Source organism: Miscanthus floridulus, chromosome 1, assembly GCF_019320115.1.
Source record: "Miscanthus floridulus cultivar M001 chromosome 1, ASM1932011v1, whole genome shotgun sequence".
Classification (NCBI taxonomy): domain Eukaryota; kingdom Viridiplantae; phylum Streptophyta; class Magnoliopsida; order Poales; family Poaceae; genus Miscanthus; species Miscanthus floridulus.
Window position 1 is genome coordinate 194,208,507 of NC_089580.1, and position 65,435 is coordinate 194,273,941.

Consider the following 65,435-nt stretch of genomic DNA (forward strand, 5'->3'; position numbering starts at 1 on the left):
TGTTTTGCACTCTCTAACCTTTCTCATAGCAGCAGCAGCCTTTCCCTAGCTAAGGATGGAGGCTAGAGTTTTCCTCACATGCTTCTTAGGTAACAATTTCCGCCATTGATCTAGATACCAACTTGACTATGCACAAGCATTGGACTTATGGGCTGTTTTCGCAGGGCACAAAACATTATTCCACATGTAGGGCATTTCTACATTGACAAGGAACCATTCCTATATATCCTTCGGCACTTCATCCAATAGAGTCCGGACACATGTATAATTGGCACCTTGGGGCATAAAGAAGCTAACTAAAATCTGGGATGTGCTTTCACTAGCTCTTTACTTAGCTGATATAGCATCCAGCACTATCTGTGTGAGTGTCCAAGATGGACTTGACTTGATAGCACATTTGGAGAAGAAGTAGCACTTGCATTGCGGGGCCAGGTTTGCTGTTTCCTTGATCAACATTGTTCTGTGAGATCTGGCCTTCGTAGTTACCAATAGTCGTTACTTAACTGAAGACTAACTTTCCTACTGGTAACAAATCAGTTGTCCCTCAACACTAAAAATATTCCAAATCTTCACTCTTGATAATAAAAATTGTGGTCGAAGCCTACAGATGGTCGCCATTGAAGTCAGCAGAAAGGGGTCACACCAAAGGAGGTCGGTTCGTCTACGTCATCCTTATGCACCTAAAGATTGAGAACTTGGACATGAATCTCATATATACCAGGTGACCTATTACAGCACATAATCTCCTGGTCCATTTATCATCCGACTGATAACTTGTTCAACCTTAAGTGTGGTGCACCTTTCTGATCCAATGAAAATGACATAAGTTGCTCACTAGATGATCGACATCATTACAGGGACAGTCACGTCGAGCAGAGTCACTTGTCTACCCTCTTGCAGTCTGTTTATGTTCCTGTTAGTGACCTGTTCTTCAAAGGTTAACCGTTGGATGACTTCACAAGGGAGTCCTATTGCATCTAGTTCGACATATAGATCGCTTGACATGATAAGGAGAGATAACCAAGGAAGAGCTCAAGTGAGAATAACATATCGATGCAGTTCTGCAATGGATCATGACTAGAAACCTCGATACCAGCGTGTGCCGAGCAGCACAACCTTGTGTGCGCACCCACAGGAGGCTCTCGGTTTCGTCGTGGCACCATAGATCGCTAATCGTGGCACCATTACTAAACATATAACCCACAAGAAATCTCACATGGCATAAATTGGGTTGCATAGGAGCAAGCACTATGCGAAGGAGGGATAGCAAACAAAGGTAGTCACAAGGTTAGGAGTCAACAAGCAAGGGATCCGAAAATCAAAACACAACGCAAGAGAGCATAGCTTAATTGCCAAAGACAACTAAGCAGGGGACTTCTTGCCAAATTTCCATATATGTCTTGTGTCCACCAAGTGATTACCAAAACTTGGACGTGGTTCTAGGATAGCGCTCTTCAACACTCGTATGCTTACCGAGGACAAAAGGGGTGATAACTATGGCACTAATTAGATAACAAGCATACATACCCACCACTTGGCTAAACTAGAGGACATTAAGCATGTAACCACAATTATTTCTAGCAAGGCTAAGCACACACTTTTCTCAAGCACTTCCTATTCAAACAACATGGAACACGACATTCTTGTTTAACTCCACACAAGGAAGATAGTGCAATACATCGACCACAAGTTACTTAGTACTTAGAACAAGGAAGGGAAGCATATTGATGCACAAGCACAAACATGATGCATGCTCATCCTATTCGTCCTCATGAAATTGCTAGCCTAAGGTGGCAATCACGTTCTATGTCGGTGGCATAACACGTACTCTCTCGATATATAGCTAGTCGTCAGCTACATTCAATCTACACATTCGTGGTTAGCGTACCTGCAGGCAAATTCATTGTAGCCCATTCCCACAAGAGATAAATAAGCGCATAATGAAAACAGTAAACTAAGATACTCTCCATATATACATCCCCAGATGTATATACTTTGATATCCATAGCTACCCGATACATATACCCGCAATTAAGTACCTTCATATATACATGTGTGTAACATGTAAATATTCCAGTAACCACAGCTAACTCTCCCCTAGACCGACAGTTGGACGGTCATGCTCTCACAACTCACACTTACCTGGGCGTAGAGGCAATTGATCCATACATTACCATTCAAACGAATGGCATCCATACAATAGCACGCCGTATGGACGACGAAAGTAAAATTTTCAATAAAGTACATCCCCCAAAGTTAGTACTTAGATAGCCACCTAATAGTCCTTAACTAGGCATAAAGGAAGATGTCCCTAGCATAGTTTTGCAAATAAGTTTTGACAAATTTGCCTGTAGCAAAAGTTTTAGTTAAAATAGACCTTTTAAAACCAAAACTTAGCTTTTAAAACTATGTACCTGACAGTATTATGCTTAATCTCGCTCTGATACCAGCTGTGACAGAACCGCCCAATTTATACAAGATCAAGTACGGTTGTCCCCGCTAACATATTGACACACCCATACTTTCACTCATATAAACCTGGTAGTCCGCCGAGTGTCCCGAAAGACCTCGGTAAATCAACATCACAACCAAGATCGCGTGATTAAGCAAATACACATCACATACATCGGGTTGCAGCGGAAATAATATTACAAAGGGGTTAACAAATAATAGTACAAGTTTGAGTTTCAAAATCGCTTAGTGAAAACAACATAGCTTTCAAATGATTACATTAATATAAGTTCCAAATATATTGCTAGCATAGTGACATCATCCGACAAAAGCATATAGATGAGAAGTAAGTATAGAATCACCGAGCCCACCGGTGGTTAGCCACCATCATCAACAGGTCGAGAACATCACCTGCAACAAGGTGGGATAAACCCTGAGTACTCGAATGTACTCAGCCAGACTTACCCGTCTTAAACCAAAATAAAGCGACACCAAGGATTATGCAAGGCTTTCTTTAGTGGGCTAGCTGACTTATTTGCGAAAAGCATAAGCTATCATGAAGAAACCATTTTAAATACTTTGCATCATCTTTATTATGACCTATCTATCTAGGTAAGCACCTGTACTATAGCAATCACTTGATTAACCAATAACATCTAGTTACCAATTTAGATTTAGCATATCCCATACCATCCATATAACCATCATTGTTCCATAATAATTACTACGATGAAGTAACTTGAGTCAAATGCTCACTATCCAGGAGCGATGGCGATTCGAATCGATTCCTAACCAGCTGGTGATTTATTCCTTACACAAACCTCACTCACCCGCTAAAGTGAGATATTGATCACCGAGTCAGCTTTCCAGGAATCTCGAGTTTGCCAGGAACCACATGTACCCAGGGGCCGACCGACTGCACTTTGGTCTTATCATCTCGCCCCCGTGTCCTACCACACCTGCTCCGGCATAGTGCGTTACGGGCAATCTACTCGGCCCGAAAAATCTCCCAGCTTCACGGTCGGAAGGTACTTTATCCGGCCAGCTAAATGTAAGGCATGCGTTCAACATGACTCGAGGCCCAACAACGGTCGGTCCTTAATCGACACAGACAGAAACTAACAGCACCCCAGAACCCTGTCTGGTTGCCTCCAACTTTTTCCGTCCGGTCTCCAATTCTCCATCACACATGGTTAATTCTAGGATATCATTCTTTCCATAGCTAAATTCTTCCAGTAACCACCTATCAATGTAGGTGACCGGATATCACCGATCGCTACCGGTCTAAGCAAGGCTAAGCAGTTATTCGATCCTGACCTAACAGGGTAAAAAGGTAATAAGGTAGGCAAGGATAGTAATAAATGCATCAACGGTTTCAATCAACTCCTACAACTTAATGCAACAATATATAACTCATATATAGAAAGAATTGCTTTTATAAATTAGGAGACTTATAATGCTCCGGGGCTTGCCTGGGATCCGACACAAGTCAGTTCAGTTAGCTTGCACCATCCTGGTGACATCTCAGATCCTAGCACTCGCTTAGTCCTTCCATCTTCGGGACAGATCCATCAAACACTATCTTCGGGTTTGGCTCCAACATCACGTCCTTCACGTGGTTCATCTAGCGTACCTAAATGAGATGCAAGATGCATGTGTATGAATGTGATGAATGGTAACACAAGATGCATCACATAAGCATTCAAGACAACACAAGATTATGTAAGACATAGACACCAATAGCTATTTAACTATCATCACACAACTAACTATAGAGAGCAAGCACATCAAGCATGACACAAGTTTAATAAGGTCACAAGTATCATAACTTGATCATCAACAAAGCCACACTTAGCAATATACAAGCAAACAACTATAATTGGAATCTGTCAATTTCTGGACATGCAAACAGCAGCTACAAGATTTAGCCATAACTGGAGTTACACAAATCCAAATGACTTGCAAGAAGACATTATGGAAAGCTTATGAAATTTTCTACAATTCATATTTAAACCTATCAGCATGATTCCAAAGTTAACAAGGTTAAACAGGCACATTTCTCAAGGCTGGTCCAGAAATTCCAGAAAGCTACAATTTCTGAAGACTAACTTAGAACAGTCATAACTCACAAACTACTTGGCCACATGCCATGAAAATTTAACACAAGCTAGTTAGGTGAGTTATCTACAACTTTCTTATTATCATCTCAAGATGATTCTACAGTTAGAAGGGTCAATTAATCCAATAATTGCATCTCTGTCCAAAACATAGACAGAAACTGACATGCCACTTTAAACAGCTATAAATGGAGTTATACATATCCAATAAATGTGGTTCTAGACTTTTTAGAAAGCTTATCAAATTCTAAACAACTTTGTTGTAAACACCTAAAGCAAATTCTACTATTAAGAAGGCCCCACAATACCAACAAGGTAACCCTGTCAGAGTTTGGGCAGAAACAACCACTGATATTTAAGCAAGTATAACTCAAGATCTACTTAACAAAAAATCATGATATTTAGCTTTTTGAAAAGCTTAATAAAAGTACTACAACTCATGTATTATCACAAAGTCATGATTCATAACCTAACTAGGCCAATTAATTTAATCTTGCAGGCCTATTCAGAATAGGGGTAAGGCAATACAGGCAATTTGTTATTTTTATAGATCTTAAACTATCAAGCCTAAAATACTGAAATTTTTACCAGACATCACTAATCACATCAGTAACACTTCATAAAAATTTCACATTTATTTGAGTAAAATAACTGCAGTTATAAAAAGAACAAGACATGACTAGCATTAAGAACCTAACTGCCTAAATCTATTTTTACAGCTAAACCTTTAAACTAAAACATGTAATATTATAGATCTAGTGCACAGCGAATTTCATAAGGATTCCAAAAAGTCCACATTTGTTATTTTAGGATTTTTCTACTAATTAATACGGATTTTCAAAGTGTAGCATTCAAAACTGTAAAAACCAGAGAAAACAAGGAAATTGAAATCTTGCATCGGGGTCCCTGCGGAAAACATAAATTAAACGTCAGCGAATCGACCCTTCTTGGCACTATTCACTGGAGTCACAAGTTCTTCACAAAACCCCCTGCCTTTTCCCTTATTCGAGCGCGAGGTCCCTCTTCTTCCTCCTCCGGCTGGAACAGAGCAGCACGCCGGCGCTCGCTCTTCCGGCCACCGTGGTGCTCACCGGCGGCGAAGGAGGGGTGGAGGAGCACCAAGGGAGCATAGTGGATCCGTAGGACTAACTTGCTCGGCCTGAGATGAGCCCGGACGTGCTGGCCGCGGCAGCGGCGATCTTGGCCCTCCTCGGCCATGGCGGCGCCCGCGCACGGCCGGCTATTTCAGCTGCGAGGAGACGCGGAAGTGGAGGTGGATGGCAACGTTCATGTAGCTGGGCGTGGAGAGTCCGAGGGGCAGCAGCAGCGCTGGCAATAGTGAGCTCGGCGGTGGCATCCATGGTGGCCGTGCTCCGGCGTGCGCGCGCGCAGAGGAAATGCACCAGGGAGGGCGAGAGCGAGGGAGGGAGGCATGGAGACACCCGGGCGCTCGGTTTGAAGCAGCAGGGCACGAGGCGGCGCGTGGCATGGAGGTCGGACGCACGTCGGCCATGGTGGGGCGCGCTCTGGTGCATGGTCGCCACGAAGTCATTCTGACGAACACGCGGCGGGCGACGGTGAAGGTGATGTGGGGAGTCGGTTTGGGCCACTTCCAGGCCGAATCAGACATTGGGCCAAGAATGAAGTTTGAAGCCCGTGAACTGCTCTTCATTTTTCATTCAGAGACCAAGGTCATTAGAGCTCTTCAACGGCGGGTAATTAAGCCACAAACTGCTAGTGTCAGCGTATTAACAGCGACAAGCAAACGTTCAAATTGACGGTGAAAACGAGGTCAAACTGGTGCCATATTTTTACATGCCCTTCCTCATGAACTTAGCTCCAACTTCCATTTTGGGGTCAAGTCAAGTTACTTAACAAAATTTGGAGAACGCGAGACGTCAATGCCGATGTCGATGAATTTCAGACTTAGAATATTTCTAAGTGCTGAAATTAGCAGCAGGTTCCAACTTCGAGCCTCTGTTTGACTTATTTCCAAGTTGATCTAGCTCTTGGTCCAAAAATAAAGTTTGTTCTACATGATATGGACTACAACTTTCATTTAAGGTCCAACCTCAACACTGGTATAGAACCTGTTGTTCTACTTTGACCAAAGTAGGATCACGATGAAGCTTAAATTATCCTTTTTGATCCATTAGAGCATTTTCTTGGCATTTTCCCAACATGAACCTTTCATGACTTTTGTTGTAGAGTTCATCTAGAGTCATTTGAGCATGGTTGCAAGTTTTGGTTGACATCTCATGTTCTCATTCACTTAATAGCGCAATTCAAGCACTTAGTAAAATCATTCCAACAAGGATATAACTTATCATTTCATGTGACTTTTTGATTCCAAACTTCATGAAACTTTTCGAGTGATCCATATAGATGGGTATTGATATGAGACACATGAAGGTATTCCAATAACACCAGCCAAGCATATATCTTGAAACGGGCCTATATGTAAAGCAAGGGTGCAATATCCGAGTTTAGGTTGGGGCTTATTTCCATAGGTTTGACCTTGACATCTCCAACACCACTTAACATGTCATGGTTGAGCTTAAACCCATTGCTTAACTAGTAACAAACACCTGGGGTGTTACAGTTTGACACCAAGCTCGACCACAATGCGCAAACCATGTAGGCATGCTTCGTACTCGGTGGCATTATTTGATGCTGGGAAATAAATCCTAAGGACGTACCGGAGCTGCTCCTTGGATGGTGACACGAAAAGGACTCCTGCTCCTACACCGTCGATGTTGAGAGAGCCATTGAAGTACATCTTCCAATACTTATCGGGCCCCTGAGAGGCAGGTGTGCTTAAGTCCGTCCACTCGACGATGAAATCGATAAGTGCCTAAGACTTGATTGTAGTACAACTTACAAATTCCAAGGAGAAAGGGCATAGCTCCATTGCCCATTTGACGATGTGTCCGTTCGCATCCTTGTTGCGAATGATGTCTCCCAGAGGGTACTCGGTCATGACCACCACATGATATCCGTCGAAGTAATGTTTCAACTTTCGGGATGTTATCAGTATGGCGTAGATCAGTTTCTGAATCTGTGGGTACCTGGTCTTGGATTCATTGAGTACCTCATCGATGAAATAGATTGGTCGCTGTACCTTGTAGGCATGGCCAGGCTCATCGCGCTCGATCACCATGGCAGTGGAGACCACCCGATTAGTTGCTGTAATGTAAAGTAGGAGGGTTTTATCTTCTCTGGGAGTAGTGAGGACCGGAGGTGATATAAGGTATTGTGTTAGCTATGTGAAGGCAGCGTCTGCTTCCTCTGACCACTCAAACTTCTCGGATGCTTTGAGCAGCTTGAAAAATGGTAGTCCTTTCTCTCCTAATCTTGATATGAAATGACTGAGAGCAGCCATGCACCTGGTAAGCTTCTAGACATCCTTCACCTTTTTGGGCGGCTTCATGTTTAAGACAGCTTTGACTTTCTTCGGGTTAGGGCGTATGTCGTCGTGACTGACGATGTTGCCAAGCAGTATACCAGAAGGAACACCAAAGATGCACTTCTTTGGGTTTAACTTCCATTGGAATGTATTAAGGGCTGCAAAGGTGCGTGTCAGGTCATCAACAAGGGTATGTGCTTCCTTGGTCTTGACAACTACGTCATTGACATAAGCCTCGACAAGGTTATTTTTTATCTCGTCTTTGAGGCAGGCCTGTATGGCGCGTTGATAGGTAGCCCTAGCGTTCTTGAGCCTGAACGACATGGTCATGTAGCAATAGGCACCAAAAGGCGTGATAAAAGATGTCTTGATCTGGTCATCCTTTTTGAGAGCGATCTAGTGATAACCAGAGTAGCAATCGAGAAAGGACAGCAGCTCGCAATCGGCGGTTGAATCTACAACCTCGTCTATGTGAGGTAAGCCGAAGGGGTCTTTAGGGCAGTGTTTGTTGAGATCAGTGTAATCAACGCACATTCTCTATTCATTATTCTTTTTGCGTACAAGAACCGGGTTGGCTAACCACTCCGGATGATACACTTCTTTGATAAATCCGGCTGCCAAAAGCCATGTAACTTCTACCCTAATTGCCTCATTCTTGTCGTGAGCGAACCATCGTAGCTTCTGCTTGATAGGTTTGGCCTTGCCATTGACATTCAAGGAGTGCTCGATCAAGTTCCGAGGTACACCGGGCATGTCAGCAGGTTTCCATGCGAACACATCCATGTTGCTCCTCAAGAACCTGACGAGCGCGTCTTCCTATTTGGGATCTAGGTTGGCCTCGATAAGGGCCATTTTGCTGGGATCACCATCGACCAGTTGGATCACCTTGTGCTCCTTAGACTTGATGTTCTTGCATGGAGCCTTGAGCTCTAGGATCTCCAGGTGGTCGGCTAAGGTCTTCTTAGCGTCGAGCATGATCTCAGCCATGCGAATAGAGAGGTCGTGAGCCTCTGCTATTTTGAAGCTGTCGTCCTCGTAGGTGTAAGCTGCGTATATGTTGCCCCTGAGAGTTAGAACTCCTTTCTCGGTAGGCATCTTGAGCACCAAATACCTATAGTGAGGTATGGCCATGAACTTGGTGAGCGATGGTCGACTAAGGATAGCATGGTAGGTGCCGTCGAAGTTAGCGACCACGAAGTTGATGTAGTCGGTGCGGAAGTAGTCTGGGGTACCAAACTGCACAGGTAGCGTGATCTGCCCGAGAGGTGTAGTGCTCTGACCGGGGAGAACACCCTAGAACTGTGCCTCATATGGTATGAGATCCGCCTGGGTTATCTTCAGGGATGGCAGACTGTTCTTGAACAGTATATCGATAGAACTGCCACCGTCAATCAGCACTCTATCGAACTGAACCTTGTTGATACAAGGATCGAGGACTAGGGGAAAATGTCTTGGCTCAGGTATTGCCGCCCATTAGTCCTTTTTGTCGAAGGAGATCTCGCGGTGAGACCAAGGAGGGAGCTGCGGATCAGCGATGAGGTTGTTGGTGTTGGCCACATTCAAGCAGGCATGGGCGAGCAGCTTGCGTTCTTGTTTGGTCTCGATGGACACTTTGCCTCCAATGATGGTGTGGATGCGATCGGTTGGCTTAATGTACTTGTGACGGGGATCTGTGTCTTCATCATCGTTGTCTTCGTTGTGCTGTTCCCCTACGTCGTTAGGCTTGTCGGATGTATTCGGAGCCTATTGATACGTGTAGATAGACTTGAGAACACGGCAATTCTCCATGGTATGGTTTGACTTGGGGTGGAGCTGGCAGGGCCCTTTCAATGCTTTGGTGTAGTCTTCTTCATAGTTACGACGTTCGCCACCTTTTTTAATGGTGTTGACCTCACCATCGTCTTCACAAGCACGCTTGCCCCTGTAATCGTCACGGTGGTTACGTCGCTGATTACGTTGGTCACGGGAGTCGTTGCGCTGGTTGCGGCGGTCAAAATTGTCATTCCAACCACAATTGTCGCGGTAGTCGTCATGGTGTGGGGGTGGTCGGAGCATGGAACCCTTGCTGCTTCTTTGATAATTATCTTTTTAGCGTTGTTGGCGTCCACATATTTCTTAGCAGTGGCCAGGAGTGTTGTGACCAATTCAGGTCTCTTGCAAAGGAGCTTGTCCCATAGGGCATCATGGAAGCAGAGACTAGTGATGAAAGCCTCGATTGCCTTGTTGTCAGAGATTGACGGGACCTTGATACGCATCTCTGAGAAATGCCAGACGTACTCACATAGTGGCTCATCTTTTCGGTCTTGAATCCACTGCAGATCATATTTGTTGTCGGGTTGCTCACAAGTAGCAATGAAGTTGTCGATGAAAGCTTACTTGAGCTCTTGCCAAGAATCAAAGTAGTTCGTCGGTAAGCTGACCAGCCATTGGTGACCTACATGGCCGACAGCGACTGGGAAGTAATTAGACATGACATGCTCATCAGCCATGGCTGATCTGCACGCAGTTTCGTAGAGCATGACCCATAATTCGGGGTTCTCCTTGCCATCGTACTTCTGAAGTTTTTCGAGCTTGAAGTTCTTGGGCCATATGACTTGGCGAAGGTGCAGAGTAAACTGCTTCAAACCCGGAGGGCCGTGGGCAGTATCATATTCCATACGGCGATAGCTTTCGTGGGATGCACGATCGTTAGCTCTTTGGTTGATGCGATCATGTCCTCCGAGGTAATGGCAGAGATCGTTATTGCCATCACGGCGATCTCGGTTGCCATCCTGATTAACCTTGCGACCATGGTTATCGCGGCGATTATCATGGTTGTCTTGGCGGTTGTTGTCCCAAACATCGTGGCGGTTGTCCTCCCGACGGCGGTTGATGTCTCGACCACCATCATGGCCACCGTTTCCACCTTGATGGTTGTCTGATGGGTCGTTGTTGCGCGAGCCATGTTGGTTGAGTGGCTGTGAGCGACTTGAGTACTGGCTGCTATGGCTTGATACAACTGAGATGGATGGAGCCCAAGCTTGATTTACAATCTCTGCGGTCTAGGCCATAGCAGCCATCAAGTAAGCTTGTATATCATCACGAACTACCTATGTTTTTGGGGTGTTGGGTAGTTGTTGCATTGTCGCCATAGCAATAGCTACGTTGACGCTTGGAGTCCTGAAGACCTGCTTGTCCCCCACCCTATCAAAAGCATTGTTAAGGTCATGTGGCTGGACCCTTATGCGTCGGGCCTCCTCTTCTACCTCGGCTTCAATTTGTCGGTGATTAAACCGGTCAATATTGCGTGCTTCACGTGCTAGCCTTTCTTGTTCTGTTTCGCCGACCGCCGGCGGTTCATCATTACTGACAACATTGATCAAGTCTCCTCGCCTTGGTGGGAAGGACAGGAATAGTGGGAAACCCGAGGCATGGTCTGGGGTATCCAGATCGTATTCAATGGCTTCATCATCATGATGCTAGAGCTCGGTGTGGACGGAGGCATTAGATGCGATGCTGGACGAGGAGCTTGAGCGACCCTCTTGAACTGTGTGGACCGATCCTTCTTGATAATCCTAAATTCAGACCATGTTGACAAAGTTGTGCAGGCCATAGGGCTGGACATGGTGATTCTCCATCGAGGCTTCATACTTAGAGAGTCAGAGACCTATCGTAGGGGCTGGCCGGCGATGGACGGAGCGCCCTTTAGGAGTAGATGTGACCACGAGATCCGTATCGAGTTGTACAGGATGACTGGCCCGAGCTGGTTGGGTAGATCTGTTGTGGGTTGAAGTTACTTGCTCATTAGGTTGACTTTGAATCGAACTTACCAGAGCCAGGGTTTTGGCAAGTTTGGTGCCGACCCGATTGATGGAGTCGAGCAAGTCGGTGTTGTCGATCTGCCTCCTTTTATAGCGAGGAAGCAGACGATGGGTTGTCGGTGTGGCTGAAGATGATGCTGGCGTGGTCAGAGCCAGATCCACCATGGTCGGAGCCAGATCCACCATGGTCGGAGCTAGATCCTCCATGGTCAGAGCCATAGCCGATGCAGGTGAAGTAGTGGTCGGCGCAGATTGAACTCGCACCTCCTCTAGGGTCATGGCGATGAAGTCGTTGAAGCCAGTGGTCCAGGTGATCTGGCCAATGGTGAACGTGAGGTCGTTCGGTGTAGCCATGGAACCAGGGATGATGACCATCTTGTTCACCTGGAGAGCAGTACGCATACCCCCTACCTGGTGTGCCACTATCGATGAAATATGGTCGGCCATCTACCTAGGGGTATGCCCAAGGTAGTAGATTATCGGTAGATAGATGCGCAAGCAACAAACAAGATGGTTATGCAAGACAGACATAAGGTTTTATCCAAGTTCGGCCACCGTAAAGGCATAATACCTACGTCCTACATCTGATTGTATTGTTGGATGTCAATGAGAGATGTTTTTTAGAGGGGTCCCCTGTCCGCCTTATATAGTCTGGAGGGTAGGGTTATAGATCTAGAAACTAATCCTAGCCACTTACAATTTTCATAGGTGGCCAGATAAGGATTCCTATTCTAACCAACCAGGATCTTGCTTGATCTCCAAATCTGCCTTGACTCCTTTCACGGGATTCCGAACAGGTTACCCGGGCCGCGTGTCATCTTCTAGTGGGCCAGACCCCCTGATCTGAGCTGGCCCAGGCCTAGCCATAAGGGTATAGGGGTTAATACCCCCACAGTGCCCGAGGGCTGAAGGCGGCGCCTACTACTCTGTAGGGAGAAGAGCATACGCCCACAACACTATTCAGGCTCTGCAACGCCTAGAAGGGTCTAAAGCACCCATCCCGTCGTTCCTTGGTAGTATCTTTCTTGCCGAGGCACAGGGTATGGTCCCTGGTACAGTGGTTTTGACTTATGAGCCATGCCTTGCCTTTCTCTGCACATCTTCTGGTTCCCTTCGAATAGGGAGCCCCTGGTCGAATGGCTCCTGTCAGCCCTTAGTGCGCTGGTCGGAGAAGAGCAGTGAGCAGGCTTCCCATGAGCCCCGGTCGCAGGGTCGGAGCAGGAAGCAGTGCTGTGGGTGTCCCTTGGGTGAGACCGAGCCTGTCCCTCAGGGGTCGGGTGAGGCGGAGTCAATCCCTAAGCTCTCGGGCAAGGCGGAGCTAGCCCTTATCCCTTGGGCGAGATCGAGCCTGGCCCTTAGGGGTCGAGCGAGGCGGAGTCTATCCCTAAGCCCTCGGGCGAGGCGGAGCTGGCCCAAAGGCGTCGGGCGAGGTGGAACCAAACTTCCGTCATTCGGGCAAGGAACATAGTGGCGCCCTTGTCCGTCCAGAAGTTTTTAACGTTCGATGGTCATTAGTTCCACCTCCTTGGGTACCTCGGTATTAGGTCCCCAACACATTGTGATATTGGTTTTCTTGTTGGTTACTCATCAAAGTCCAAAGCATATAGAGTATTTAATCATGACACCGGCTTGGTTGAAGAAACATATGACGTGGAATTTGATAAATCTAATGGCTCCCAAGGAGCACATGAGAATCTTGATGATGTAGGTGATGAACCATTAAGGGAGGCTATGAAGAACATTTCGGTTGGAGACATCAAGCCTAATGATGATGAAGATGATGTACAAGTGATCAATCCTCCTTCTTCATTAAGTGTACCACAAGATGGTGAAAAAGATGGGAGAGTAGAAAATAAAGACACCCATGTCTCTCATGAGCAAATGGTGGTACAAGCACAAGATGTTGATGCTCCACAATCTCCCCCTCAAGCGGTTGATAAAAGAAATTCACCTCTACTTCAAGCTCATCCACAAGATCTCATCATAGGGAGTCCATCAAAGGGAGTAATGACTCGCTCACAAAAATTTGCTTTATTTATTGAACATCACTCTTTTGTCTCTTGTTTTGAGCCTACCAAGGTAGAAGAAGCTCTTCAAGATCTGGATTGGATCAATACCATGCATGAAGAGTTGAACAACTTCACCCGCAATGAAGCTTGGACTATTGAAGAGCGACCAAAAGGTGCAAGAGTCATTAGAACAAAGTGGGTGTTCCGTAACAAGAAAGATGATCAAGGTGTTGTTGTGAGGAATAAGGCAAGACTAGTTGCAAAGGGGTTCTCTCAAGTTGAAGGTTTGGATTTTGGAGAGACCTTTGCACAAGTTGCAAGACTAGAAGCCATTCGTATCCTTCTTGCATATGCATCACATCATAAAATAAAACTATATCAAATAGATGTGAAAAGTGCATTTTTAAATAGCTTTATTAATAAACTAGTCTATGTTAATCAACCTCCTGGGTTTAAAGACCCTAGATATCCTAATCATGTTTATAGGTTGTCTAAAACGTTATATGGGCTTAAACAAGCCCCAAGAGCTTGGTATGAGCGCCTTCGGGATTTCCTCATTAAGAAGGGCTTCACCATTAGAAAGGTCGATACCACACTATTCACCAAGAAGCTTGATGGACATATCTTCGTTTGTCAAGTTTATGTTGATGATATCATCTTTGGATCATCAAATGAAGATTCTTGCAAAGAGTTTGGTGAATTGATATCAAAGGAGTTCGAGATGCCAATTATTGGAGAGCTTACTTTCTTTCTTGGTTTTCAAGTCAAGCAAATGAGAGAAGGGATTTTTATCTCTCAAGAGAAATATATAAATGATCTTCTCAAGAGATTCAAGATAGATGAATGTAAGTCAATCAAGACACCAATGCCAACTAATGGACATCTCGACCTAGATGAGGGAGGTAACTCGGTTGATCAAACTCTCTATCGCTCTATGATTGGTAGCTTGTTATATTTAACCGTATCTAAGCCTGACAACTTGTTTAGTGTGTGTATGTATGCTAGATTTTAAGCTAATCCTAAGAAAACTCATTTGATTGCCGTTAAAAGAATCCTTAGGTATCTTAAGCACACACCAAGCAATGGCATTTGGTATCCCAAATGAGCTATATTTGAATTAGTTGGCTATTCTGATTCGGATTATGCCAGTTACAAAGTTGATAGAAAGAGCACATCCAAAGGGTGCCATTTGCTTGGTAGATCACTTGTGTCTTGGTCCTCCAAGAAACAAAATAGTGTGGCTTTGTCCACCGCTGAAGCGGAATACATTTCAAAGGATTGGGCTATCATGGTGGTCATGCCCCTACGATGGAAATCATTTCGGTTTTCAAAGGATGGATGACAAGGTTAATGATGGACTAGTTCTAAGTGTCGTTTGGTGTTGAGGAGACACTTAGAGTAGTTTAGGACTTTGTTTTTCCTTTGGCCATACTATTAAGTGGGGTATGGACGGGTAGCTTGACCTAGGTAAGTCTAGTGAGTTAGGTGTGGTGCACACTTGCTAAATCTAGCACTAGGTAGCTCCTAAAAAGCCCTTAGATCCATTGGAGCAAACTTCATTCACATATGATCAAGAGTTGAAAGTGAATGGAGGGTCAAATGCTGACCGGACGCTGGTTCTAGAGTGACCGGACGCTGGCGTAGAGTCCGGTCAGTTCATTTGATCAAGGTGAAATCGTCTGGTGTGACCGGACACTGAGAGGTGAAGTGACCGAACACTGGGTCCCAGCACTCGGTCGACTCCAGTAAGGCTCCAGAGAGGAAAAATCATGACCGGACGCGTCCGGTCACAACTTAAACACTGGAGATTAGGGAGAATTGACCGGAGCATCCGGTCAACATGACTGGAGTATCCGGTCACCCCGCAGAGGCTCATAACGGTTCGCTTTTTAGCCATGGTTATAAATACTTTCTCCATTCATGTGTGGGGGTACTTTTACTTATTCCAACAGCTGAAAAACACCTTTGAGAGTGCCAAGAAGAGCAAGGTCCTAGTGAGGTGATTGAGATTTGAGAATCCCAAAGAGAGCCCTTATTAGTGAAAGCAAGAGTAGCAAAGTGTGCATCCACCATTCTCATTAGGCTTGTTGTGGTCAAGTGAGAGTTCGTGCTTGTTACTCTTGGTGATCGCCATCACCTAGACGGCTTGGTGGTGATTGGGAGATTGATGATCATCCGGCGGAGCTTGTGGATGACCCAACTCAAGTTGTGAGCGGTTGTGGGTGATTCACCACGATGGAGTGTCTAAGAATCAACCCGTAGAGAGCACTTGATCCTTGCGTGGATCAAGGAGGAGCTACACCCTTACGCGGGTGCTCCAACGAGGACTAGTGGGGAGTGGCGACTCTCCAATACCTCAGCAAAACATCGTTGCATTCCTCCTTCTCTCTTTACTTTGAGCATTTACTTTGAGCAATTCAATTCTTGTCATTTACATTCATAGAATTGTCATGCTAGAGTAGGATTGGAACATAGGTTGCTAAATTTTTGTGCGGTAGATCAATAGAAACACTTTCTAGGCACAAGAGATTAATTGGGCTAATCGTAGGACTTAATTATTGCAAAGAAATTTAAAATTAGCCCAATTCTCCTCCCCTCTTGGGCATCTTGATCCTTTCAGACCGGTTGCAAGCGTGAAGAACAAGTCAGAGGCTTTGGAGCGATGGACCGCATGGCGGTGAAGCTTGAGCAAGACTTAACGCCGATGGACGAAGGCAACGGTGAAAAGCAAGTGAAGTCAAGATCGATGAACCAATATGATCACGTGATGATATGAAGTGGATCATATCATTGTTGATCATGTTGGTGCATGTGTTACATCAACATTGGAGGAGATGGAATGGAATGCGCAAGGCAAAGGTATAACCTAGGGCATTTCATTTCACCGGTCATAGGTGTGTAGAGAAGTTGATGACCGGGTTTAGGATAGATGGTCGTACTATCAAGAGGGGCAAACTTATTTGCATATCGGTCATCTAGTGCCACTTGAGTGATCTAACTTTGCATTGTCGCTAGGATTGAGTGGCGTGGCAAGTTGAGTGGCTAATCCTTTAGAAAATGATTGTGAAAATGCTAACACACATACACATGGTAGTGTACACTTGGTGGTGTACACTTGGTGGTGTTGGCACATTTGTAAAAGAGAAGAAGTTGGAGTTAATGTCGATCAACTCAGTGAAGGAACAGAGGCAAGAGTTTGTAACTCCACCGATGGAGTGTCTGACGGTGCCACCGGCGCCCTATATAGAAAAGATAGGGTCTCACAGAGGTGGACCGAACGCTAGTCATGTGGTGACTGGACACTGGGGTCCTGTGTCCAATTAGTGGTAGCAGCGAGTGCGTGGTTTTGGTCTTCGACCAGACACTGGTAGGGTGCGTCCGGTCAGGATGATGTACGGTGACGTAGGCGACACAAAGAAGTTAGAGAAGGATAGGACGCTGATGCTGCTTTCGATCGTGACCAACCGGACGTGTCTGGTCGCAACTGGAACCTTACTGCAAACAATCAGACACTGGGGTCCTACGTCCGGTCACTTTGAGCTACTGCGTCCAGTCATCACTTGACCGTTGAGATCGGGTAAATAGTGTTTAAAGCCGATGACGCGTGGCAAGCATCGGGCGATCAAACGCTGGGGTCCTGCGTCCGGTCGATCTGACCGGAGCGTCCGGCCGTCCCGCAATTTGTCCAGTGAAGGGGTAACGGCTAGTTTAGCCCATGGGGCTATAAATAGAAGGTGGTCTCAGCCATGGCTGGTGCTGAGCACCTCGGGAGACTTTGTGTCCATACTTGAGAGTGCTTAGAAGCCCTCCATCTCACATATGCTTAATAGTGATCATCTAATTGTGTGAGAGAGCGATTCTAGTGCGATTGCATCGTGAGGTTGCATTCAATGGCACTAGGGGATCGATTTGCAAGCCAGTGGTGCTTGTTACTCTTGAAGGTTGCCACCTCCTAGATGGCTTTGTGGTGGTCTCCGTCGAAGCCCGCAAGAAGCTTGTGCGGTGCTCCAGAGAAGAGCTTTGTGAGGGGCATTGTGCTCGCTCCGCGGGAGCCATAAAGAGCAACTCTAGTTGAGCGTGTCATTGAGCTACCCTCACTTTTGGGGTAGGTTCTTGTGGTGCCCGACGTGCGGGCTTGGCGGGTGATGCCAATTAGCCGCCGAACCACCAAGTGAGCGGTTGACACAACGGGAACTAGCATATTGGCAAGCACGTGAATCTCGGGAGAAAAATCACCGTGTCAACCTTGTTCCTCCCGTTGGTTTTGTATCCTCATTACACAAGCTTGTAATTACTTTCATATACATTGTGCTTGTGTAGTTGATTTTGTAATTAGTTAGCTTGTGTAGATTACTAGTTACCTTCTTGCTTGTGTAGCATAGAAGTAGCTCCCTTGCGTGGCTAATTTGGTTTATATAACCTTATTAGTCATATTGCTTAGTTTGTGTAGCCTTGTTAGGCATTGGTTGTCTTGTTATTGAGCATTGCTAGTGAGCTTAGTTAGCTTTGTGCTTTTGTTTATTAGCATGTCTAGGAGCTCCCTTATTGCTTGAAGTACTAGTGGTATAGGTTTGTGTGACCTTGCTCCTAGAATTGGTTAGGCGAGCTCTAGCTAGCCCGGCACCTTTGTTGCTTAATTAGGATCTTAGCGAGGTGCTAGAGAACATATATAGATGGGTGTAGTCTTGGCTATACCGATAGTTTTAATTCCGCACTTGTTTTGGTTAGCCGGCATGATTAAGTTTTAGAAATGACTATTCACCCCCCTCTAGTCGCCATCTCGACCCTACAGCGGCGTCCTTCCGATCCGCTTGCTCCCCATGGTGTGTCGTCGTCCCGTTCGTGACCTTCGGGCCGCTCCTGCTGCTCCCGTTCGACCCTGACTCGGACCGCGTCGGCTTCTACTGTGTCCCGGAGAAGAAGGTCTTGTCCAAGACGCTGCCCGACATGCGCGGCAAGGTGGCGTGCGGCTCCTCGTGTGGGCGGCTGACGCTTATGAACGAGGCGATGTCCGTGACGCTGCTGAATCCATTCGCCGGTGCCCGTGCCCCCCGCGTTGAGCTCTCGCCAGCAGGCGAACACGTTGCGGCGGCGTCCTTGTCGGAACGTGTGTCTAGGGTCCACGGCCGGTGGGTCCTCCATCCCACCAACGGCTACGGGGACGCGGATGTCGCAGGCAGAGCCCTCAAGCTAGAAGACATGAGGAACGTGTTCTTCCATGAGATCATGCTCTCGGCGCTGCCCGGTGCCGCCGACCGCGAGTGCGTGTCCATGGCCATGCTTGGGTGCTCCACGGAGGTCGCGTTCTGCCGGGTTGGAGTCGACAGCGCATGGACGCTGCTCGACACCAAACTGGAGTTCTCTGTGGGGTCCATCATCTACTGCCAAGACAAGTTCTTGGCGATCGACTACATTGGAGAAATCTCCGTCTACAGCAGCAACGCCGCCGGCGCTACTCCAACCGCGACGCTGCTGCCATTGTTGTCGCCACCTGCGGGGCTCTGCCACCACAGCAACCTAGAATCAAACGTTGAGTTGCACATTGTGGGTGCCATGGTGAGCACGTTCCATGAGATATAGAGCTTCACTTACAGCAGCGCGATCTACAAGTGCAACCTCCATGACCGTACGCCGAGAGACATCGATGATCAGACACTGTTCGTGTCTAAACATTTCAATGAAAGCTTCAGTGGAACAAGTGTATCAAAGTACAAGGAGAACAAAATCTATACGTCTGAGCCATTGTATGGGAATTCATACGACTTGGTCCATCGACTGGAGATTGTTGATATTGCTACCGGCGCATCCGAAGTGAAGCCCGTCCAGGAAAAGATGCAGGGTTCCGAGGCTCTAGGTTGCATTCGACCTAATCTCTGGAAGTTCTAGAGTTTGCGAGCCTACGACGCTGCGCATTCCGTGACTGTGTTAAATTCATAAACTTTATTTTTTTGATTAAATGTCACTTTAACGTTGATATTTAATTTAACAGTATTGTTATCTTATCGTGCGATCCGTGTGTTTTTAGTATAAATTGTTAATTATTCTGTAGCAACGCACGAACACGCTACCTAATTTTTATATAGTTATATCTATGAAAATTAGCAAATTGTTTCGACACGGGGAGTGCCTTAAGTAGATATGGCTTGCCACCAGGCAATCGTACAGGTGCGGACAAAAAAAACTGACAACGGTCAACGGGTTAGCCCGGACATAGGCGATTTGAATGAATAATGGCGAAGGAAGGCGTGTTTAGCGATTGTTTAAAATTGAGTGCCTGAATGTGATCGAGAGACGTAGAAGATTAAAAATGAATTGCTTGATTTATTGATTGATCGCTGTTATCATATTTCCAATTGCTTGATGCGCTGATCATGTCATTGAATCACCATAAGCTAAGGAAAATCCGACGCAGGACGACAGGAGGGATTCAAATCGCCGGTTTAAAATCAGACGCGGGACGACAGGAGGCTTCAACACGATTGGATATAGAGATCAATGTAGTATAAAATTATATTTCATGATGTATTTGGTGATTTCGTTTCATGTTAGGGGTGTTAATATATTTTTTCTATAAATAGTACTTGGCCCAGTAGTGTATCAATGAACGACCAGTCCGCATTGCAAATAGTATACCCTTTTCGCCTTGTCTCCCACTCCTTTCCGCCTTGTTCTTGCTCCGCAGGGATTTAATACTGAGACGGCAGCAAACTCCAATGAAATACAAGAGAAGGTATCCCTCATTTGTCAGTCAGAGACTCACAATATCACATGCGATCCACGATTTCATCAGATATACGCAAGACGAACCTCTATGGGCATCTAGAAAGTTTGAATAATTAGATGGACCTTCTGTAAGGTATAGGACTAAACTGAATGTGAAGGACCATGCTACTCTCACTTTATGTCAACGCACTTTCTGATTACACTTATCTAACAAAAATTCTGCGTGCTCGTGAACCAAGGAAATGGGCACGTCCATGTAGTTACAAAACTAGAGAGCACAACAAAACAACATTCTTTGATTGTTGGCTCAGCTTTCTGCGGACGCTTTCTTTCTCTTCTTTTTCCTTTTTTCATCCCCATCGAGCCTACTTGACCGCTTCGACAGCTCCTGCTTGATTTCCATGAGTTTCGCCTTGGCATCACGGAAAGGTGCATCTGATCTCATCGCCAACAATTCCTAAAACATGGGCACATAACATATATCAGCTAAACTTATAAGTAAAATATCTAGTAGCTCAAAATTTCAGGGAGAAAAAGAGACACCGTACTTTTATATGATCCATTGCAGCGAGGTTGAAGCCTATAGTATCCTTGCATTCCTGGGGGCAAAGTTAAGATGATGATCAGAATGTTGCAAAGCTGCTTTTTAAATTTCAAGAAAAGCTAAATTACCTTTACTCTACAGTAAAGAATATCCTTCAGTTCTGTCAACAACGATCTTGCAGCTGGGGTAGCAGTTAATTGATTATGATGTGTCTGAAGGAGCACTAAGCAAACCCTACAAACAAGCTCAACCTGCAAGGATATACCAGAAATCAGGATGTTGCATGTGGTGCTTCAGGAAAATGAAGGAAATCAAAATGTTGAGTTGTGATTGTGACAGTGAAGCATATGAAACACAATTGATCAACATGGTTTTTCCAAAGGAAATAAAACTATAAAATACATGTGCTAGTAACATCCGTGTTTGCTGATTGTAGGAGGCACAAGTAATTATGTTTGTATCTCGAGAGACCTGTGTAAACATAACCATTGCACACCACAAAAACTCACAATAGCGTCTATGTTCAGTATTCAAAGACTAGAAACCACCAATCAAGACAGCAGAAATAATGTGGAACAAACTGGGAAAGTGGTACTTCAAAGGACAAGAAAGATATATTTTTGCAGACATCAATCTTTAACATAAAAAGGCTTGTCACGATCAACAATGACAAAACTAGCCAGAAGTATTCGATGTGAGCAGAAATTGAGAAATCTAGCAGACAATGCTATTGACATTACTGTAATTATTGGCATAATAGCAAACACGATTATATATCAATGCATTCTTTTACCTTTGAAGGAACCAGAGACCACTCCTTCAAGTATGACATGAGCTTTAGTGCATCCGAGAATGGCAATGCCTGGTCCAAAGATATATTTTTTTTGAAAAATATATATGTATGTATAATGATAAAGGGCGTACCCAGTGCAGAGAGCTCCCGCTCTGTGCGAGGTTTGGGGAAGGGTGTCGGTGGCAAGCCTTACCCTCGCCTGTGCAATGCGAGGAGACTGCGACTCGAACCCAGGACCTTCCGGTCACAGACGGTAAGACTCTACTGCTTGCACCAAGCCTGCCCTTCATATGTATGTATAATGATAATTGCTAGAAATAAATTTATGATTAATCACAGGTAATAAGAAGCACTATTACTATGATCTCAAATTTGAAGCCAATGGAAGATAGGAACGGAACATAGGATAAGGAAATGAGGAATTGATGTTTTTAACTAAAGAAGGAATTGAATTGAAAAGTGATTCACAAACTTTCTATTAGTAAAACTAACCATACGAAGTTAATTTCAAATATACAGACAAACAGGGAGAAAAGAGCTGGTAATGTTATGGTGGGCCGCGTCTACCAGCGCCGCAAGCGGAGCCGTGGCTAAGGATGCAGCGGAGCGGCGTGCGACGCGCGCGACATGCATGCGGCTGCATGGTGACCACGGCCAGAGCGGCTTTAGTTCCTTAAATCTAGGATCTCAGATTTGCGTTTGTTAAGTCAGCTAAAGTTTGATAGTTAGTTAGTGAATTGTGGAACACTTGGCTATATAGCCTAAACATTTGTTTAATAAGAAGTTAGCTGGAGATTGATATCAATCTCTCCAGCTCTGTTAGCCTCAACTTTCTCCTCTGTTCTTGTGTTCAACGCCGGCCGACAGCACGGCGTTGCACACTCACCGCCGAGGAGAGAGCAAGCCTCGTCCTCCCACGTCACACGACTACAACCTCAGAGGAAGTAGCAGCGGTTCTAACAATCTGGTATCGGCCATGTCAGGTTCGATGACTGGCGTTCCCACCACCGCCCTTTCCTCCGCCGCCATTCCACCCATCCACCCAACGACCACCACCGCACCCACCACCACCGCCCCGCTCCCGCAAACCACCGCGCCTCCCATACCGGGAGATTCCTCCTCCCCAGACCCCCTCACCGCCGCCATACTTGGACTGCAACGCTAGATGGGGCAGTTCGCCACACGCCTGTCCGCCCTGGAGGGGCGGGCCTCGTCGTCCGCCAGCAGTCCGTCCGCGAGCAGTCCACCCCCGGCCTCGTTTTCGTATGGCATGCCGGGTTACGGCGGCATCCCCGCGGCGCAAACAACCGGCTCCGTCGTGATTCACTCGGCGGCGTCGGCTGAACCCCAGGTACCCTCAACGCCGCTGCCCATCACCCAGATCCCATTTCCCCATTCTCCTTCGCCACCCCCTACCTTCAGCGCGCCACCTCCACCGCCGCCGAGCCACTACGACGGCCACTCTGAAGGCCGCGGCGCCCCGGGACACTACGAGGGCCACGCAGACGCCCGCGGTGTGGCCCGTTTCCAGAAGCTGTCCTTTCCGACGTTCGACGGGACGGACGATCCCCTGGCGTGGATGAACAAATGTGAGCACTTCTTCCGGGCGCAGCGCACGCCGGAGGTGGACAAGGTCTGGCTCGCGTCGTTTCACATGAACGGCGTCGCCCAGCACTGGTACTACATGCTGGAGCGCGACGCGGGCGGCGTCAGCAACATCTCCTGGCCCCTCTTCAAGGCGCTCTGCCACCAGCGCTTCGGGCCCCCGCTCGCCACCAACCACCTCTCCGACTTGGCGCGCCTGCCATTCCGGGGCACCGTGGCGGAGTACCAGGAGGCGTTCCAGGCCCGGATGGCGCACGCCGGCCCATTGTCTCCGCTCCAGCAAGTTCAACTCTTCACCGGCGGCTTGCCGGAACCGATCCGCACCGACGTCGAACTCCAAGGGCCCACGGACCTGCAGCGTGCGATGGGTTTAGCTCGCGCCTACGAACGCCGCGCTGCCGTCCTGCCACCGGCGCCCGCGGTTCGCCCACCGCGCCCGCCGGCGCGCAACCCGCCGCTCCAGCCGTGCCACCGACGACAGCACCTGTGGGCCCTGCTCAGGCGGCCCTATCGGCGCCCCCACGGCCGTTCCGTCGTCTGTCGCCCACCGAGATGGCGGAACGCCGTCGCCAAGGCTTATGCTACAACTGCGACGAACCGTACATCCGGGGGCACAAGTGCCAGCGCCTCTTCTACCTGGAGGTCACCGACTTCCACGAGTCCGAGCCGCAGTTTCCAGAGGAGCCAACGGCCCCGGAGTCGTCGGTCCAGGGCGGCCAGGCGGATGATCTGCCCCCACTCATCTCCTTGTACGCGATCGCGGGTATCCGCACTGCAGATACGATGCAGCTCCGCATCGCCATTGGCAACCACGAGCTTACCGCCCTCGTCGATTCCAGGTCCACGCACAACTTCATCAGCACAGAGGCTGCTCGCCGCGTCGGCCTCCACTTCCACGACAGCCAGGGCACCCGCGTGGTGGTCGCCAACGGTGACCGCGTCGCGTGCCGCGGCCTCGCGCGCGACGTCGCTGTCCGCATCGCCGAGGAGCACTTCACCGTTGACTGCTACGCGATTCCGCTCGACTGCTACGACGTCGTCTTGGGCACCACGTACCTGCGCACCCTTGGTCCCATCCTATGGGACTTCGACGACCTCTGCATGGCGTTTTGGCGCCACGGCCGGCGCATTCTCTGGAAAGGCATCGGCTCGACGCGTTGGGACATTCCCTCCACCAGCCGCCTCCACGCCTTGCGCAACTCCGAAACGGCCCTCCTTGATCGCCTCCTGGATTCCTACAACGACGTTTTCGCCGCGCCGACAGGGCTACCGCCGCCCCGCGCCTGCGATCACCGGATCCATCTACTTCCGAACACCGCGCCGGTGGCAGTCCGCCCGTACCGCTATCCGCAACTCCAGAAGGACGAGCTGGAGACTCAGTGCGCGGCGATGCTTGAGCAGGGCATCATCCGGCCCAGCACCTCGCCCTTCTCTGCGCCCGTACTCCTCGTCAAGAAGGCGGACGCGACATGGCGCTTCTGCGTCGACTACAGGGCGCTCAACGACACCACGGTGAAAGATAAATTTCCGATCCCGGTGGTGGAAGAGCTCATCGACGAGCTTCATGGCGCACGCTTCTTCACGAAGTTGGACCTACGTGCGGGCTATCACCAAGTCCGCGTCCACCCGGACGACGTCGAGAAGACCGCGTTCCGAACGTATCACGGGCACTTTGAGTTCCTCGTGATGCCGTTCGGCCTCACCAACGCGCCAGCCACGTTCCAAAGTCTGATGAACGCCGTGCTTCGCCAATTCCTTCGTAAGTGCGTCCTCGTATTTTTTTACGACATATTGATCTACAACGCCTCTTGGTCCGAGCACCTGCAACACCTCCGCGCCGTCTTCGACGTCCTCCGTGCGCACGAGTTACGCGTCAAGCGCTCGAAGTGCGCCTTTGGCACCACCTCGGTGGCATACCTGGGCCATGTGATCTCGGCCTCGGGCGTAGCCATGGACGGCGACAAAGTAGAGGCCGTGGCCTCCTGGCCGCAGCCCGCCTCGGCACGGGGTCTCCGCGGCTTCCTCGGACTCGCCGGGTACTACCGGCGATTCATAAAGGACTTCGGCACGGTGGCGGCTCCCCTGACCAAGCTGCTGCGCAAGGAAGGTTTCCACTGGACGGAGGAAGCGACGGCCGCCTTCACAGCGCTCAAGGAGGCGCTCTCGACTGCTCCCGTACTTCACCTGCCGGACTTCACCAAGCCTTTCGTCGTCGACTGCGACGCCTCCGGGACTGGCTTCGGCGCTGTGCTGCACCAAGGCGCAGGACCTCTCGCGTTCTACAGCAAGCCCTTCGCCGCCAGACACCTGAAGGTGGCGGCTTATGAGCGTGAGCTCATCGGCCTCGTACAGGCAGTGCACCATTGGCGACCCTACCTCTGGGACCGTCGCTTCGTCATCCGCACGGACCATTACGCGCTGAAATACATACTCGACCAGCGCCTCTCCACGGTTCCGCAGCACCAATGGATAAGTAAGTTGTTTGGGTTCGATTTCACAGTTGAGTTCCGCCCTGGCCGCTTGAACACTGCGGCGGACACGCTCTCGCGTCGCGAACAGGAGGATCCGCGCATGGCGGCTGTCTCGGCGCCAACCTTCAGCCTCTACGACGACCTGCGCGCCGAGCTCGCCGCGGACGCCGCTCTGCGACAGCTACGTGACACCATTGTCGCGGATCGTGGCGTGCCATGGCGTGTCGCCGACGGCCTCATCCTCTACGGCTCGTGCGTCTACATACCCGCGACGTCGCGTGTGCTTCCGGCGGTGCTCCAGCTGGCGCACAGCGGGCCATGAAGGGGTCCAGAAGACCTTGCAGCGCCTACGCCTCGACTTCGCCGTCGACCGTGACCGCACGCTCGTGCGGGATTTCATCCGCTCCTGCTCCACCTGCCAGCGGAACAAAACTGAGGCTCTCCGCCCCGCCGGCCTCCTCCAGCCGCTCGACGTCCCCTCGCAGGTTTGGGCTGACATTTCCTTGGACTTCGTCGAAGGGCTACCCAAGGTGCACGGCAAGAGCGTCATACTCACGGTGGTCGACCGTTTTTCGAAGTACGCTCACTTCATAGCGCTCGGCCACCCGTACACGGCATCGTCGGTCGCCCGCGCCTTCTTCACCGACATCGTCCGGCTCCACGGCTTTCCGGCGTCAATCATCAGCGATCGCGACCCCATCTTCATCGGCCACGTCTGGAGGGATCTGTTCAAGATGGCAGGAGTGCAGCTGCGCATGAGCACCGCATTTCACCCTCAGACGGACGGACAATCCGAAGCTGTCAACAAGACGATCGCCATGTACCTGAGATGCATCACCGGCGACAGGCCTCGAGCGTGGCTGGAATGGCTCCCGTGGGCCGAATACTGCTACAACACCAGCTTCCACTCCGCCTTGCGTACCACCCCGTTTCAGGTGGTGTACGGTCGCCCTCCTCCGCCGATGGTGCCCTATGAACCAGCAACGGCGCGCACTGCTACGGTCGACACCATGCTCTTGGACCGCGACGCTTTCCTCGCCGACGTACGCGACCGGCTGCTGCAAGCCCAGCACTACGCCAAGCGCCACTACGACGCTCATCACCGCCCTCTGGAGTTCAACATCGGCGATTGGGTCTGGCTCCGTCTCCTGCACCGCCCCGCCCAGTCGCTGGTTCCCGGCGCCCGCAGTAAGCTCAGCCCGAGCTACGCGGGACCCTTTCAGGTGACGGAGCGCGTGGGCGACGTCGCCTACCGCCTTCGACTGCCAGACGGCGCGCGCATCCACGACGTCTTCCACGTTGGCGTTCTCAAGCCCTTCCATGGAGCCCCTCCGACAACTACTCCGGCATTGCCACCCATGCGCCACAGTCGTCTGCTGGAAGCACCCGAACGCGCCCTGAGCTCGCAGCTGCGCCGTGGGGTCTGGCACGTGCTCATCCAGTGGGCCGGCCTGCCGGAGACCGACGCCACCTGGGAACTAGTCGACGACTTCCGCGCGGCCTACCCCGACTTTTAGCTCGAGGACGAGCTGTTTGTCGACGATGGGAGTGATGTTATGGTGGGCCGCGTCTACCAGCGCCGCAAGCGGAGCCGTGGCTAAGGATGCAGCGGAGCGGCGTGCGACGCGCGCGACATGCATGCGGCTGCATGGTGACCACGGCCAGAGCGGCTTCAGTTCCTTAAATCTAGGATCTCAGATTTGCGTTTGTTAAGTCAACTAAAGTTTGTTAGTTAGTTAGTGAATTGTGGAACACTTGGCTATATAGCCTAAACATTTGTTTAATAAGAAGTTAGCTAGAGATTGATATCAATCTCTCCCGCTCTGTTAGCCTCAACTTTCTCCTCTGTTCTTGTGTTCGACGCCGGCCGACAGCACGGCGTCGCACACTCGCCGCCGAGGAGAGAGCAAGCCTCGTCCTCCCACGTCACACGACTACAACCTCAGAGGAAGTAGAAGCGGTTCTAACAGGTAACAAGTTCACAGTTTAGTTTGCCGTGAACCAGTATCTGACACAAACAGTCAAACACAGTTTTTTTTAACATAAACTCGTAAGAAATTTTGGCAAGTGGAATTACACTGTTAAGCAGTCTATCACCAAAGAACAGAAAACGCATACCAAGAGGGCCTGCTCCAAATCATTTGGACGGATGCTTGAAACTACATTCAGAACATAATCTGAAGGTGAATGCCCTTGCATTATAACATTAGGTTGAAATTTAGCTGCCTTCGCATTAATTTGCTCTTCCTGAAAATTGTGAAACATGGAGATCAAGAAAATGTTCCATTATTTATGGGTGGAACAAGGTGTAATATATGAGTGTACCATTTTATGCTGATTAATGTGTTTTAGTTCCTCCTCAGCAGTGTCAAGTGCATCCATGATTGCATCAGCAGAAGTTACAGTCTCTTTTGTTTTCCTACCAGGAACACCCACAGAACCTTCATCAGGGGCATCATCTTTCTGCCCATATCTATACTCATCGTTTTCTAAATCAGCCTCAAAGGTTTCCTCCAATCTTTTCTCCTTCTCTTCCTGGGGTATATTGGAGATTTAGGGGTGAAAAAGAGCAATCTCTAAGAAGCTTGAAGAGCTAGAATATGTTCTGAGGCTACTCAAAAAGAAATTTCATCTCAACCCTCTATAATCACAAAATACCTCAATGAACAGATGTTCTTCAGTACGATCCCAACGCCGAATGGAGCGATCATGCGAACCTGTTACAATAAAATCACCACGACTGCTGATTGTGAGGCACCAAACTTCAGCATGATGTCCTTCAAGTGTTAACAACAACTCAAATTTATCAGCATCCCAGTACTTCACAGTGCGATCTTTCCCCACACTGAACATATAATGAGTTCTATACACAAACTTAACATCCATCACGCTGCAAAGTGAAAACATCCAAGAAATTATATAAGGTTCTGCCTATAATCAAAACAAAAAAAAAACAACAATTAAAAAGCAATATCATACCTGTCTGAATGAGCAAATATAGATCTGTGGCAGTCCCCGAAATCCATACCCCAAATCTTCAAATTTTTGTCCGCAGAGCCAGTAACTAGCAAAGCCCCATCAGATGATATGTCCATACAGAGAACTGGAAGTTTGTGCCCATAAAGGTTTAGAGAAGGTTTCAGTGTGTCCATGTGGTAGACCTGTATAAACATAAGAATGTTTGAGGCAAGAAAAAGAAACAAGAGGTAATTATAGATTGAAGCAACTTTTTATTCCTAATGGTTTCCACTTTCCGAAATGTAGTTTTGTAACTCAAGAAAATCACGATCAGATTTCTATGTGAAATGCTGATGTTGTCCACAAGGTTCATCGTTTTGATCAGAACAATGTTATTACTAAATAACAGAAGTAATTACCTAAGTAGCAACCAAACTTAGCATAGAAAGTGAAATCCAGAGTGACATCTCTTGGATTTTACATTTTCAGGAGAACTAGAGAAGGGCAAATGATGATTTTCATGTGTCAACAATCACTTCAGTCACTGACTCACTGCAGACACACTAAGAACCAATTTAACAAATGCGCAGACAATAAATATTGAGTAGTGTTAGTGGACAACAGCCAGGCGGGAGTAAATAGGAAACTAGAGTTATGGCGGCAGACCATTGAGTCTAAATGTTTTAGATTGAGCAGAACTAAAACCGAATACATGAGATGCGACTTTGGCGTAGTTGTACAGGAGGAGGGAGATGTGAGTTTGGAAGGTCAAGTAGTGCATAAGAAGGATACCTTTCAGTATCTGGGATCGATGCTACAGAGGGATGGAGATGTTGATGCGGACGATGGCTATAGAATCAAAATAGGGTGGATCAAGTGGCGACAAGCTTATGGCATTCTCTGTGACAAGAGGGTACCACAAAAGCTAAAAGGCAAGTTCTATAGAACGACGATTAGACCAGCTATGTTGTATGGAGCAAAATGTTGGCCTACAAAGATTCGACATGTTCAACAGCTGCGTGTTGCAGAAATGAGTGTTGCGATAGATTTGCGGTCACACATGAATGGACCGAGTTCGGAACGATGATATACGTTATCGCCTAGAGGTAGCACCAAATGAAGAAAAGCTTGTCCAACATCGGTTGAGGTGGTTTGGTCATGTCCAAAGGAGACCTCCAGAGGCACTAGTGCATTTTGGAGTCCTAAGCCAAGCTAATAATATGAGGAGAGGTAGAGGAAGACTGAAATTGACATAGGGGGAGACAATAAAAAGAGATTTGAAAGCTTAGGATATACCTAGAGATTTATGTTTGAATAGGAGTACTTGGAAAGCAGCTATTGAAGTGCCTGAACCGTAACTTGGGGCTCTTGGTGGGTTTCAACTCTAGCCTACCCCAACTTGCTTGGGACTGAAAGGCTATGTTATTGTTGTTGTTGTTGCAGACAATAAATATTGACACATCCTTTTTTTCTAAGCAAATAAGCACCTAATGCAAACATGCAGATGGCACTTTAGAAATATTATAATGGTAGACAGAAAAGCACAGGCATACATCAGTGAGATTTTTTCTCTTGCTATAATAACAATATCTAGTCTAGATTACATAAACAATCCAGTCATATGGACCAGGGGTTCAGGTTCACCAATCCCATACCATCTCTCCAAAAACTATAATCTAAATACATATAAATATTCTAAACACATAAATGATACTCCAAATTTCCAGTTACATAAAACCCCATATAAAAGGAGAAGTTCTGTGAGTAGAAATGATTTAGAGAGCAACCTTGACATGGCAATCCAAGAGAGCAACAGCAACGTGCTTTCCATCAGGACTGATCGAGACAGCAAGGACGTCTTCGGTCATTTTCAAGGTCCTCACATTAGCTACAGTCAGCTGCTTAGAGTCCTGTAACAAAATTAAGAAATCAATAAGATTTTTAGTGAACTCCGCCTATGGTGGGGCGCCTTTAGTGTCCCAACATAATAGGTTCCAAGCCCTGGTAAAGGAGGATGGTTGTGTTAGACGCGGCGAGCCAATATAAAAACTTAGCCACTTTAATGGAGATGAAAGCCAAAAGAAAACAATATCTTTCGATCGAAGATGCCTGAGGAGTGGAGAAGATGCATATTGGTACCAATCTACAAGAATAAGGGAGATATCCAAAGTTGTACTAATTATCGGGGAATTAAGTTGATGAGCCACACTATGAAGTTATGGGAGAGAGTCATCAAGCAGCGCCTGCGAGGAACGACGCAGATATCAACAAACTAATTTGGTTTCATGCCCGGAAGGTCAACCACAGAAGCAATCTTCTTAATAAGACAGGTTATGGAGCGGTTTAGAGAGCAGAAGAAGGACCTCCACTTGGTTTTCATTGACTTGGAGAAGGCTTATGACAAGATACCAAGAAATGTTATGTGATGATCTTTGGACAAACATAAAGTCCCATCAAAGTACGTGACCCTCATCAAGGACATGTACAACAATGTTGTGACTAGTGTTTAAACAAACGATGGTAACACAGATTACTTCCCGATTAAAATTGGACTTCATCAAGGGTCAACCTTAAGCCCGTATCTCTTTGCCTTGGTAATAGATGAGGCTACCAGGAACATACAAGGGGATATCCCTTGGTGTATGTTGTTCGCTGATGATGTAGTGTTAGTGGACGAATGCAAGACGAGAGTAAATAGGAAACTAGAGTTATGGCGGCAGACCCTTGAGTCTAAATGTTTTAGATTGAGCAGAACTAAAACCGAATACATGAGATGCGACTTTGGCGGAGTTGAACAGGAGGAGGGAGATGTGAGTTTAGAAGGTCAAGTAGTGCCTAAGAAGGATACCTTTCGGTATCTAGGATCGATGCTACAGAGGGATGGAGATATTGATACGGACGTTAGCCATAGAATCAAAGCAGGGTGGATCAAGTGGCGACAAGCTTCTGGCATTCTCTGTGACAAGAGAGTACCACAAAAGCTAAAAGGCAAGTTCTATAGAACGACGATTAGACCGGCTATGTTGTATGGAGCAGAATGTTGACCTACAAAGATTCGACATGTTCAACAACTGAGTGTTGCAGAAATACGTACGTTGCGATGAATTTACGGTCATATAAGAATAGACCGAGTTCAGAACGATGATATACGTGATCGCCTAGAGGTAGCACCAATTGAAGAAAAGCTTGTCCAACATCGGTTGAGGTGGTTTAACCATGTCCAAAGGAGACCTCCAGAGGCACCAGTGCATTGTGGAGACCTAAGCCAAGCTAATAATACGAGGAGAGGTAGAGGAAGACCAAAATTAACATAGAGGGAGACAATAAAAAGAGATTTGAAAGCTTAGGATATACCTAGAAATTTATGTTTGAATAGGAGTACTTAGAAAGCAGCTATTGAAGTGTCTGAACCGTGACTTGGGGCTCTTGGTGGGTTTCAACTCTAGCCTACCCCAACTTGCTTGGGACTGAAAGGCTATGTTGTTATTGTTGTCGTTGTAATAAGCTGCTTAGTAGAGTTGTTGGGATTATACAAAGAACTCCAGAAATAAATAATAGCCACATGACTGAATCTTTGAAATGGATACTGAGATGAACAGGTCATTTGATCATAAAAAGGTACTACATCAACAGTGACACACAAAATTATTTTGACCTAGAACTGTTATTCAAGCACTTAATATAACATCCAATTGAGTTGATGGATGGAGCAACAATTTTTCAGGTGACAAAAAAAAACAATACAGAAGATAGTCATATAAGAAAATCATCATCATTCAATATAAAAATGGTACTTTTTTTTTCTTGGAACTGATATGTGGATAAGTAACTAGGAAAACAGGAACTGATGCACAACATTACTTGACGCATTCTACGTGGAATACACAGGAGGCTCACATTATCAGACTTCTGCACCAATTGGTATTCCCAGAACTTGACATCATGATCAGCACTTCCAGTGACAAAGCCTCGCGCACCAACAGTTCCATCTTCATCTGGAATAGGTACAATTGATCGTATGGAGCCAGCATGAGCTTCTATGGCCTCAGTTAAGCTCCCACTAGCAATATCCACAATCTCCAAAGTACCACTTTGTGTACCAACAAGAGCAAACCGATTTCCGACGAAAGCACTGCACAACCCATATCCAGAGTCAATGGTCCGAAGGCATTCCCCTGTACTAGGATTCCATATCTTGACAGCATTGTGGCTAGTCGACATCATAAGGTTGTCCTCCGAATTAAGGGAGACACTCCTGATGTCAGAACGGTGTCCATGCATCTCAACCGAGTACATCTTCGATACCTTCTCGCTATCCACTGAATACGTCTCAAGCATGTTATTGTTGAGTGATAGAGACAAAGTGGCAAGGCATCCTCTTGGAGGATTACTTGGAGAGAATGCAATCGAGCATATTTTTTTGCTTGCCCGTAAAACTTGAAATAGCTTAAATACATCGGTGACGATAATAGTGGGATTTTGTAAGTTTTGAGCTGGTAAAGGATCAATGATAGTGCCATTCTCTTCGGCAATCATGGATTTCACAGATGCTTTCTCCTTCTTTCTGTTCACCCGCCTTTTGGCCTTACGTGCAGCCTCTGTTTCATCAAGAACCCTATAAATATCTGCTGTCTTCCCAGCCACCTGGCATACCACAAGACTACCGTCTCTATTAAACCTAACATTTGCCACTCGTTCCTTGCTCTGCCGTGGAATCTCACCAAATAGCTTGAGCACATCCCACTTGCTCCAATCCTCACCCTCCTCTACTGATTGTCGGATTCTAAACACCTGCAGCTCTGGATCAGCAGACCCAGACACTAAAAATCTCTCGCTAGGATCCACATCCATTGACCAAATCTCACTGCGGTGGCCACCAACGATTTGGAGACAGTGCTGTGTTTCAAGGTCCCAAACCCTGATAAACTTGTCCTTGGAGCAGCTCACCAGCTTCTTACCAGAATCGAGAAACACCAAATCGGTGACCTGCACATTGTAATCCTCTCAATTAGCACTGCTAAGCTTTGCTAACCAATCAAACAGACTCAGAGACATGTGAAGCAGCAATGTGCCTGATCACGGTGGCCACGCAAACGGAAGAGCCCAGCCTGTGCAACAACGTCCCAGAGGATGACATCGCAGTCCTTGCTGCCAGAAGCGAGGACTGGCGCCAGAGGGGCCGAAGCGGAGGGCGGCCGCAGCGGAGCGGTGGCCGTGGAGGGTTGCCTCGCAGGCACCTGTTTCCGCGTCCCACAGCCTGATGCTCCCATCCGCGTGCCCGCTCGCAATCTATACCAAACAAAAACACCAATCGCACGAAATTGAGCCAAATTCAAACGCGGGAACCAGCCAGCCAAATTCGAAGAGAACTGAAGGCAGGGAGAGCCGGAGGGGGTTCCGGGGTACCGAAGAGGAGACGGCGGCGGAGGGGGAGGAAGCGATGCAGGAGACGGCGAGCGAGAGGGAGGAGGAGGAAGGTGCGAAGGAGACAGAGGGGAGACCACGCTTGAGGTCCCAGGCGGCGAGGCGGTCGAGGGCGGCGGCGAGGAGGCGGCGGCCGGAGGGGTCGTAGGCGACGTTTGACTCCGGCGACGCAATCACACCGAAGGTGAGGGCCGGCTCGTAGCGGAGGTAAGCCTTCACCATGGCGGGCAGCCGGCGGCGGCGTGGGCTGTGTGGTTCGGGCAGCGCACTTATGTTGTGTGTTAGGGTTTATGGCGGCGGGTAGAAGGGCACCGGGCCGCCGGGGTTTTATTTGATGTATTTTTATAATAAAAACTTGTTTTAAAATATAATTCTGATACTAATTTTTATAATTTTTTTTTTGAATTAAAACTTTTTATAAATTTAGTTAAACTTAAAATTTATTGGCTTCTTAGAAAGCGAGTAGTTCACTCTATTTAGAACAAACGGGCTATGTCTCTTTCGCAGATTATAGTTGTCGGGATTCTATAAGTGTTAACTTCAGAACCACCAGCTAACGTCTATATTACATTAGCTATAATATTGAATTATTGTACATTCATCATGGCAAACTTCATTACCTGGTCAAAGAAAAGAATATTTGTATATTTACATAACAGAGTATGATTCTACTATTTTGTTAAACAAATGGACGAAGTTGAATTTCCTTCATCTTATAAAAGAGCGGTGGCTTAAGATGTATATGACACTCCTCCTATTATGAAGCACAAATAAGGTTGGGTTCCATTATGAGGGCCAAGAGCTCCAAAATTTAGTTCTAAGATGAGATTGGTCAATCTAACCATGTTAGAGTAGAATGTGCGGGAACATTATCAAGGTATATCCTATTGCCAAAAATGCTCACAAATCACAAAGTTCTAAAGTGAGCCAACTGAAGCCGGCAATGCCAGCTAAGGTTTTCTAGTGGTGGAACCACAGGAGAGGTGTAAAGAGGCATAGCCTCATGGGCTGCTTGTCACGAAGGGGGAAAACATGTTTGTTTGGTACTAAAAGTGTGTCACGATTAAAGTTTGGAAGAAGCATAGATGTCTTCTTTTTTTTTACGAAAAGAAGAAGCATAGATGTCAGGTGTCAAATTTAGAGTTTTTTCATTGGTAATTATTGATCGACTAGATAAAGAGACTTTTCCCTGTGTGCCCTTATAAAAGATCGTAATCCCCTGTGTGCCCCTGAAAAAATTCAGCGGTCTTCAGCGCCACTACTCCAACTTTTTCGTGTCATCCATGCCACTTCCGTCAGTTTGGGCCCTAACGCCGTTAAACTGCAGGTGTGAAAAGACGAAAATGCCCTTAAGTTTAAATATGTTATTAATTTTTTTTGAGCATCTTAACGACTTCAAATGAAAAAACTCAAAACTAGAAAGTTGTAGATCTCGTCGAGATCTATAATTTTCATATAAATTTTTTTTTCATTTAATTTTGCAAAAAAAATAATATGATTTTTCTAAGATATATTAATCATATCAAATCATATTTTTTTTGCGAAATTAAATGAAAAAAAAATTTATATGAAAATTATAGATCTCGACGAGATCTACAACTTTCTAGTTTTGAGTTTTTTCATTTGAAGTCGTTAAGATGCTCAAAAAAAATTAATAACATATTTGAACTTAAGGGCATTTTCGTCTTTTCACACCTGCAGTTTAACGGCGTTAGGGCCCAAACTGACGGAAGTGGCATGGATGACACGAAAAAGTTGGAGTAGTGGCGCTGAAGACCGCTGAATTTTTTCAGGGGCACACAGGGGATTACGATCTTTTATAAGGGCACACAGGGAAAAGTCTCCTAGATAAACGCCTTTTTTTTTGTTGACACTTACGACGACAGATTTACAGGAGACGATGAAAATCATATCAGACGTGGAAACATGGATTTGGTTTTCTAGCGGAAGCAGATAGGATGCGGACGCATATGCTCCAAGTGGAGGTTTTTTTTTTTTTTTTTGCCTCTCATCTGGGTTACAGCTGTAGCATATGTTCGTACACACGCACGTCCACTCAACACACGCACGCTACTCACACCACCCGTGTACAAACAAACCTACAACTACACTCAGATCTAGACGACCGCGTCCTTCTTGAGATCACCGAAATGCACTGATTTCATAGGCGACGGGCGCATCGTAATCTCCTTATAGCTCTACGCGAGAGAGGCTACAGATTTTTGGGAATAAATTCCGGTGAGCACCAGGTAACCCTGGTGGGCAGGCTGCCCACCGCAAGCCTTTGTCGTCTGAGCTGAAGCTTGGTCTCAGTGGAGGGTTGGTGATGTTTTTTCCTTAATGTTGCCAGATGAGCCGAAGCATATCCGTTGTATGTAGGGCCCTGTTTAGATTCCAAAAATTTTCACCCCAAAGTGTCACATCGAATCTTACGGCATATGCATGGAGTACTAAATGTAGACGAAAAAAAACTAATTGCACAGTTGGATGAGAAATTACGAGACGAAACTTTCGAACCTAATTAGTCCATAATTAGACACTAATTGCCAAATATAAACGAAAGTGCTACAGTAGCCAAAACAAAAAACTTTTACCATCTAAACGCGCCCTAGATATAAGGTCTGAACTTAAAATGTCAATTAAACCAAGCTTGGTCCGACACTTTCATCAGTCTCCAAATCGATTTTTCCTACCAGCTTGGTGTATAGTAACATGATGTGCTGTGATGTTCCCGAGTTAGCGTCTTTGCTACAACTCTTTGTTGAAGCAGATTTTTTTTTTGCTGGTCAGTGGAGCAGCTTAATTGGAGTTGCTAAAACTATTTTAGAAAAGCTTTCAGTAGAGTAGCTACCCTAGTGTCGAAAATGATAAAATATCTATAATACCTCTTTATTTATTTATTTATTTATTTTTGATTTACTTTAATATTTTTATTTTTAATGTTTTTTTATAAGTCAGTTGGATGACTCTTTTGATGACACCAATAGGCGTTTTGTGCGAAGAATCCAAGAATCTGAGGTCAAAGAGGCGTTGAAAAGGATGAAAGGAGGTAAGGCGATGGGACCGGATGGTATCCCAATCGAGGTGTGGAGATGCCTCGGGAACATAGCTGTAGTATGATTAACCAAGCTGTTCAACCATATTTTTCGATCGAACAAGATGCCTGATGAGTGGAGCAGAAGTATATTGGTACCGATCTACAAGAATAAAGGGGATATTCAAAGTTGTACAAATTACCGGGGAATTAAGTTGATGAGCCATACTATGAAGCTATGGGAGAGAGTTATCGAGCATCGCTTAAGAGCAATAACGCGGGTCTCTATGAACCAATTTGGTTTCATGCCCGGAAGGTCAACCATGGAAGCCATTTTCTTAATAAGACAAGTTATGGAGCGGTATAGGGAGAAGAAGAAGGACCTACATATGGTTTTATTGACTTGGAGAAGGCTTATGATAAAATACCAAGGAATGTTATGTGGTGGGCTTTGGACAAACATAAAGTCCCAACGAAGTACGTCGGGCTTATTAAGGACATGTACAGCAATGTTGTGACTAGAGTTCGAACAAGCGATGGAGACACGGATGACTTCCCGATTAAGATAGGACTACATCAAGGGTCAGCTTTGAGCCTTTATTTGTTTGCTTTAGTGATGGATGAGGTCACAAGGGACATACAAGGAGACATCCCTTGGTGTATGCTTTCCGCGGATGATGTAGTGCTAGTTGATGAAAGCCGGACATGAGTGAATCAGAAACTGGAGTTATGGCGGGAGACTTTGGAGTCTAAAGGTTTTAGACTTAGTAGAACTAAAACTGAGTATATGAGATGTGACTTCGGCACTACTACTCGGGAGGAGAAAGATGTTAGTTTGGAAGGTCAAGTAGTGCATAGGAAGGATACCTTTCGATATTTAGGATCAATGCTACAAAGGGACGGGGATATTGATGAAGATGTTAGCCATAGAATCAAAGCAGGGTGGATGAAGTGACGGCAAGCGTCTGGTGTCCTATATAACAAAAGGGTACCACAGAAGCTAAAAGGCAAGTTTTATAGGACGGCGATTAGACCTGCTATGTTGTATGGTGCAGAATGTTGGCCTACGAAAAGACGACATATTCAACAGCTAAGTGTCGCGGAAATGCGTATATTGCGTTGGATTTACGGTCATACAAGAAGGGATCGAGTTCGGAACGATGATATACGTGAGAGATTAGGGGTAGCACCAATTGAAGAAAAGCTTGTCCAACACCGGTTGAGATGGTTTGGACATGTGCAACGAAGACCTCCAGATGCACCGGTGCGTAGTGGAATCCTAAGTCAGGATAGTAACGTGAAGAGAGGCAGAGGAAGACCGAAGTTGACTTGGGTAGAGGCAATAAAAGGAGACTTGAAAGAATGGAATATACCCAAAGACTTAGCCTTAGATAGGAGTGCTTGGAAGACAGCTATTCACATGCCTGAACCTTGATTGCTTCTGTTGGGTTTCAACTCTAGCCTACCCCAACTTGTTTGGGACTTAAAGGCTTTATTGTTGTTGTTGTTGTAATGGTTTTTTTATAAGGACTTAAATTATATTAAAACTGGAACTAAAAAAAGGAACTCTGGAAGGATGCAAACCGCCCCAGCCATGCAACAAGGACACGCAAGAGCGTGTGGCAGAAGCTTTGACCAGAAGGCTACTGCCGAGCGCGTAGTGGCAGGACTGGTGGAGCCACCTGTTGGACGCGAAATTGATCTGCGCAACAACATGATGACTATCGTATTTTTACAACAGCGATTGCTTTCCGAGCAAAGCAAAGGATCCTCGCTTTCGTGGAGGGGAACAAACCGTTTTTCAACACAAAACGGCAAAGATGAACCAATCCCTAGGGTAGCTAGGGTTCGGCAGGACTACGAACTACTATGATGGAGTAACGTAGATGAAAAAATAGATGTATTTTTATGTTTGTCCATTGATCAGAAGAAAAATACCAACAATATTCTATTCTATTTCCATACTAGAGAAGTGCTCGTACATGTATCCAACTCCCGTTATGTATCTCTGCCGAAGACCAGATGGACCCCCCCCCCACACACACACATATATATATATAATATATAATATTGTTGGTATTTTTTAATGTGTCACTTGTTTGAAATACTAAGCCATCTATCATAAACATATATCTCTAACTTTACTAGGTTGTCATCCTTAGTGTTGATGCAGAGATATTTATTGGTACTATCTTCTACAACTAAAAAAACAAAGTGTGGACACCGTTTTGGTATGACAATTGCCTTGGTTCATTCGTCTGCCACTCCATGCGATCGATCCTATCTCCCACGCTGTCCAACGGGTGAGCGAGAAAAGGAAAGACGCGATAGAAAAAGAAATTGTTATCCCTGCGATCCCCGCCTACTTTAAAGAAAACAAATCGATCACCTGAGGCCACATGCATGGAAGAAAACAATAATCATGCATGGAAGAAAACAATAATCATGCATGAAAAGAAACAATAATCATGCATAGAAGGAAACATCAGTGGTGCCAAATAAAAGATGTGCAGATTATACATGGTGAGACTGGTGAACCTTCTGTAATTTCTTAAACGAATATTCCCACCATTAATATATATGTCTATTCCCCTACGTTTCTTCGTGCTCCCATTAGCATATAACATGAAAGTATTATTGTGTTCATCGCCACTTCTAGTTGACTACTTCTATATACTTCCTCTACCCTAAAATATAAGTCGTTATGAAATGCGTGCAGGTCAAACTTTCTCAACTTTGATTAGATTTGTAAAAAATGCGTGCAACATTTATATCTTCAAATAAGTTTATTATGAAAATATATTAAATATTCTATGTAATGATACTAATTATGTATTACAAATATTAATATTTTTTTATATATAATTGGTTGAAGTTAAAAAAAAGTTAACTTCTTAGGAAGCGAGAATGAATTCTTAGCCTGTTCGGTTGGCTGGTTCGTATCGTTGCGGGTTCGTAAAGAAGTACTACTGACTGGTTTGTGTGAGAAAAATACTATGCTGACTAGAAAACACTGTTCATGTTAACAGAGTCCGTGTGAGGGGGCTGGCCAGCCCAGCCAGCCAGCCAGCCCCAGCCGAATAGGCGGTCTATTTTGGGACAGAAGAAGTATATAAAAGCAGTATTAAAAATATTTTAATAATCAAGTTTGTCTCTGTCTGATTGGTAAGCTTAGACATCATAATGGCATCAAAAATTTCGATTCTCATGGACACCCTCATGGATCAGTGCAAAACATCCCAATCCTACAACATACACAAATGGTAACCTTAAAGTTATGATATTTTTAAAGGATGGGCAATAAAGACCATCTTAGACGTTTTGGCATTAGAGTATATACGTGCAGACACATAGGTATGGTGGTATAAGTGACCAGACAGCAGGAGTTGAGAGTCAGGGGTGTTTGGATCATAGGACTAAACTTTAGTCCCTGTCACATTAAATTTTTAGATATCAATTAGGAGGACTAAACATGAGCTAATTATAAAACTAATTACATAAGTTGTGGCTAATTCACTTGCCAGCGCCGTGTACAGGATGGTATGGAGATGTGGTGGAATTTATTCGTGAATTTATTGGCGTACGAAAGAAATGGATATCGGAAATCTCTTCCTACCGGTATAAAAATGATCTTAGCCGTATCACAGAAAGATCTATATAGTAGAGTTTGTGAGCCGCGATGCCACGCTCTATGTGACTGTATAAATTTTATGAACTTTAGCTTTTTGGATTAAATGTCACTTTAATATCGGTCATATACTTTTACAGTATTGTTATCTTATCGTGCGATCTATGTGTTTTTAGTATAGAAGTTTAGCTGTTCCGTAGCAATGCACGGGCATGAACCTATTTGCATATATACTCGAACCTGTGTGTACATGATTATATGGAGATGCAGCGGAACTTATTCATGGATTTATTGGCACATGAAAGAAATAGATATCGTAGAATTCTTTTTACCGATATAAAATATTATCTTAGCCGTATCACGAAAAATCTATACAGTAGAGTTTATGAGCCTGCGACGTCGCACTCTTCGTGACTGTGTTAATTTCACGAACTTTGATTTTTGAATTAAATGTCACTTTAACGTCGGTATTTAATTTAACAGTATTGTTATCTTATCGTGCGATCCATGTGTTTTTAGTACAAAAGATTTAGTTGTCCCTGTAGGCAACACACGAGCACGCTACCTAGTATAGTATTACTACTAGAATAACTACTAAGTAGTTCTTTATTAACTATGTGACTAAAGAGAATATATATATAAATCTATGAATCTAAAGTATCCGCAAGCGCACAAATAATATACCTATTGTAGCATTTTATCCAAGAGTATTCTAGGTATCATTATTTATATTTTTACCACTAGAAAGGTCTAGCATGGATATGTATTGATAACTTATGCTATTGAAGGAAAAATAAACCATAGCCATTACTCTACTCATAACAGGGATATGTCATAGGATAAGATATGTGTAAATGATAAGTAATAATAATGATAAATCACTCAGATCACTCCTTTCTATAGCGTTAGCATGGTCAGGTAGAATATTAGAGGAATAATTCCTAAGTCATTCTTAATTACAAGTCAAAGCATACATTTGATTAGTGCAATTACACCTAGTAATCATGGCTATAATCATCATCATATCTACATATAAGGGATATTACTAAGAAAGATTGAGGGCAGAGCTCGTTCTACCTTCGTAATTGGACCCTACGTGCACCTATATTCGGGGAGTGGACTACAAAGGACTCAACAGGGGAGTCACATCCGCGATCTATCATATGACCCAGAATATAGGGTGTATACGTAGGTAAACAATGTATAAGCACTACGCTTACACAATGTCGACTACCCACCCCATGTACTTTAGAGTGAGCGCTATATGAACTTGTGCATAAACATAATGATAAACTAGCTATACTAAGTATATAATCAACGTAGACGTTGAACATCATAACGAAAAACATGAATAAGATGAACATTGAGATTGTCATAACAATTGTAACTAGCATATAAAAATAATAGAGAAACAAGAGAGAGGGGTATAAAATTTATACCGAACCAGGTTCTTGACAAGATCGAGAATCCAAACGAAGTCCTGATTGTCTCCCTCTAGATCTATCCTAACTAGTTATGCTATGGAGGAGAAGCTCTGAGGAGATTAGGGTTTCTGTCTTCTCAAATAACTTAATGACTAGGGTTATACCTGGGGGAGAGGCAGGGGCTGAATTATATAGCCCTAAGGGTCCAACATGAGCCCTTGGATCAAACCGACTTAAGCAACGGCCTAGATGTATCCTCAAAGGCGGTGGAAAACTGACATAGCGATGAGGCTGATAGGTGGGCCCAGGGGAGCTGGGCGGCCCCACCTGTAGTCCAGGCAGCCCCACCTGTCAGGGGGTGGCCCTCCGCTTTGGTGACGTGGCTTCTGGACCCTTCTAGAGTCTTCCCACGTAGGTACCGCAGCGGAACTTCGTATTTTCCTTTGACGATTAGGTCTTCCTTGGCAGTTTTCTGATTAAACCCTGCTGGAAACACAGATTCACCAAAACTTATAGAATTTATTAGTTTAAATCCTTAAACCTTCATTGGTGATTATATTTATACCCTTATGCATGTTTAATTGACAGTTTATATTGGTTGTTAATTACTGTCAATAAATACCGCTATTAATCCTCTGGTTTGTTGGCCTTGTTCTTGATATGTATCAAAATTCTCTCCATCCAGCCAATCAATCAGAGAATTTGCACCTTCCAGCCAAACAGTTAGCTGGCATTAAAAATCTTTTCTAATCTCCTTCCTCCGAGTCTCTTCTGCGTCCTCTTCATGCACGTGATTTTCATCATGGCCGTGTCACATTTATCAATTGTGTCGAACACACCTATCCCTATAGAAATAATACTTAAATAATATGTCAGCTAACTAATTTGATCACCAGCGACTACAGGAATTTGGCCAACCATGTATACCAATTAACTAGCCAAATTACACCACCAACACATGCCCCCCTGTTTTTGGTATAATTGTGTTTACCGAAAATACTTAGGAGTCAATCTTTTACTTCAGGACGATGTTTGTAGCTCCACCGGCCGTAATATTGCTCAGGGTGAGGTCCAGATAGCACATCGGCCAAATATATATTTTGCTCAGGGCAATGCTCGAAGAACACATCGGCCTAAATATTTTACTCAGGGCGATACTTAAACAACATATCGGCCATAGCATTATCAAGCAGCTTGCCACACACTAGGATAGTACTTCAAATATTTACCATTTAGAGCTTTAGGCAAATTCTCCCTGCAAAGATTGCACAAAATATGAATTTCTACGAACAATCTCTACAACTCTATAGGGTCCTTCACAACTCGGCAACCATTTACCGAATTTATTATCTTTAGATCCTAGAGGCAAAATCATTTTCCATACTAAATCTGCTATCTGAAACGATTTTCCCTAACTCTTTTATTATAGGCCTTAGCTGCCCTCAATTTCTCCTTTTCAATTTCACGTAAGGCCTTTAATCTCTTGTCTGGAACCTCATCTATTATGTCCATCATCAGATTACTATAGTCTACAGCAGACAAATCATTTTGTCTAGCTACTCTAAGAGCTTGTAAATTAATCTCCACAGGTAGCACAACTTTCTGTCCATACACTAACTCATATGGTGTCACTTGAGTTGCTCCATGCTTAGATATCCGATGAGCCCACAAAGCTTCCGAAAGCACCTCATGCCATCTTCTCGGATACTCTTCATTCTTTTTCTTTATAAGCTTAATCAAAGTTTTATTGATAGATTCGGCCTGTCCATTAGCTTGAGCATAATAAGGCGACGAATTCAACAACTTAATTCTAAAAGATTTGGCAAATTCACAAAATTGGTGAGACATAGAAGAAGCACCTCGATCAGAAGTCAAAGTCTGAGGAATACCGAATCTATGAATAATATGCTCCAATATAAAATTAATCACTTCTTTATGAGTCATATTTTTTAAAGGAATTGCTTCAGTCCATTTAATAAAATAATCTGTAGCTACTAGGACGAAGAGATGACCTCTAGATGAAGCAGGATGTATCTGACCAATAAAATCTAAACCCGATCCTCTAAGTGGCCACGGCTTAACAATAGGGTGCAACATAGCCGCGAGTGCTAACGGTATGTTTCCAAATTTTTGGCATTCTTCACACCCCTTATAATATCAAAAACAGTCTTCTAACATCGTCGACCAATAAAAACCCGCTCTTTTCAATAACCATCGCATCTTATTAGCCGACTGATGTGTCCCACGTATTCCTTCATGTACTTCACCCATAGCTTATTCTAGACTTATTAGAATCTAAGCACTTCAAAAGTAACCCATCTATTGTTTAGCGATCTAATTCATCATTTAACAAAGTATATTTTAAAGCTTGACGCCGAATTTTTCTATCCCTTATTTGACTTGGATCCTTTAAATAATTAATTATAGGGCTCCTCTAATCACCAGGTTCTAACTCATTTACAGATCCGATTATTTGTGAGCCATGTACCAAATCTTCTTTGGTTTGTACTATTTGCCGTTGGACTAAACTAGCACCTGATGCACCCTGTACTAAGCCTGGGCAAAATACCCGATACCCATTACCCGTAACCGAATTACCCGAACCCGGACCCGAATTACCCGAACCCGAGGTACCCGATCCCAAATTCGGATAGCGATTTTGATTACCTAAAATTAGTTTGGGTAATTCGGGTAATATCCCCCGGTACCCAAACTACCCAAACTACCCAAAGATTTGTTTTTGTCTTTGTATTTATCATATGTTGTTAGCTGAACCATTTAACTTATCACTTTATTAGAATATAATTCTCTCTATTTGAATGAGTGACTGTAATATATTATTCTCTACAAATTGCTATTGAAATTCTATACAAATTGCTGCTGAAATTATGTATAGATCACTACTGAAATTTAGTGTAGTTGGTTGTTTTCTGTAAATTTGGGTATATCGGGTAATACCCGAACCCGAACCCAAATTATCGAGTACCCGAATTTGCGGGTAGTGTTTTTTCGGAGGTAATATCGGGTAGCAATTTTCATTACCTGAATTTTGAATTACCCGAATTACCCGACCCGAAAAAATCGGGTAACCCGAACGCCCAGGCTTACCCTGTATCAAACACACCTATCCCTATAGAAATAATACTTAAATAATATGTCAGCTAACTAATTTGATCACCAGCGACTACAGGAATTTGGCCAACCATGTATACCAATTAACTAGCCAAATTACACCACCAACACATGCCCCCCTGTTTTTGGTATAATTGTGTTTACCGAAAATACTTAGGAGTCAATCTTTTACTTCAGGACGATGTTTGTAGCTCCACCGGCCGTAATATTGCTCAGGGTGAGGTCCAGATAGCACATCGGCCAAATATATATTTTGCTCAGGGCAATGCTCGAAGAACACATCGGCCTAAATATTTTACTCAGGGCGATACTTAAACAACATATCGGCCATAGCATTATCAAGCAGCTTGCCACACACTAGGATAGTACTTCAAATATTTACCATTTAGAGCTTTAGGCAAATTCTCCCTGCCAAGATTGCACAAAATATGAATTTCTACGAACAATCTCTACAACTCTATAGGGTCCTTCGCAACTCGGCGACCATTTACCGAATTTATTATCTTTAGATCCTAGAGGCAAAATCATTTTCCATACTAAATCTGCTATCTAAAACGATTTTCCCTAACTCTTTTATTATAGGCCTTAGCTGCCCTCAATTTCTCCTTTTCAATTTCACGTAAGGCCTTTAATCTCTCGTCTGGAACCTCATCTATTATGTCCATCATCAGATTACTATAGTCTACAGCAGACAAATCATTTTGTCTAGCTACTCTAAGAGCTTGTAAATTAATCTCCACAGGTAGCACAAGCTTCCTGTCCATACACTAACTCATATGGTGTCACTTGAGTTGCTCCATGCTTAGATATCCGATGAGCCCACAAAGCTTCCGAAAGCACCTCATGCCATCTTCTCGGATGCTCTTCAATCTTTTTCTTTATAAGCTTAATCAAAGTTTTATTGATAGATTCGGCCTGTCCATTAGCTTGAGCATAATAAGGCGACGAATTCAACAACTTAATTCTAAAAGATTTGGCAAATTCACAAAATTGGTGAGACATAGAAGAAGCACCTTGATCAGAAGTCAAAGTCTGAGGAATACCGAATCTATGAATAATATGCTCCAATACAAAATTAATCACTTCTTTATGAGTCATATTTTTTAAAGGAATTGCTTCAGTCCATTTAATAAAATAATCTGTAGCTACTAGGACGAAGAGATGACCTCTAGATGAAGCAGGATGTATCTGACCAATAAAATCTAAACCCGATCCTCTAAGTGGCCACGGCTTAACAATAGGGTGCAACATAGCCACGAGTGCTAACGGTATGTTTCCAAATTTTTGACATTCTTCACACCCCTTATAATATCAAAAACAGTCTTCTAACATCGTCGACCAATAAAAACCCGCTCTTTTCAATAACCATCGCATCTTATTAGCCGACTGATGTGTCCCACGTATTCCTTCATGTACTTCACCCATAGTTATTCTAGACTTATCAGAATCTAAGCACTTCAAAAGTAACCCATCTATTGTTTAGCGATCTAATTCATCATTTAACAAAGTATATTTTAAAGCTTGACGCCGAATTTTTCTATCCCTTATTTGACTTGGATCCTTTAAATAATTAATTATAGGGCTCCTCTAATCACCAGGTTCTAACTCATTTACAGATCTGATTATTTGTGAGCCATGTACCGAATCTTCTTTGCTCTGTACTATTTGCCGCTGGACTAAACTAGCACCTGACGCACCTTGTACCCCAAAACTACTAATCTATTTAGCCCCAGAACTTTCAATTTTGCCCAGAACCAAACTAGCAACCTGCAGATCGGTCTTACTTTTGATAATGGCTAGAATTGGCTTTTCCATTATTAAAAACTTTCCACTAGTAACCTTGTAACCAGGTGCTTGTTGGGCCAAATGATTAGCTCTAAAATTCTTCAGCCCCAGAACTTTCAATTTTTCCCAGAACCTACTTTTGATAATGGCTAGCATCGGTTTTTCCATTCTTAAAAACTTTCCACTAGTAACCTTGTAATCAGATGCTTGTTGGGCCAAATGATTAGCTCTAAAATTCTCTTCTCTAGATATATGGTTGATATTAAAAGTGTCTAGAGACTTAATTATGTCTAAACATCGGTCCAAGTATCTATTCAGCAACCCATCCAAACATTAAAATTCTCCATTAATCTGCTGAACTACCAAAAGAGAGTCGCCAAAAGCATCTATGTCCCTCACACCCATATCAACTAAACTTTGCAAGCCGAACAATAAAGCTTCATATTCGGCCTGGTTATTTGCGCAAGGATATTCTAAGCGAACTGATGTTTCATAAGCTACATTATTTGGTGAAATCAAAACATTACCGATGCCTTGTCCATCTCTACAAACCGATCCATCAAAATAAAGTTTCCATGGGCACACACTAATATAGCTAACATCTTCTTCATCTTTAATCCTATGATCAACAATAAAATTGGTGACAACTTGACCTCTCATAGTACGCAATGATTCATATGTTAAATCATATTCTACTAGTGCATAAGCCCACTTTCCAATTCTACCACTAAGAATCGGTTGTTGTAACATATATTTAATTACTGTCGGTTTGGCATGCAACAATACAAGTACTAGAGAGCAAATAATGCCTAAATTTGGTACATGCATAATATAAAGACAAGCATAGCCTTTCAATGAACACAAACCTACTCTCTGTATCCAGTAGACGGCGACTCACATAAGCAATGATATATTCCTTCCCGCCGTGCACCGATCACCTTTTCTTATGCAGCAATATATAATCTAAACGGCACACCAGACTTTGGCGCCCGAATCACTGGAGGGTTCGACTAGGTATCTCTTTATATTATTATAAGCATCACGTTGCTCTGCCCCCATATGAATTTGGCTTCATGCTTTAGCTAAAGTAAAGGGATCAACGATGCAATTTTTCGTGCAAGGTTAGATATGAATCGTCTCAAGTAATTAATTTTTCCTAACAACTTTTGCACATCCCTTTTACATGTAGGCTCCTCTAATTTTTTGATTGACTCTACACTCTTAGAATCAATCTCTATGCCATGTGCATGAATTATGAAACCTAAGAACCTACCAACCGACACACCAAATGCACATTTGAGTGGATTCATCTTTAAGCCATACCGACGCATTCTCTCAAAGGCAAATCGCAAATCGGCTAAATGATGATCAAACCCATCCGATTTAATGACAACATCATCAATATATATTTCCAATATAATGCCCAACAGATCATGAAAAATTAAATTCATAGCACATTGATATGTAGCTGCCAACATTTTTCAACCCAAATGTCATAACGACCCACTCAAATAAACCAATAAAGCCGGGGCAACGAAAAGCAGTCTTAGACATGTCTTCTTCGGCCATAAAGATTTGATTATAACCAGCATTGCCATCTAAAAAACTAATCACTTTATGCCCGAAAGCATCATTAATTAATATGTCGGCTATAGGCATAGGATATTCATCTTTATGAGTAGCCTTATTTAAGTCTCTAAAATCAATGCATACTCTAATCTTTCTTGTGTTTTTCTTTTCAAAAGGTACAATGTTAGAAACCCACTCAACATACCTACATGGCCGAATAAACCTAGCTTTCAACAACCGATCAATTTCTTATTTGATCTGGTCATACAAATTAGAATTAAAACGCCTAGGGGGTTGTTTATGCGGCCTAAAACCAGATTTAATAGGTAGCTTATGCTCCTACTAAATCTCTACTCAAACCGGGCATCTAGTTCCAAGCAAAGCAGTCAATAAATTCTCTAAGTAATGCACATACCTTGCTTTTCTAATCGTCCTCCAAATTTGCATTGATGAAAGTAGGTCGGGGAACACATCCATCACCAATATCAATTTCCTAAAGTGGATCAGCCGATGAGAACCCCTGTCCAAGCTTGTCCATGTCACCAAAATCTTCAACAGTTTCATGCATATCGTTCTTACCAGAACGATATTCCTCAGTACACCTCTACAACCACTTTATACTATCTTCTTTATTCATTGTTCATAGAGACAAATTATTAAGTTGAGCTACACAAGCCGGCTGTACTTTTATAGGAACAAAACCATCCCTACCAATAGCAACGTAATCATAATCTGACAAGTCCCTTCCTGTCAAGCATTGCATCTCACCATGTTGCCAATTAATAGGAGCATCAGGTTAAAGCAATGCAGGCTGAATTATCTGCTTCAATTACCTCCACATCATCTCCAACCCACTGAATCACACACTGATGTAGAGTGGAAGGTATGCAACAGTTTGCATGTATCCAATCGCGTCCCAAAAGAATATTATATCGTCCTTGTTTTGCTTCTAACTATGAGCTCCATAACAATAACACCTTTGGCTTCAGACAACTCTCTTGAGAATCCACTAAGCCCCATGCTGGTCTTCATCAACTCGCTCTCTTTTTAGGCCCAATTTAGTAAAAACCAAAAAAGGCATAACATTAACCCCAGCACCGCCATCAACAAGCATGCCGCCAGTAGGCTTACCATCGATATGTCCCTTGATGTACAAAGGCTTTAAGTGCTTCTCAGGCTTTTTAGCTTCTCAAATATAGCTCTTTGGGGGCCAAGAACTAGCTCTAGCAACTTCAATTTCAGGTGCACGAAACTTAGCAGGCAAGGCAAACACCATATTAACATCCATAGTAGTAGGCGTGCCATCTTTGCTTTCTATGTTCTTATCAATCATCATATTATCATCCTCAGATTTCTTCTCCTCCATTGTGACTGCGCTTTTCCTTCCAAGTCATCTTGGTAGGCACCATTGGTCTAGCTTGATTAAACCATTCATCACACTACTTCTCAGCTTGCTCTTCTTTAATTTCTAGTGCTCGTAGCCGTTGTACTCTCCATTTCTGTATATGAGTGAGTCCACTCAGGCAGCACTAAGACTTCGGTTTAGTTCCTAGCACAATCGATCTGATCCTAGTGCCCCCAAACTCCTAGCTCTAGTGTTGCAAGTGCTACTGCTCTCAGGCTTAAACATAGGGCATCTAGAATAAAAATTGTTCTGCTGCACAGACATTTGAAAATTCAGCCTCCTGTTCGCATAAGGCATGCCTCTTGCATTTCTGCCCCCACCATTTGCTGAACTACAATGCTGAGACACGCCTTTAGAAATTCTTGCGCTGCTACTTTGCATGTTTAGTTTATTAGATTAGATGTTTCAGCTGTCCTAGTAACAATAGCTAGTGTTTCCTCTAAATAACTCTGTTGGCCAAGCTCTAAACTGCTACCAGCCTCTCCTAAACCTATGACTTCTTTCTGATCTAATCAAAGCACAAACCAATTACTATTTTCCCCTGATGTGCACATGCATCCACTTCAGATTTATCAATCGCCATAGTGCCTATTTGCATACCATGAACAACACTAGAACCATTTGGACCAGTTGTCAGTTGATGAGTTCTAGCCATGTCACATAAATCTGAATTATCCGTGCGACCTCCACGCTTGATTGGTACCCACATGGATTTGCGCCCACCAACAAAATTCTTGTTGCCTACATTGTACCTTGGTGAACTGCTCTAGTGCAGATCCTCTCCCTTTGGATGATCCAGCTTTGGCTTCCCTGTGCGAATTAACAATTGTAGAAGCTAAATTCTTGCAGGCCACCATGCACCACAATGGCATCATTTGCCCTAACCTCCTGATTGAACCGAGGTCTTTTGCCATAAACATGTTGTCCAAACACAAAACCTGATGCCTCCCATCTAGGTTGATAAAAAACATTCTAGCCTAGTAGGATGTGGTACCCTAAGGATTAAAACCATATGGAGGAAATTGTGGATACATTAGAGGTGCACAGCCCTAGGATGTTGGCCCCATTAGAAAATGCTATTGATGAGCATATGAATTTCCTTGTCTATAAGCTTGACCACTAGAACCATGTCCAGAAGGAGATCTAGGATGCTTAGAACCTCCTAGCCAATTAAACACACTGCTGGCCATCTATGATACATATTTTTCCAATAGGTATTTAACTATCGGCCTTATCTTTAGAACATGTTTCTTGCCTTCATTGTAACACCCCTAGGTGTTAGTCATGAGTTAAGCAGCAAAATTGGACTTAAGTAGGATATGTCAAGTAATGATTATGATCTCTAGTTCATAATTTTGAAGTGATGATGAAGGTGTTAAGGTCCAATCTATGAAATTGAGTCCCATCCTGAACTTGGACAACACACCTTTGCTTATATGTGGACCCTAGTTCAGGTTAGGCATGAGTAATGTTAAACATGCTTGTTTCATAGTACATTACATCAATATGCATCTATCTTGACCAGTGGAAAAGTTTCATGAAGTTTAGAATCAAGAAGTCACATGAAATGATAAGTTATAATTTTTCTTGAATTGCTTCATTAGGTGAATGGGAACATGGGATGTCGATCCAAACCTTGCTACCTTACCCAAATGACTCTAACTGAATTCTACCACTAAAAGTTATGAAGGGTTTCGTGTTGAGCCAATGCCAAGAAAATACATCAATCGGTCTAAAACTCTAATTTAAAGTTTATCGTGATGCTGCTTTGACCAAGGTCAAATAATAGTGTGGGAATAAGTTATGAAGTTTGACCTTTAATAAAAGTTGAAGTTTAAGTGGAGTTCTACAAACTTTATTTTTGGACCAAGACCTGATTCAGCTTCTAAGTGTCTCATATAGTGGTCCCAAGTTGATAGTGCTATTTTGGCCTCTCAGAAATGTCCCTGATTGACAATAGCGAGTTGACTTGTTGTGACATTTTTATCTTCCAAATTCATATGTAACTCAACTAGATTCCTTAATATGAGTTTAAGTACACCTTATGAAGGAAACCACAAAATAAGTATCATCACTTTTGGAGCTTTGTATCTTGCAAACTAAGCTGAACCAGTCCATGATCCTTTAACCTAAAGTTGCAGAGCACGTTGTGCACAACAAATTTTGTTTAAGGGTCATGAGCTAGTTGGGTCCCAAACTTAGTCAAACTGAGGCCTCAAAACTGAACCCAATGTTGTTTTGGGACCTTGAAATTTTGGCTAAGTCTGAGATTACAATGTTGATGATGGTTGGCATTTCGCGTTCTCATGTTTTTGTTAAGCAACTCAAGTTGAGCCAAATATAAAAGTTAGACTATATGTTTTGGAGAAGAGTATACAAAAAGATGGCACATGTTTGACTTTATTTTGACCATCAATTTGGAATTTTGCTCATAGATGTCAATGCGTTGACATTATCATGTTGGGCGCCAATTACCCACTAATTTGTTGCTCTAATGGCTAGGCATCCTTAATGATTTTTATAGATCATCAGGTGGTCTTCAACTTTTCTCTTGGGCCCAAGGTCCAATTCAGGCCCATAACTAGCCCAAAAATGCTTCCCACGCCAGCCACACCGTTACCCGCCACGTGCTCGGGGAAATGCTCCTAAGGGCGATGTGTGCCTTGAGCGAGGTGGCCATGCACGCATGGGCACCCCACCTTCACTACCATGTGGTCGCGCCCCCTACCTCCCTCAGTGCACAGAGTGGAGACGTCGAGCTCCGCAGTGCCTTTGTGCTCCATCTCCCTCTCCGCACTGTCTCGCTCCCCTTCCTGCTCACTGAGCGCGCACAGCCATGGCCACTAGGCCGAGCTCCATGGCCGTAGCTGTTCCTCCACCCCCAAGCACCTCATAGCCCTACACCACCATCACCGCCTTCGCCTCGTCGTTCTCTATCTCGCGCACACACTCGCCCGAGGCAACCATCACCGAGCGCCCCGCCGCTAGAGGTGCTGCGGGCATGGCGGCTAGTGCATGTGGCTGGGCCACCTTGAGCCATCTCGAGCCAAGCTACGGGCATTAGTGGGTGCACCTGGTGATGGGGATTCTCCCCCGCATCTTCCACAATGCCGACGACGGCCTCATCGGTCGGAAATCGGTTGGTCGGCGATCCTCCTCCGCCTCCTATGTTCTGATTCGCGTGAGGGACCTCGCGCAACAATTGGAATAAGTGTAGGGGGCTAACTGTAAAGTCTATGACTCAGTTGAATAGTGCCTAGATGGACCTATTCACTAGAATATCTTTTCAGTGAAAGTTCAGGGTCCTCGGTGCAAGTTTGTTTTTCTTTTATGGCTGAAATTTTCTAAAATCATAATAAATCATAGAAAAATCTAAAAATAGCAAATGAATACTTTTTAGAATCCTTGAGAGTATATCTATGCATGAGAGTCATCTTATGATATGTGTTAGTAGAAGATTTTTGTTGTTTTTATTTATCTATGTTAATTAGGGTTTTCTAGAAATAAATTCATATCTAAAGTTGTGGTGCTACAAATGAGGTGAAATTTTTATGGTAGGCTACTAATGCTATATGTGTGTTGTGGTAAAAATTTTAGGTTGATTGGATGTAGTATTATTGATTTAACTTGTTTAGTGCTTAATAAATAGTTTTAAATGATTTATAAATAATTTATATATGAAAAAAATGTGAAATGTGGTTCCTTTGCCCTTGCATGGTGATATTGGTACCTAAGGAACCCTAATATGGCTATATGTTTATAGAAAATAATGATCTTTAGATTTATCTTGTTCTCACATGTTTATTAATAATTAAGACTTGTCTTTTTCATAGCAATTAAATTATAAAACCTGAGCATATAAAATTTGTGCAGTAGCCATGTTTTGATAACATATACCACTCATAAAAGTCTCAGCTCCTAAAGTAGTTGTTCTCATATAGTACTAAAAATAATACATATGTTGCATTATTAAAGTTGAGAATGAATGTTGTGAACATATACATGTATTTATTGTCATGTGATGCTTCTAGTAGCTATTCCTACATGCTATGATTGTTTGAATATGATTCCAAGATGTTTGGGGTAGCATATATGTCAAGAATATGTTGGTTTGTAGCAACTAAATGATAGATGAATTCAGCATGCCTCTGTTGTTATGGCTGCATGTATAGTTTTTGTGGTGGTGACATGTTTGTGATGCAAATGATGTTTTATGTAGATATGTTGAATACAAAAGTTATATATAATTTCCTTATCTTTCATGTCCTAAAATTTCATGACTTTAGGCTCGATGGTTTAGGAGTTATAGATTTTACAAGTTTGTTGTCAGGTTTTACATGTCCTCTGGACAGATCTGAATGATTGTATTGTTTGGCTCATTTAAACATAGAATCATGTATTGGTGATAATAGGAGAGCTGTAGCGAATTTTCCTAATCTTTCTAAAATATCTAAGATCATTACTTTTGATGGTCTAGAACTCTAGTTATTACTGTTCAAATGTGGAATGGCAGATTCTGTCAAATCTAGACAGAGATGCCTTCTTAATGTTGTTTAACCTTTTTAGCTATAGAATCATCTTAAGATGATAATAATAAAGTTATAGATAACTTAATAACATTTCTATAAAGTTAAGAATTCATATTTACTGGATATCTAGAACTTTAGATATACATTTATGAAGTTACTGTCAGATTTATGTCCTAGTTTGTGTAGATCTAGCTTGTTAGTATTTTTCAACCTTGTTAACCTTTAAATCAGCTTTATGTGTAAATAACAAAGTTGTAGACAATTTCTTTATCTTTCTAGAAAGTCTTGGATCACCTTTATTGGATGCCAGGATCTTTGTTCATGACTGAAAACAAATGACTGTTGTGCTGTTGTCCAAGAACTGCATGTGTAGGTTGATTGCTTTTGCTTGCCCTGGTTGGTTAAACATGTTAAGTTGACATCGATTGATGAATACTTACCATGACTACACGCAAGTAATTTAGGGTGTCATGCTTGATGTGCTTGACATCTCCTATGTTACTGCTTGAGTGATGATTAAGTTAAATAGCTCTAGGTGCTTACATTGGTTTGGTGTACTTTTATGAATGCTTTACAGTGTTGCACTTTCATGCATTCATACGTATACATTGTTGCACCTCATTTAGGTATGCTAGATGCACCACGTGAAGGACCTAATGTTGGAGCCGAAACTCGAAGATGGAGTTTGGTGAATCCATCCAGAAGACATGAAGGACTAAGCAAGTACCGAGATGGAAGATGCTCACCGAGCGAGTGTCAGTCTAACAAACACTGACCTAGTGTTGGATCTCAGGCAAGCCCCAAAGTATTCTAAGCCTCCTATGTTTTTACAAACATCACTTGAGTCCTTTATGTTTGATGCATTAGGTTATAAGAGTTGGTTGGAAACACTTGATGCATAGAACTACCTTGTCCAGAAATATATCTTGAACCCTATGTAGGTCTAGGATCGAATGTATGCTTAGCAATGCTTATACCGGTAGAACTCAGATGATTTCCTATCACCTACGAGATATACATGGATACCAAAGCATGGTAGGCTATATTTGCTATCATGGAAAATAACCATGTGATAATGAATAAACAGAGATCGGATAGGATCTAGGGATTAGAGAGGCAGTAGGACATGGAGGTCTTATGTGCATGTTTTATCCCATTCTGTGTCTATTAAGGACCATACCATTGCTGGTGCTTCTACTGAGATTGAACACATGCCTCTCACTTAGCTGGCCAGATAACTCGTTCTGACTGCGAAGCTGAGTAGCTCAACTCAGGGCGGACCCTATTCTGCAAAATGTGTATCTGAGTTGTACCAAAGGTGACCTAAGACTACCTTGGCGCAGGTATGTCTGGGTTTATATTAGAAATAAATTCCTAGCTGGTTGAAATTGATTTGAATCGTCGTCTCTCCCGGATAGTGAGAAACTCGACTAGTCCCAGCATCGTAGTAATTAAATTATGTAATATGATGGTTATGATGAACATGGAATTATTACACCGGCTATGGTTACTATTGTTATGCTACTAAATGATATACCATATGTTTATCACAGGTTAGTTGCTAATCTAGAAATGAATAGTTATAATTAACTTGATGACCGAATTATAAAATGTATAGCTAAATTAGTGGCTTTTTATACAAAATGTTGTCAAGCTAGCTCCACTTATAAAGCCTTGCATGATTCTTGGAGTGATTTTATTTCTGGTTTATGACGGGTAAGTCTAGCTGAGTACATTCGAGTACTCAGGGTTTATCCCACCATATTATAGGTGAAGTTTTTCGGCCTGCTAAAGATGGTGGCTAACCGCCGGTGGGCTCGGTGACTCTATATTTATTTCTTATCTATATGCTTTTGTCGGAGGATGTCACTTATGCTAGCAATGTATTTGAAACTTATATTAATGTAATCATTTAAAAGCTATGTTGTTTTCCCTTAACCGGTTTTGAAACCCAAACTTATACTATTATTTGTGAACCCATTTGTAATATTATTTCTACTACAACTCTATGTATATGATGTGTATTTGCTTAATCATGCTATCTTGATTATGATGTTGATTTACCAAGGTCCTTCGTGACACTCGACGGACTATCGAGTTTATATAAGTGAAAGTATGCGCGTGTCAACGTGTTAAACGGGGACAACCGTACTTGATCTTGTATAAATTGGGTAGTTCTATCACATTCATTGACTTTCCACACTCCCTCTTCTGGATTTTTTGGTTTGATCATCCTTGGAGCAGCCCTATCATCAATAATGACATTTTTTCCTTTCAAGGATTCAGCCTAATCTGACCGAATGAGCACCTTCTTGTTCTCAAAGTCAATCATATTGATAGGAAATGGGTCACTATCGAGCTTTGTCTTAGTACCTTCTGTAAATGTCAACCGTCCGTCATTAATGGCCAATTGCACCTATCGACGAAACATGTTACAATCATTAGTAGCATGAGAAAATGAATTATGCCATTTACAAGTATGCTCTTTTAGCCAATTCCTCTAGAGGCGGAATTACATGACCTCCCTTTATTCTAATATGGTTTGCTTGCAGCAAGATATCAAAAAAATTCACACTTGCTAACATCAAAAGTACACTTAATTGCCTCTCTTCTAGTAGGTGTAGGTTTCAAAGTAGCACATAAAAAGGTTTTGACTTAGGCATTTGTACCCATTCAGCTATGCATACATCAACATCAATCATGACTAGCTGAATCGTTGTCATAGCCTACAACATTAACTGTAGGCTTTTCCATGTCTTTGCTTTTATTATCCCTAAACTGGCCATATTGTTTACCATCTTGTTGGTGGTCACTAACATTAATTATAAATCATCAACATAACCTGTATTTATAACTTAATTCCATCACCAAACATAGGTATAGGGGTTTAAACTAATAAATTCTATGAGTTTTAGTGAATCTATATTTTTAGCAGGGTTTAATCAGAAAACCACCAAGGAGGACCTAATCGTCAAAGGAAATCACGGAATTCTACCGCGGTATTAACTTGGGAAGACTCTAGAAGGGTCTAGAAGGTGAATCACTAAAACAGGGCTTGACCCACTACCATGTGGGGCCAGTCTGAACTATAGGTGGGGCCGCCTAGCCCTTGTGGGCCTCATCTGTCAGTCTCCTTCGAATGTCGGTTCCTCACCGCCTTAAGGATTGCATCTAAGCCATTGCTTAAGTTGGTTTGATCCAAGGGCTCATATTGGACCCTCAAGGCTATATATACCAGCCCCTGCCCCCCCCTCCCTCAAGAGATCCTAAAACCCTAATTCATATCTCTCCTTCAGATCAGCATACAGTAGAGGGATTACGTCTAGAGCTCTCCAATGTAGTAGATTAGTAGCTTAGGAGTGAGGGTCGAGTTGGGCTCATGCTCAAGTTCTAGATCTAGTCTTGGAGGCTCGGTGAAGCCTTGTACCTTCACTTCTACATCTTGTAAGACTTATTATTAATTCATCGTATTCTTATCTACATGGCTATGCTTACTTTGAATATATATCTTGCTTAGTTAAGATTATCATTGCTTTTGTGTGTGGGTTCATAGAGCGCTTAGCTTACTATAGTTTATCGATTGGGCTAAGTAGCTGAGTCTCGTGTAAGCATGATGCTTATACGATGCTCTGCCTATGAGTACACCTTATTCTCTGGTTGGGTGGTAGCAGCAGTGAGGTGACAGCTCCAGTCTATCCTTTGTAGTCCACTCCGAATTGAGCAGGTTCTTAAATTGTAGGACCGTAGTTGTGTCAATAGAGTTAACAATTTGTAGGTGCTCTACCAGTCTAAGCTGGTGTCCCGAAGTGCACAAGAGTAGAGTTAGTTTTAGCTATAGTTGGATATATATATATACTTTGATCCTATAATAAGAATATCATAGGAATCTACCTCACCCGTTGTTCTCCCGAGTTGACCAGTTTACATTATCTTAGTGACATATTCCCTGAGTGTCATTATACTTAATTCTTATCATTATCTTTCCCCCTTGCTTTAGCTATGCTGGTATGTTGATTAGTATACATTCCTTTGTTATCCAATAAATCTTTACTCCATTGTTTCCCTATGGTAAAATATAAATAATGATACCTGGAATACTCCCGATAAAATGCTACAATGGTATTCTGTGCGCTTTGCAGAATCCTTCATATTCTATTTGCGTTAATAAATACCAACAATCATTTTTGGTGCCGTTGTTGGGGAAACAATTGGCATAAAGAATTAAATCATTAACATACCACTAGCTTTAGTAGGATTACCCCTGTTTTGTTAAATTGTGGAATAAAACAGGATAGCAGACGTCGTTTTGACCTTCCGGCAAGCTTCCACAAGGAAAGATGGACATTGAAGAACCTAGGGTACCTGAACATTCATGATCCACCAATACCGAAACCCTACCATCTCACAAGTTTGTATAGACATATATATATATATATATTCTCTAACCATGTGTAGATTGGAGAAAAAGGTCAACATCACAAGAATTCAAATCACATCTCAAGTGACGAATACAAATGCTGCACTACTCACAAATTTTATCATGTGAGTCATGGTAAGTATGATCAAGAAAGATGAGATAGTCTTGCTCATGGACTTTAAACTTGACTGAGTAGTTATGTTTTAATTATTTTGTTCCATTTCATGTTTACTTAGAATAATCCATGCATCCACTCCATTTAATTTGAATTCTCTCATATCAAATCCACAACATGTTTAGATCCTTGCATACATTCATGCCACTTGCATCTTTTATTTAAAAAAATCTCTCACCATAATCATGCTCTTTTATCTCTATTTGAATAAATCTCTATAATGCTTTCATGTTCTCTTTGTCTACCATAGTATGCTTTGGTTTGGAAGTACTGGATATACTTCCAAAGGCTTTTTAAATTAAGTGTGGTGCTTAGGTTAAATAGTCTTCCTTAATCAAATTAGACATAGAGTTTAGTTTGGTTATTTAACTAAAAATTGCTTGTGTAGACACTGAATATTTTGTTGGACTAACCCCTGTAGAAAACTCTTAAATTCAATCTAGGGCAAGTCAAGAGATGAATTCACATCAGAGATAAATCAAGGCATGTGATAAACTCAAACAACTCTGCACAAAAGAAGAAATAGTTCATACTTCATTGAAGAAGGACTGTGAGTATCAAAATTCATTCACTTTGTCTTTTGGTGTAAGTTACCTTTGCCTTGAACCATGCTAGAATGCAGCAAACAAATAAAATTTGTTATAAAACATGATAAATGAAATCTATGCTAAAGTAATCTGAAAACCATCTTTTCATTAGCATAGAGAAAAAATACAAAAGATATGGACAACAACCCATATTTCTAATTTGTTGTATACCCTCGGGTATGTGTCCACTAACATTTTGTAGGAAAAAATGAATATAAGCTATGCCTGTCCACTTCAGCTATAGAACAAAGAGAAATGAGACAAGTGCCACAAAAAGGATCTACAATAGAAGCACTCACTCATAGAAAGTGGATGAACAAATCAACGGGCCTCAAGTAATGTCGAAAGCGGCCTAGCATTGAGATTTTCAAAGACTCAAGCTAGGAGGCTGATGAGAAGCAAGGTGCAACCCACATCATATTAGCCAGAGTACACCTGCTTTCATCATCTTCGAAAAGACCAACTCACACGTCGGCAATTAGGACCAAGATGATGGGACGCCTCCACATCATGGCATACATTCTCGATCATTGGTCTGCCTACGGTGTCTCGTAAGGCTATGAACGACCATGAACACACAAAAGACCCCCTTAAGCCATTGGAGATGAAGCTTTCATGCAAATTCCAATGAAGTTCCTTCCTTGATCATCAAGATAGCTGGCGTATCACTAACATACAAAGAAGAAATCTTCGCCACACCATTAGAGGACAAAGACAACTAAGGAGAAACTTGAGTTTACATCTCCAATGGACCCAACTCAGTCAACCAAGAATTAACAAAAATCAAGATAGGTTGATGGAACAAGAACATGCAATTGTCTGTATCCTCATTGGATGGTGCAAACACAAAGCTTAATGTAAGAAAAGGCCCTGCTCAATGGACTATGAGCTCTCGCCAATAGGTAAATCAGATAAGCCTCCTCCAGGTATGTTTGTCACTAATCGTTTCAATAAAAGAAGGAAAACATAAGGTATATCCAACCAAGCATTATGCAATATAGAATCACATTCACTAGGAGAATTCTATCATCCAAACTTGATTCTGTATTCTATAAAATTCAAGTATGGGGGATGGAATTCTTCAAAACATCTCATGTCATGTTGCTAGTTTGTCTTAGTCATCCCTACCTTTATGATGAGCTCAACTTGCTAAATCTCTAACAAGTAAAAATTTAAATAATCATGCTCCTTTAGGTAGATCATACATATTCTTGTTTCTACTTTAATGAATCATGATTATTGAATCAAAACATACTTGTATAGAATTCGGTTGTATATATGGACTAACCCTTGTAGGAAAATATTCAAATTTTGTTGGGAATGTTTGGAAATCATTCGTAGAAACAAATCAAGGTTAGATGTATTCTTTAGAACAATCTCACACATCTTTGCTTTAACCTTGTTGAAAATTTGATGTAGTGGTGAACAAAAAGGCACATTATTTAGAACATGGGATAAAGATTCTATGCTAATTAAAATGTTAAAACCAACTCTGTTATAGCATAGAAGATGACCTTTAGCTCTATGACAACACTATCCTTGCTTTGAATCATTTGTATACTCCTTCAGGGTATATGTTAGCACTAATCCCTTGCAGAGAAGAAATAATGAGAGGAGCAGAAGGTCCGATCAAAATGCCAAGAAAGAACAAAAGATGGCATAATGGAAGAGTGAGAAAGGAGTGCAACATATGAGACAAGATGCTCGTGAACAACTCAACCTTCAAGAGAAGACCACCACAAGTCATCTACCCTTCATCACATGGTGTCATCACGCTCCAATGATGAAGGTAACATCCTAAGGTAAATGGTCATTATTTAAAAAGCTTCCCTTTGATCTTGGTATTCACATAAAAAAAGAAACAAACATGTTTGAGTTAACAACTTTGCTTGATCTAACCTTGTCGGCGCAAAAATATGTCGATGCGCAAAAACATGTGTCGATGCACATAGCAAGCCAGAAGGATCTGCTTAGGATGAGCCTGGAGATCCACTTGGCTTCAACACAGGACCAGCCAATCCTATGAATTCCTCCTGAGGCGTGCCAGTCAATTTGACCTACAATTGACAAAGTGTCGATGCGAAAAAGTGACAAACTAGTAAATATTTATCGTTTTGCCGTACGTTGTGATCGGATGTGGCCTAGCACTCAATGACATAGGGTTTATACTGGTTTAGGCAACATACCCTATGTCCAGTTTGAGTCGGTTGGTGACTTTATTTCTAAACCTAGGTGCTCAAAGTTTAGTTGTGGGGTTACAAACGAATAGGAGTAAAATAGGCAGTATCTGAGGTCCGATCGGACTCTGGATCGAAGGGCCAAGAGTGATGGGAGCTCCTACATGTGCTAAGTATTAGAACATATGCTATATGTAGCTTTAGAATGTCTAAAGCTAGCAGAGAGTGAGTCAGAATGATCCGTGTGTTGTCTGTTGTTTGTCGAAACGATCGAATCGTCCCCTTTTAGGAGAGAGCGCATCCCCTTTTATAGATGAAGGGGACAACCTTAGAAGTGAGAGAGAGGAAGTGTGTGCTACCTAGTCTTGTTGCCCATGCTATTGAGTATGAAATGGTTTGTTGGTGCCTACAATACTGTTGACGCCCTGATGCATGTGGTTCGTTCCATCGTGCTCTTCTGGTACGGCAAATGTCGAAGCCTACCATACTATACGACAAATGCCGACACCCACAACACTGTTTATGTCCTGACATATCTAGAATGTTGCAAAGTACCCTTCTGACATGCCTTGACAGCACTATCCTATAGGTACATAGGGTATGGTCCTCGGTATTGTGGTTGACTTATGTGCCTTATCTTATCTGCTCTGCCTGATTACTCGGGTCCTCATCGAGCGAGCATCCCCGTTAGGCCTTTCCTAGTCGGCTCCAACCATGCCGGTCCAAGAATAGCCATAGGTAGAGGCGTGTTCCTGGTTGGAGATGCGGGTCAGAGTTGAAAGCGAGCATCACCCTTCCTTGGCCAGGCCTTTCGGTCAGAGACGTGGGTCGGAGTCAGAAGCAAGCGTTGCCCTTCCTTTGGCCAGGCCTTCCGATGGGAGATGTGGGTCGGAGTCAGAAGTGAGTGTCATCCCTCCTTGGCTAGGCCTTCTGGTTAGAGAGGCGGGTCAAAGTCAAAAGCAATCCGATCAGAGACTGGATTACTCTTATGGCCTATCGTTAAGTATCTGGGATGGCCCAGGTGTTGCTCATCGTCCGCAATATCGTTTGCTGGGTTGAGCTTTTGCTAGGAAGTAGGTCTATTAGGGACACTGGGTTTATGATCCCAACATAAGGAGAGAAAGTTTATCAGTAATTTAAGGTGGAACATACCAGTTTTTGCCCAGACAATTCCAAGTGTGCCGCTTCGGGAGCAGCCAGATAGAAAAATCGACTAAATAGCTGATACGCGAAGAAATCGGCTATTACGGATTGTAAAGCTTATGGATCATGATTGATTTTATAATGCATGTAGAGATAAGCAAAATCATCAGCTAGGTGGCTATTACTAGTGTGAAGCAATGAGCAGATGAATCTAACGAGAAAGGATATAACATGGGAACAAATTGACTGTCTAGTACAAAAGGATCTACAAATGCTCTGAATCTAATATGTTACCATCAACAGTGAGGTTTGATTGGATCGATGGCAGCTATGATGATAATAACAAACTAAAACAAAAGAATCCGTAAAACCATCTATACACTGACAGGCTTTTCGAAAGACATACTATATGTGTGAAAGCTCGAGCGAATCGACTGAAATAGCCAATTTAGGTGAAAAGGGACTACAACATGTGAACAATTGACTATTTAATAGGGACAAATCTATGAACTCATTAGACTTAACCTGTTATCTCTAACAGTAGGGTTCGACCGGATCGATGGCAGCTGTGATAAAGACAATAAATCAAACCTTTAAAGTAAACAGATCTATCCACATTAAGAGAATCATAGAGACACACTATAGGCGTTAAAGCATAGGCGATCAGCTATTTAGCTGATGCAGGCATAGCAAACAGTCAAGGTCACGCCTGATCGAAAACAAATCTACCAACTAGCATCCTCCGATCTAAAGTGCCATTAGTGGGGATCGACTAGATCATTACAGCTATAATAATGAACTATAGACCAGATTTAACTAGCCAGCAAACCTCCTTAAGATTAGATATGCTTTAACCACATACTATGCATGATCAAGATTGAAGTAGAATAGCCGATGAAACATAACCCATCGCTCAAATTAAGAAACATCGTATTGTAACTAAGCAAACGATGGACTAAAAGGATATGAGGCTGATCTAGATCGATCTCGACCGAGCAGGTTGATGTTGCTGAAAACTAATAACAATAAGAACATTAGCAAGATCGGTAACTAAATGAATCTACCCAAAGGATGCCACTCTTAGGTAGAGCCGATAACTTGATCTTAATCTAATTTGAGCAGTGGAGGTCGAACTTAACTGATGCAGTCATACTTGAACTAGATAAAGATCGACAACTAGCTTATGCTAGAGTCCAACATGTCTTTCTCGACACCAACCGTAGCTTATTGTCGTTGTCTACTGACGTCATCTGAAGAGAGCCGATTCTAGTGCTGCATCTAAATCAGCTGATATCGATCCTTATGCAATTGATTCCTCGATGACACGATCTTGGAAGCTTCAAGTTTCCGCGTTCTTCTTCCCAAATTTTAGTGTAAACACATGCCCCCCAATTTTAGGATAAAAGTAATTTTATTCCAAAATTACCATATATGTACCCTCGATAGGTCCATAGTCACAGGTAGAGAATCTTGATTTGGGGCCTATTATCTATCACTATCCTTGCCTGCTTATGAGCCCATGCTTCAAAGCTTTACGAGGGCATCATTGCTTCATGGGCGCTTGGATCCATCTTTCTAGACTGACTATAAATGTCTATCCAACTCTAACGAGAGTAACTCAACAACTCAGTTATGTTTCTCTTCTGCTTGCTTCCTCGAGTGCCCTTTGCTCCACCAGACCCTCCATGGTCTAATCCCTTGCTATGAGGGTCTTGAGTGGTTAGAAGAATTCTTGTGCATAGGGTGATTATGTTGCTCATTTCAGTGCCATGTCGAGCAAGAGGATCAGCTATTGTAGTTAGAAGAATTCTTATGACATCACCTGAGTTTTCTCACCATGATTGCAGAGTTATTCTAGTGTTTGCAAGGGCTAAAATGTGTGGACACCTTTCCCCTACTCGTTTTATCAAATGCTCATCGAGGAAACCACAGACTTCTTTCCCATGGTTTCCTAGCCACCGAGAAATGGGCATCTTTTAGCAGGTGGCTTTCTTTCCCATTATTTCCTAGTCACCGAGAAATCGGTTGGGTATATAGGCATCTTTTAAGCAGGTGGCCTTTTCTCTTCCCCTGATGCAATCCTATCAGTGGGTCGATATGACTTGGTCCATGATGACCCTCGACCTTGT

At 43.6% G+C, this 65,435-nt stretch overlaps 1 protein-coding gene across 1 annotated transcript; it reads right to left on the reverse strand.

Annotated features, from left to right (window-relative positions):
• Positions 1-20,576: 20,576 nt before the first annotated feature.
• LOC136552825 (uncharacterized) lies at positions 20,577-34,602 on the reverse strand. The gene is given in 13 exon segments (XM_066544404.1): positions 20,577-20,963; positions 21,055-21,105; positions 21,179-21,301; positions 21,844-21,912; positions 28,038-28,166; positions 28,245-28,454; positions 28,578-28,809; positions 28,899-29,080; positions 30,665-30,787; positions 32,775-33,863; positions 33,950-34,042; positions 34,044-34,166; positions 34,284-34,602. Coding segments are annotated over 13 exon segments (2,814 nt in total). The 5' UTR covers positions 34,524-34,602; the 3' UTR covers positions 20,577-20,813.
• Positions 34,603-65,435: the final 30,833 nt, after the last annotated feature.